At 37.7% G+C, this 62,289-nt stretch overlaps 1 protein-coding gene across 1 annotated transcript; it reads right to left on the bottom strand.

Moving 5' to 3' along the window:
- Positions 1 to 40,266: 40,266 nt before the first annotated feature.
- On the bottom strand, positions 40,267 to 53,926 carry EDN3 (endothelin 3). The gene is made up of 4 exons (XM_088527930.1): positions 53,640 to 53,926; positions 53,098 to 53,335; positions 40,736 to 40,897; positions 40,267 to 40,367 (listed from the first exon to the last, which is right to left on the bottom strand). Exons 1-4 carry the CDS (start codon positions 53,689 to 53,691, stop codon positions 40,295 to 40,297), a joined length of 525 nt encoding a protein of 174 aa, XP_088384056.1. The 5' UTR covers positions 53,692 to 53,926; the 3' UTR covers positions 40,267 to 40,294.
- Between the last annotated feature and the right edge of the window lie 8,363 nt (positions 53,927 to 62,289).

Genomic DNA, 62,289 nt, shown 5'->3' with positions numbered 1-62,289 from the left:
TGCAAAATGTGTAAGAATACTAGCCAAAATACTGTAACCCTTTGGCTTACAGTCACTCAAAGCAAGTAGGTGTGGAACTTTGATATTTTACAACTCTTGGAATAGATGATACTTCTAAAAGTGTTATCTGAGAGAACAGTCTATATGAGTTAGAAGTTAAAGCTTCATAGGGTTGTAAGTTTAGTTTGACTCTTGTATATTTAGTTCAGAGTTTTGCGTTGGACTGAGTACCCTGCTTCCCACTAAGCATGAATCATTCTTCTGGATTAATTCTGATAATAAGATTATGTATTAGAAGAGAGGAGAAATAGTCACCGCAAGAGGAGAATTTATCACTGAAGTACTGTGGGACAGGGGAAACTCGCTTCCTGTGACTGTAACATACAGTTTAACAACTACACAGTGCCTTTTTCATGATTGTTACATATTCCAGCAAGTGGAATTAGAGGGGAGCTTGAATTGCAAAGCTGACATGACATATTAAACGATAAAGCCACTCTTTTGAGCTTCCTTTTGTAATATTATACTGAACGTGTATTATGTCAGAGGAGTGATTACAGTCAGAAAAATTAAGGATTTAGAACTAAGTAACACTGGCTGTATCATGTTTGTAAATGATGTTACCCACACTGTCTGGCTTCCGTAGTTAGTTTGGTCAAATTACCAACACATTTTTTTGCAGCTTTTTTGGGGGCAGCTTCAATTATAATCTTAAAATAGCATCTTTTTTGGCAGAATCCACTTCCTTAGTTCAGACAACTTGTTTATATATATATATATATATATATATATATGTATATTAGAAAAGCACATGCTTTCTAAAATTGATGTCTCAAGTACAGGTGCTTCATCTCATTGAACTTTATGCAACTTATTTGGGTAGGTTAAGTAACATAGAGTAGGTAAGCCATAATTAAAAAAAAAAAAAAAGTTTTTTTTTTTTTTCCCTGTTTTGTCATCTAGGCTATTTTCTTTTACTTGTTGTGATCAGGGAACTTCTAGTAAGAAAACTGGAAATTAAATTCCCAGAATGCTCATTTGTTGCTTTGTACAAAGTGTTTATATGTATCCAAGGAGGATAGAGAAAGATACCTACCTGCATGTTATACAGAGGAGGAGAAAATATCAAAATCGGATAGTCTTCTACCCCTTTTTATGTGGAATTTTTAGCTGAACACTAATGGTGCTGGGATTTTCACATTCTACTTAACTTTCTGCTGATCAGTCTGGTTATTATGCTGTGCTCAGCATAAGTTTTGCAGTTCTACGTGTTGTGAGCAAGACAGAGGCCTTAAAGTATAAGGAAGGCTTTTGGAATGAGGAAGTAATCGAAGAATATTTTCTAGGAAGGATTTAAAGGAACATGTCTTCTGCTTATTGTATTGAAGTAAAGCTATCATAGGATATGGTGGTGACTGTAGAAGCACAAGGGGCTAACCACAGAAGAGGGATTATCACACCAATAAAAAAGGTCAAGCTTATATACAGTACTGAGCAGAAACTGGTCACATAAGCAGGAACTTTTATGGATTTTCTAATTTTCAGAATAACGAGTGTGTAGAGCAGCCAGTGGGATCGTAATGAGATCAAAATGTCAAAAGAACCTGTGTTTGAAGTGAAAACTGATTTCCCTTTTAATGCTGGTACAAGATACGGTTTCTGCAAGAGGACAGACTTTATGACTGGGACTTTATTATTTGGTCCAGTCCACTCTAGAGAAAAAATTGAGCAAAAAATTGTAACATGGAGAGTTACATAGCCTGTAGAAAATAAAATCCTCAGCTAGTTGTAAATTTAAAATTGTTTTGATTGCAATATGGTAGACAGGGCCTAAATTCTGCTGCAGAAGCTTTTGACTTGTAAGTCAAAATCTATTAAAGTTCACACTTTTCTCACGACTTAAGTCAAATTACCGTGACTATGGGCCAAAATTGTCTATAATACTTAGTTGCGTAATTAGTGCTAGTATAGACAATTACTCACTTGGGTTTTTTAAGACTTGATGATGAAGCAATTTCATTTAAACCTACTTTTCCCAAAGCTAAATTGTTTACTTTTATGTTTATCACCCTCATTTTCCACATTTCCTTGTTCCTTTTTTTCATCCAACTGCTGGAGCTGCTGAAAAGAAGATCAAATACCTCCAGAGCAGGAATTTTTATATCATCTATCTTACTTCCTTTTTATAAGAACCCTACTTAAAAGTCCTTTTTTGGCAGGAAGAAAATAATAGAGATGGGAAGCATCTGACAATTTTTTCAGGCCTTGCTATCCATAACAAATGTTCAGCAAGGCTGATGTTACGTTAACTGTATGTCTGTGTTGTTGGTCTGTCATTATGTATCCTTTACTCTCCAAATTGTAGTTCTCCATGCAAAATAAGTTTTTTTTTTTTTTTTTTTTTTCAATTGGGAATTTGAATGAAGGATACGCAGGCATGTTCTAAAAAGCATTATTTCTAATTGCATTAAGATTTAAGTAGCAAAAATTTTTAAGTGTGTATGCACTAGGTTGAATAACACTGAAGTAATCTAAGTTTTATGACTTCTTGGCCACATTTCAGTTGGCATAAGAGTAATAAAGCTGTAACTTCTCCCCCAGATAACATCATAGCAAAATAGTCTCCAGTGTGATGATGAGGATTCTTGAAATGTCCTAAACTGAATTTGGAACACTGCTTAAAAACAGATGAATATGAATATGAAAATATCCAATGTTATGTACATTATTTTCTTGAGAAACAGTTAAAAAATAGATAAATTAATCAAGTAATACTGTTGAACTGTCTAAAATGCTCTTTAAACTCAGATATTCAACCCAGTATGGCAAAGAAGGCAGGACACGGGGAACTCACCCCATTCTGTTCTTGGCTTTGTCACTGACCTTGGACAAGTCTTTTTGATGAAGGGCACGTAAATAAGTTACCTGGGGGCAAATGGCTGTGTGAATTTGAAGCACATCAACTTCTCCGCAGAATTGCCAAATAGGCATTCTTACTTCTGGTAAGAAAAAAAAATCCACCTCCCATTTAGTGGAGTCTAAAGTAAGACAAGAATTTATCCTCTTTTGGAATGAATTACTTTTTAGGTTAAAGACGTGTGTGTACCTGTTTTTCACGGAATAGCTGTAGCTCTGCAAGTTTATACTCTTGTTTGTACTGTAGAAGCTTCTTTGTGTATCCCTGTCCTTTGCATCTTGCTCTGTGTGCATAAAACAAAATTTTAGTAGTTCCATTAGAGTATTCTAACATCTCCAGATTAAAAGTGGAAGAGGTGTAATTATTCATTTTTTACATTAAAAATATAAATGTCATGACAATTTGAACAGCATCTGCTTGTTTCTGGTCAGAGTTTGTTATAGCTAAAACTGTGGGAATGCCTTTTTACAGTTCACCAGATGCATAGAAACATGAATAATGAAATGCACCTTGTTTGCCATTTGCTGAAGTCAAAAGCCCTTAACATCTTTTCTCATAAATGCTACATAAAACACTTGGCTTAATTTCTATAGGTTGTTTTTAAATAAATAATTTCATTAGCACTTTTAAAAATATTTTTTTCACATAACTTATTTCTACAAGTGCAAAGTTTTCAGTATTCCAGTAAGCCTTGAATATTCAGCTTGATTTGTTCTATTTTGTTATAGTTTGTGCGTGTGCAAATTATATGAGAAAAATGTTTTGGATGAAAAATTTCACTTCGTTTGCACTTCATTTCTTATTATGCAGTTGAGGGACTAGCATCTACTGAAGTATGTGGTCCTGATTTTGCACTTGTGCTCTTCCTTGTGCCAGTGAAGGTGTGTGTTTGTTTGCATGCTTAGTTTAGGGAACTATACTGGAGGAAGAACTTTTTTTTTTTTTTTTTTTCAGGGTGGTGTTTCTCCTGGTTTAGTTTTCTAGGCCAGCCTATACAAGTGAAATGGCTAGAGTGCAGCTGGGGCAAGTGCGAAGGGTGTTTTTTGGTTGGTTAGTTTAAAAAAAAAAAAAAAATGCACTTGGTACGTTTGACCAGTGACTGCGTAGCATGTATGGTTTCTGGCAGGCTTGCTAACAGAATTTGAGGATGTCTCAGTTGAAAGTTTAGATATATCAACACAGAGATATTTGAAAGGCCTTGTCCTCATTAAGTTTCATTTCAAAAGAGATTCATACTAAGTAGGTGTGCCAAGGCAAAGGCAATGAACAATCGCATCTCTGTATACTGAATATTAAAAAATCATAACTAAATGGAGTTTTAGGTATTAGTGAGCATTAAAAAAAACCTTAATAATTAAATGCCTCACATGTCTAAACAGGTGTTAGCCTCCGGGGCATTTTCAGCTCTCTCCCTGCTTCCTACTTTTATGAAGGAGAATGTGATTATGTTCTTGAGGACACTAGTGATTTTTTTGTTTGTTTGTGTGTTTTTGTTTTTTTTCCCTCCAGAAGACAGAAGCCACAAAGCAGAAAATCAGTCAGTGAAAACTTCTTTTAAGGCAGTGGTACAATTTTTCACTGAGGTAGACTGATGCAGTTCACACTGGGATCTAGGGCTTGAAGTTTCTTTCCTCTCACTTCTTTTCTTAATCCATATTCTAGGTATAAAGCAGTTATAGTGTTATCTTTCCAGAATGCTATGAACAGTGGGGCAATGGCATTGTTGTTTGTGTTCATTGTAGTGTAGTAGCAAGAGCAAAATTTCAGCCATGTAGACAAAAGCGATTTATGCAGTATTAAACCTGAGGGCACAACTGCTTAGACCTGGAGAGTGAGACTTGCTCATCTCCTCAGGTAGTAGGAGTAAATAATTACTGCTGAAGGAAAATGAGAAAAACAAAAGAAAAAAGAAGAATGGCAACTTCTTTCTCTCTCTTTATTCCTCCTTCCCATCCCATCTCTTCCTCAGTGACAAAAGGTGCAATTGGAGCTCTGCAGAAAGCCCCTATAAGCAAGGTGGGATGCAGTCTTTTCCAAGACCTGTTTTGATATAAACAGTCTGCTACCTTAGGCAGCAGCTGTTCTTCCCATACTGTCAGCTGTCCCTGGCAAGGGGATCAGACGTGCACTGTACATGGTGAGGAGCTGGCAAACTTAGGGCAGTGAAACAAATCACAAGTGAGAGGTTTTGCTTGAGCCTGCCATAGAAAGGCTGTTTCTAATTCTTGGGGTGGGGAGGTGGAGAACAGGCAGTTTCTAAATAATTCGGTCTCACAGCAGGGATTCTGTGTTAGGTTGGAAGACTGTTTTCACAGTACCAAGAATTTGGGTGATTTTTATGAAAACAGTGAAGAGTAAATGCCATCATTCTATCTAAATGCTTCACCAAATGCTGAAAATTTTGAAAGCTTAAATTTTAGGCAGGTTGAGATTATTTCTCAGTATGATTTAAATAAGGATCCATTTTGGGGTGGAGAGAGTTTGCTTTTTTTTGTTGGGGCTTTTTTGTGTGTGTGTATGTTTTTTATAACTCCCTTGGGAGTATACACCAGCTTTATTTAATTTTGTAATCAGCTCCTTGATTTGGTTGAAGTGGCACCTGGATCCGGCAATTAAGTCTTCACACCGTGCCTCTGGGCATATGATACATGTGTAAAGAAAAAAGCAGAAGGAGGAAGTGAAAAGGATGTCCTGTAAAATGAATATGAATATACTTTGAAAAGAAACTTGGGTGAGAGCAAGTGAACAGTGCAAGGCAAGTATACTAACTGAAAAAGTGTAGAGTTCTACAGTTCTGGTAATACAAGAGCCTGCAGAGCGTAAGACCCTGTTCTTGGGGTGGCCTAGTACTTACTGAGCTGTAGGGTGGGTGTGTGAGGGCCAGCAGAGCTGCACGCAAACACTGGAAAAGAAATTGAGGTATGGTAATTTTTTTAATACATTTTCACTTCTTTGTGGTTGCTGTCTTTACTCTTGTCTTTTGATTATGTGCATGATTATGCCTCTAGATACTTGCTGTCCTTGTGGCTTTTTCATTTGAATTTTGAATTTATTTTATGTTCATTTAGGTTTGGATTCTATTTGGACAGAAAGAAAACTAATGAGAGTATATTTGTAAGTAACCTGGCTAAGACTTGGAAGAAAAAGAAAACAGGTTTTTCTTTTTGTTTCTGCATATCTAGTTCCTTCTGGAACCTTACTTTTAGATGACCAAGTTCTTAAAACCAAGAAGCTTCAATTTGCCAGAGTTGACTGCCCAGAAACCAGGCTGTGCAGAATTATGATTTGATAGAATTAGTTTTTTCCAAAATTGTTAAAAAGAGTATCATTGCAGAACTATGAAGCTATGACAATTTCTGTTAAATTTAAAGGACAGATGAGGTAAACTCTGTAGTATGCTTGCTTGTTTGCTAGTTTTTAAATTCATGCTTATTATATTCTTCCTGTCTAATTTCTTAAGTGTTCATTATTATCATACCTAAATCTGTCTTCTCTGGGGTAAATAAAAATTCAGTTTAAAACTATTCAAAATGCTGTAATCCTGATTCTTCAGGGATTCATCCTTATGATTCATTATGCAAATGGAGCTTTTTTAATTGTTTTAACTGGACTTCGTATAAATAAAACAAAAGGCCATTTAAAATCTGTAAGGTTGTGGTTCTGCTTTTCAAGGAGCACTTTTAGTACTACTAAGTATTATTAGAAAGTTAAAAATATAAGAGTTGCATTTTTTGGTTGGAATCAAATTTCAAGATTGTGTTTCCTTTAACTCTTAAATTTGGCATCTACAAAAAGAAGTCTCAGGGAAGTGACTGTTTTGGAACTACCATTGGTTATTTGGGCGACTGAAGAAGTGTGCCGTCGGCACAGTTCATACACGGTAGGATTTGCTTTCTTATTCCAGACATTCCACACAGTGAACCTGCTGCCAGATTTCGTGAAAATGGCAGTACTTGAGATCAACATGGAGATCACATGGTACTAGAAAACAAATTAGATCCTAGATTTCTAAGACTACAATTAAAAAAAAAAAAAAAAAAAAGTGAAATGTAGTTTAGCCTAGGAATTTGAAAAGGAATCTTTTGAATTCCAAAAGTAGTTGTGCTTTTCTGTACCTAGAAATCACACTACTATGTCAGTGTGCTCCTGATATTTTGTTAGAATTTGTGCTTCGAAATAATCCCTTCTTCTGGAAAAATTATGCAGTTGCATAACCATGGAACAATAGAAGCTCTTTCCTACTATGTTTTTCCAATGAGGAGTTTTAAAAGGAGGGCTCTGTTATGTAATTTTCTTATTTACAAATACTTGTGCATGTATGTGTACATATATATACATTTTTGTATATAGATTTCTTTATATATGCTCTGATAATGTCTAAGGTTAAGCTGTCTGCCTCTTCTGGTGGAGGTGAAAGTTAGATTTATTTTAGCTGTATTAAACAAATTGCCCATATTCTACACAGCTGCCAGTGGAATAGGGAATATTTAATAATCTAGTGACAGTTGCTTCAAAGATTTGCTAATTTGGGAGGTTTGAAATGAAATGATCTAGTAATACCATGGAATATATCCTTGAACAACTCCATTAGGGCTTGGGAGTTTATTATTCTGATAAAAAGAAGGTTTGTGGCAAGTGGCAGCCAGAAACAAAATGCATTTCACTAAATGCCAAATCTTGTGCTGTTATTTTTCAGAATTTGGGGTTCCTCCTTTTTTGAAAGCTTAATGATGCTGGCGTATGCTGAACCTACAGATAGGATAACTAGTCCTATCTGTAGAATTTCCTGATTTTTGCTTCATTCTGTTTTGCACCCAAGAGACTTGGGTTGGAATATCACATTGACTGCAAAGGAGGGAGTTTCACTAAAAATGGTCAGTGAAATGCTGAGGCAGTAACTTGATGTGTTGTATGTTTTCCTTTGTGGACAACATAATTTTGGGGTATGTGAAATGTAGAGAGGACTTTCCTTAGTGTGCTATCGGAGACTAGCAGCCTGTACTCTTTATAGACATCTGAAGTAAATGTTGTTGCTGAAGGAAGCACACTAATTTGTGAAGTGTTTGCAAATGCATCAAGTATAACTGAGATATAAAAAAGCAAGAGATGAGTAAGGCTTCTGTTCATTAGCTTTTAATTGACTTTTACCATAAAACAAAGCTAGTATTTTAGATTGTTTTTTTTTAATTGCTGTTGGCAAAATTATGAACTCTATTACCACCCTTTACTTTATGGAAGTGAAGGTATTTTTAGTCCATTTTTATCAATATTCCTCCTTTGTTTGAAGTCCATAAAGAAGCTATTTGATCGTATCTTCTGATACATATAGAATTTCTCCATGCTCCCCCCACCACTTTTTTTTTTTTTTTTTTTTTCCCTCCTCCCCCCCCACCCCTTCCTTGAATCACGTCTTCTGGCTTATTCCATAATATTTCTTTACTCAACTGGTGGTCCATTTTTTCACAGTTCTTATCGTCTGTCTATCTCTGCTCTTCCTAAAAATAGAATTCTCCTTGGATAAGATTTTCTATTTGAAGTGGGATGGCAACATTCCTTTTTAATTCCTCTTCCCTCTGTCCCAACACAGCTTGCCTCTGGCTGGAATTCTTACATGTCTCCAAGGATGTTACTCGCACACTTTGGAAGAGAAAGAAAATTCTGTTTTAGAGGTCTTTTAGGTTTCTATATTTTTTTTTCCCAGAAAGAGTCCACACCTCCCAATTTCAGTTCCTTCTCTGGAAAGAAAATAATTTTGTATTTCAATCTCATAAAAAAAAGCTGTAAATAAAAACCCATATCAGTAATGAAGTCCTTAAGAATTAAGTGAAACAAGCATGGGTTTTTTTGTTGTTGTTGTCTTTAGGAATTAGAGGTTTATTTTGGAAGTATTAGAACTAGTATTTTTAAGTTTTGTTTTGTTTTTCACCTGGAAATTAAAAACTCGATAGGGCACCGCAAGCAGGAGTGTCCAGCTACTTGTTTTGCTACTCCAATCCACTGAGCAGGCAGGATGGGACCGGAGGGAATATTGTATGCACTACTCTTAGTTCATCCCAACAGTAACAACATAAGGAGTACTGTAATTTTGTATGATCTTGCCATGAATCATACTCTCATTTTCTCCTCTACAATAATGAAAAGGAAATAGAGTAATTTTCTAAACAGACTGCTTAAAATAAGGTTAATTCTGATTTCAGTATGGCAAGGGTTTCATGCAGTGTCTTAAGGGAATGCCTAACATGTACCAATATGCAACATGTTCTGCAGTGTTCCTTGTTCATAGCTGAAGCCTGGAGGTATTCGCAACATCATAAGATGTTGGGGGTAAAAGCCTCAAATGTGTCACTGTGTATGTGTAACAAATGCCTTTTATTAAAACTGACGCTGAAATGCTTAAACATCTAAATATTTGCTAAGAGTAGTGTTATACGAAATTATTGGAAGAATATGTTCTCTTCTTAAGAGCAAAGTGTTTTGTTTTTTTTTTTTTTGTACAAAACAGAAAATACTGTACATACTCTTCCTTAAAGTAAGACTTTCTTCATTTCTTATGGTTTTGTTATCCCTTCTCAAGGGGAGTGACATAAGATTACAGATCACTCAAAGAGTATGACCGCAATGTAGGATACAGAGAATAACTATTGTTATATGTTTGTTTGTTTTGGAGGAGGAGGGTGGGCACTTTGTGATATGTGAACAGCTATTTTGGAGGGACATTTTAAACAGTGATGATTGGATTTTGTACGTTATGTAAGATGATGATGAACACTTTTGCATTTTGCCTTGAGTAGGAGAAGGTGACTGTGAAAATGGAAAATGCCTCTAGTAATAATGGAAATTCTCTTTGGCCTAAGAGGAAAGTAGGGCTTTGAGTAAGGTGCGTATTTTTGTAAGAGAAAATGCAGAATTTTAGACAATGCAGGATTTTAGACAAATCCTTCTTCCTTATCATTAAAAGGAGTTTAATTTCCATCTGTTTAGAAAAAAAGAAAAGCTTAAGAATGTATTTTATTATGTCAGTATAGTATCCAAACAAGGTGCAGTCAAGTTTATGCAACTTGCTAAGGTGATGCGCTTGTTGATAACAAAAGCTTAATTAAAAAAAAAAGATTCCATTCAACCCTTCCCACTGAATCAAGAACTTTCAGTGAAACATAAAGGTTTCAACAGTGGATATCTACTGGTTCTGTAGATGGGGAAGCTTGCATTAACAAATTTCAACCCAAAAAAGTCTAGAAAATGTAGCAAAAAGAGAACTTAAAGCTATTTATTTAGATAGCCTGGTAGTAGGGTGGAAGATCGTCTAAAATCTTTAATAAAAATGCTATTATTAAGACAGTGACTAATGTTTTGTTTTGTTTTTTCCCACTCTTTAAATGTATTGCATTCTTTAGCACAGGAAACGCTTAAAAATTTGAGCTGTTATGAAATATTATCATGAGGGTGTCATCAAATGCAATAATTAAACCTCAGAGAAGTTGGAACATGCTGCTACTGGTGTGACTATTTAGTGCTGTGAGTGATGGGGAAGGGATTCTGATTAGGGAGCCCATAGGCAACAAGGGATAAAAGACCAATGCCAGCATCATCTTAACTAGCTGAGAAAAGTCTTTGTGCCCAACATGCTTATTCTTGTGCTTTAATAACTAGTCATCACCTGCTACTTCCCTTTTGACATCCAAGTGTGTATAAAGGTAATATAAAAATCAACTGTGACCATCATGCTTCAGTCGTAAGTCGGAGCATTTTTTTCTTCGTCTATTTTAAGAGACTCTATTTATGTACTCATCACTATATCACATGAATTACAGATGAAGCATGTAGACCCCCTTGTTGCAGAAATGTTTCTTCTACAATAAATAATTTGGTAGAAACCCATTACAGCAGTGAGTATCTCAAAGTAGTTATCCTAAAATCCAGCCAACCAACCTTTAACAACAACCATAACAACAAAAATCAGAGAGCAGAGCCCAGCTTTACCAGAATTTGTCCTGTCTTAATAACAGTGAAAAAACAAATCTTTCTGAAGGGGATGTATTTGAATATGGGCTTAAGACAGAAGGAAATGGCAGGATTCAAAGCAGTTATTTGAAGGCCTGATCCTGGGTATCAGAGACTCAGAATTTCTCAACCAAAATCAGTCCCAGATGTCGTTTGACAGTAAAATTCCATCCTTCATAACTTCTTTCATTCTACTAAGCCTTTCAAGCTGACCTTTTAAGCATAGTTTCCTATAACTTAGGCTAGAGAGTGGGGAAAAAACAAGCACCCCAAATCTCAAAGTTAAATGGTTACTGGGTAGAGGAGAGTGAAATGAAAAATCATTGCTTCTATACTGGCAGGAAATCTTATATGTTATGCCAGGTGTTTGTACCCTCTTTCATGAGATGAATTAATATTAGGAGAGCAGAGTGTGAAAGCCCTTAGGATGCACTGGAACATGGAGCGTGAGGCAGCTTGGTATTTCAGTTGCGTTTAAAGGGGAGTGTTGGAATTCAGCACTTCATCATGCCTACTGTAACTTTAGGTGGACCTTGTAGAATGTCCTGATCTTTTCTGGAGCAGTCAAAACTATTCAAGAATTAGGACCAGTGCAAGTAGTTGCTTGGAGTTAGGGCAACAACTGATATAGCTGTTAAAGATAAAACGCAATGTAAACTAATTGTAATTTGATGTAAAAATGCTTCTGTGGAAAATACAAACATCCACTGACCCCTTCAATTTCCCTTTTAAGACCATCTAATACAAGCATGAATCAAAAAGCCAAATTGTCTTCATGCCAACTGCACTAGAAGTTGACAAAATATTTAGACAGTTTGTTCCCAAGCAAATGCATATGCTAGAAAATTAGATGAACACTTTGATGCATCTGATAATGGGTATACACTGAGACCACAAACCACTGCAGATGACCGAGCAACTGTCCAGCCGTACGAGCTGCCGTACAATGGGATGAACAGTGGATTGAAACTTGTCCTGGCATCAATCACAGAATTATCCGATTTTCAGGAAACTTCTCAAAAAACAGCATTTTGAAGCATATTCAGTATAGTTAATTGATATGAAGAATAAAATGGTCTTTACTGTGCAGTTAATTTGAAACCAAATGTCAGTGTCAAACTGCAAGAATTGCATCAAACAATGCCGAAACTGAACAAACTCTCTCAGAAAGCAAATACTGCTTCTTGATCTATATGAGATGACCCTTTCTTCTGTGTCTGTTCGTTAGTGGGATACTCCAGACTAGTTCAGTTGAGTTCAGCTGTTCTTTGTCACTTTAATTACCATAATCAAATGGCTCAGCTCATTGTGTGTTTGAAAAGGGGAACAGTTCTAATATCCTGTTTAACCTTTCACTGGTTTTAGTATTTCCCTGCACGGAAGTTAAGTGAAGGCATCTGGCATGTTTAGTCTCGGTAAATAACAGAACTTCTCTTTGACGTACTAATTATACTGAAATCATGACTAATATAAAATTTAAATAAGAGAGTTCAGAAGTAGTGCTCTTAGGAACTCAGGTATGCACAAGTAATGTTGCAGTTCTTTGGAAGTAAAGCTTCGCTTGTGAACATTAGTTCACAAAAAAGAAATTAAAAAAAAAAAAAAAACCTCAACAGCAGTAGGATGTGTGGGTTTTTTTGTTGTTTGTTTGTTTTTTGTTTGTTTGTTTTTTTGTTTTTTTCCTTCTACAAACCCATTAATACCAGTGGTGGTCACACTGTTACATTCACTACTTCTCTCCATTTCCATGTTCAGTCCGGAAGTCTTCTAGAAGTCTGTTTGCTGCCTTAGCAGAGGCACAAGTTTGGCCCAAATTGACCCAAAGCAGGACCACAGAGGAAGCGTGCAGCAGACTAGTCTCCAAGCAAATAGCTAGACTATAGTTTTTCCTATGACTAATATAGGTGTTTTCATACTAAGTCTCTGCTAATCTGCAAAACAGTAGTATATTCTGAAAGAAGGTGAGATCAAAAAGATTAGCTTGCATAAATCTACTCTTGAGTTTGCTCTTTCCATTGCAGTGTAGATGATCTCTGTACCTCAGTCTGATATGTAGAGTCGTTCTTAAATGATAAATTCCTCCAAGCTGATTAAAAGATAAGTATTTTGACAGTGGTGAGATAGTTGGACCATGCTCCTATCTGCAGCTCATATTAAAGTGTGTTTGATTTCTTCAAAGGAAGCCGTAGCATACCAGAATTATTGCCATGTTAGTCATCTGTTAAAACATCTCAGGCTTGAATGGATGTCTTTTTGTTGGTGTTTAAACTGAAATAAATATTCATTACAGTAAAATATGATGATTCCATAAATGACTTAATCCTGCCCAAGAATTCAAGCAAGTTGAGCCTGCTTTTTTCTAGAGAAAGATGCGACTGTTTCCTTTTGTAGGAGGCAAAGGTGAAGGCCAGAAGGTGAGACAGAGCAGTTGGAGATGGAAAGTGGGGTTAAAATTAATAGTACAAAGGGGAATATGTTGCTAATATTGTTTTGCCATGAGTCAGTTATAAAACATTAGTTAGCTTTCTTTCAGGACCGTCAGGACAGAGATCAAAGAAAGTCCCCCTACTTTTACAAAAAGGCTTAGCAGTGGTACAGAGTAATACCAGGGTAAAAGCTCCAGGGAATAATGAAATTGGAATTGTTCTAGCCACAGTTTAAAGGTTAATGTTGTTGTGATGAATGATAAGATGGGATGTAAGTTATACTCTGCACAGTTCCCAGTGTTGGGCTTTTTTGTCTAAATTGACAAGCAGACTCCTTTGTGTGAGTCTGCATGCAGTTTGTTTACTGACATGATAAAATATGAAATGGCTTGATCCCTGTGCTGTCAATGATGCATAGGCCATGTTCCCTTTCCTCAGTATAAATAAATAAATTAAAAATGGAGCAGTTGAACAAAACACAAATTAAAAAAATCTGAAATACAAAGCAGGAAGAACTATGATCTTGCAAAGTAATGTTTGAAGAAAATACATTTTCAAGGATCTTTTCATATTATTTTAATATGTGTTTCTACCCTGTTTATTTTAAAACTAATGATCGCTGTTCTGTGTTTCAGTATGGTCTTTGATTGTGTGGCAGCAAAAGTCATGAGCTGCTTAAGGGGATGGCTAAACACAGGAGCTGTTACGGTTCAGTGTTAGTTACTTTTATGACAGGTTCCTGTCTGCTAAACAAATAAAACAAAATGTAGAGGGGCTCTACAGTGGATTACCAAGAGCTTATTTTTATAAGAGTGAATTTCACCGAAGCGGTTTTGATTGGTACAAGATAGTTTGCCAGACAGAAAAAGCCTTTTTTTCTGTGTTGAGTCCCTCTTTAATGGCTGTTTAATTTGTTCTTATGTGAGACATGGGGAAAACCCTATAGTCAGTTACTGTCTTTATTTTAATCTTAATGTGCAAGCCTGGGTTTCCCTTATCTGAAATTTATTTGCTCACAATAGACAAGATAAGAAGGCCACCTTATTGATCACTAATCTCTAGCAGGTCTCCCAGTCTGTATTGTCGATCTACTGGCTGTAACCTTAAATGTTTATATCTCCTGTACAACTGTAATTGGGAATAGCTTATCTACAAAATTAACCTAAAATATTTTTATGAATGTTCTTGTTTTGCTTCAGTCTTTGATTGTTAAAATTAATGTTGAAAGTTTCCAATAATATATATGTGTTACATCATAATTGTTATATTGCCATTACCTTTCACATTCCAGAATGAAAAGAACATTTCTATTAACAATGTTTTTTTGGAAAAGGAACCATCCAAATCTTGCTAATTTCCTGTGTTTCATACCAGGAATAACCCTTTAAGTGCTGATTAGTTCACTTCAGCTACTTGCTTTGTGCATAATAAACACTGTTAGTGTAGGAACCAAAGTGTTGCAAAAATAAATCTGAACTTAAGTTTATTGTGTATCAGTTTCAGCAAGCATTTAGCTTGATAAAACATTTTAAATGGACACATCATAAAGAAAATAATTCCTAGAAAAAGTAAGGATTTATATGTAGTTCCTCATCAACATGCATGTTACTGGAATACAATGAATTGCCTCTAATTTAATTTTTCCAATTCAAAGATGAACCCGAATAATCTTTAATAATGAGGAAGCCTTAAAGATTGACAGCTTCTGATTTAATATAACATTTTCTCCATCCTATATTGTGCCTTTTTCCTGTGAAAACTCATAGGAAAGCAGAGAGAAAGAGGAAGAAATGCTCTGTTAGTTTTCCATATGTAACCTACAGTCAAATTCTTCCATTATTAGCACAAAAGGAAAGTAGGAGAGCAAATCCACTCTGAGTAACATAGCAGGATAAAATAATTTGCAGTAGCTCTATAGTCTTGGTTATGAAAAATGGAATATGCTCTTTTCTCCAGACTCAGATTTTAAAATACATTGCATAAATCCAACAACATCTTGCCTTTTTCCATCCTGGCAAAATCAGTTGTGCTGAAACAATTCTTGTTTGCAAATGAAATGGAGAGAACACCAGACTTCCCTGAAGTGACATTAAGCCAGTGCTTTAAAAAAATAGCATCAGTTATGTAAATGAAAAGATAACAGGACTGCAGTTCCTCCCCATTTGAACTGTGCAGTGCATCCACTCATAATCGTGTGGTAAGAGATCTAGCAGTTGCCATTCCACCCAACTGACATTACTCCTAGTCCTGTTGTAACCACTGCAGTTGGCTCTATGAACTCCATCAGTGTCAGTGAGTTAGGCAGACTGATTGTAAGCAAGTTCTTTACTGAATGTCATAATAATTCTGCATATTTAACATCTTTTTTTTTGCACATGTGTGAATTCTGTTCTAGATTTACCTTATTTTGTGCTCAGAGATTTAGTTCCTTTCTAAATTTTGGACCATCAAGAGGGCTTTCTGGCATGTTCCACAGAAATGAGGTGCAATGAAGACTCAGAAGCAATTGTAGCACTAGGTCTTCTGTTTGTCATTCCTTACGCTTAACATAGTAGAACACATTGTCTTCTGAAAGAATTTTAGTGATTATTTACCTATAAATAAGTATGCGTGGTCATTTTAAGTTCACATACAGCGAAGTGCAGTGTATTTTAATTGGCTCTTGTTGGTTCTCAGAAAAACAGAAGCAGCAATGTTATGATTACAGCATTTCAAGCATCCCTTGTGTATATATTTTTTTGTCTAAGTCTAATCCCTCTTAAGAAATTACAGAATTATAAAAACATCTGGAAGGGATGATTAGAGGTTGTCTGTTCCTGCTGAAAGCAGGACTGTCTTCTAAGTTACATTAGGTTGCTCAGGATCTTGTCCAGTCAAGACTTGAAAATGTCCAAGATTGGAGATTCCATAGCCTCTCCAAGTGACTTGTTCCAGTCCTTAATCAGTTTCCCTATGGATAGCAGAGTACTGTATCTATATAGTTTCTCTTTACCAGGCTGAACAAAGCAGTCCCATCAGCAAAGGCTCATACAGAATAGGCTGCAACTCTGTAACTGTGTTAGTGGCTTCTCTTGGATCTGTCTTGTATTGAAAATCTCAGGAGTGGACACGATTTTCCAGATCCAGATGCAGAATTTCATCAGGAGCCCCAGCCCTTCTTTGCAGAGAATGATTTAGGTCTGTGTTGTTGTTTCTTTTTCAGTGTTACTTGTGTAATTAAGATCTCCTTAAAATGTTTAAGAAGGGGAAAGTCTGCATTAAGAAAGCAAGCACTTAATTTGAGTACTACTTACAAGATTGTTAGAGTGAAAAGGCTAGCAGAGTTTCTAAATTTTCTTCCCAAACCATTTTTTCAGTCCCTAGAGCAGAGTTAAGGTGAATCTAAATATTGGTATGTTTTGTATATTTGGCACTGAGTATAGTAATGTTTGTGCCTTCTTATCTATTGCCCATCTGTCCATTTAGACAGTAAAAGGCCAAATATGCTTTTTATATGGTTATAAAATACTTTGTAGAAAGCATTCTGCTCACATCACTGCAGCTTTTACACAAATTTCCGATCTTTTATGGCCTTGTCAGAAGTATCCACTTTTTTTTTTTTTAAGACTCCTTATTTTACTATATTTTTGCAAAGTGTTGTTCTAAGATGTTTCTAAAACTCATGTCCAAGCTTTCCTTTAAAAAAAAACCCATAATATTAAATAAACACTTAAATATTTTCATAATCATTTGTATACTCACTCCACTGTGAAGCAATGTGTGTCATCCTGTTTAATGCAGAATAATACTCGTTATTGCTTAAAGCTTAAATTGGGGAGAAAAACAAGATCATGCTAACAAATCTTTTTTTTATGGGGTAGGGTCAGTGATGATGGACTGTCCTGGACAAGAGCATTTCTTTGTTAATCTTTGCTGTGGAAGAGTTATGAGAGGTTTGGTCATCTCTTCCTCTCACAGACAGAGCAGTGCCTATTGTTTGTGTTATTAATTTCTGGTATTTGGAGTAGTTTATTTTTAAATGAGGTTAAACAGTGCACTAAACTAGTCTACATTCCTCCCGCCAGTATAGAGAGATTTTGGGATGGATTGTTTTTCTCTAGCATATGTTATATCAAGGGTCCAGAATGCCAAATTCTAACCAAAAGTAAAGAATTTAAGATAAAAAAGAAAGAAAAGTAAATATATAAATATATATATATGCATAGGAAAAGGTGCATCAAGATAGATTTCACACAATTAAGGTGTGACATGTGGTTCTTCCTGCTCCATGCTCCTAAGTTCCACAGTAAAATGAGGCTGACACACTTTATCATATTAGGCCTAACCACATAAACCTTGAGCTTCTTGAGATTTTTTTTTAGAATTTTTTTTGTTTTTTTTTTATTTATCTGAAAATGTTGATTTGTTGAAATGTTCCAGTTTCGATGTTTTGGTCATTAACCACAAATATAACTATTAAGTCAAAGAGGTGCAAATCCATCATATGTTTTACAATTGCTAGGGTTTGACATTTCTGCTTTCATAGTAACTTTGCAGTCATAACCAGACACGAGCAAATATGCTTGCACTGCCACTAGGTGGCATTGGTATGTAGTCTGCATTGAAGGAGTAGGAAGTCAAAATTAATTTGGATGAAAAGGAGAGAATTAATTAACAAGTAATTAGGTTAGTTGTCTTACTAACGAAAAGTGTAGAGCAAGTAACATTTACATATGCAAGTTTGTTTTGCTCTCCAGTATGGTAGTTTCCCTCTTTTTGCTGAGACATCTTTCTTTTACTAGATAATCCACTTCTTAAATTAACCTGTATATTTTGATAGCTCAGGTTCAAAAAGGCTGCCATATTGTTTTAAATTCTTAAATGATCTTAGGCAAATGTGTTTTCAGATAGTCATTTACCTGTTTGTGTAATGATATCCCTGTATTACGGGGGATTTTTAAATACACATTAAGGCCACCTAAATAGACAATAAGGAATACCTTATAAAAGCTAAATTTGGGAACTGCTGTGTGGTTGTCTTGTGTCTACTTTTAGTCTTGTGTTCCCCTTAAAAATGTTTGGGCAGTATGTGTGTACTGCCCTTCCATTTGCTTTGGCAGCTCTCTCCAATAGCAGTAAGTGTTGCCAGGGTGGCAGTTGAATGTGTTCCCTGAAAGCCTTGCAATGAACGTTGTGTGAAAACCGCAGATTTTATAAATCACAGCACAGGAAAACAAAGGGTTTTATTAGGACAACACTGCAAGGCATGGAGTAGGAAGAAAGTTTTCATCAATGGCAGTGTTCAAGAAAAAGGAGGAAGGCAGCAAATTTGGGGCAGGAACTTTGTGTAGAAAGCCTATTAGAATAAAGGTTAGTGAGGAATCAGGATTTAGAGGAACTCTGTAGTTTATGTAAAATATCTGAGGTTTGAGTTTCTCAGTTCACAATACAATTCAGATAGGTACAGATGGCGAACAGAAAGTTATATGTGGGAACAATTACCTAGGTCAAAACGTACCCTCTATTAGAGAATATGTATCTCATACACAAAGTTGATACAGTGTCTCCCTTCAAACATGGATTTAATTGTGTGTAAATTACATGATTTAAAAATTTGACCAAATTATTGATTGATTTAGAAATCTTTCTGGAACTTAAAATCATAGAATATAATTTAGCTATGTGTGATTATAAACATACAATAATTAGGAATATGCATGGAACTCTAAGAGACTCTTTCCTATGTGTCTGTCATAGTGTGACCCTGAAAACTATTGGAATTCTTTGGATCAGTTCACTCCTTGTACTTTTCCAAGACTTGCCTCCCATACATTTTTTGTGTGCCTAAATACCTGTTGTTACAATGTTATATTTTCAGGTTCTGTATCACTTAAGAGTTTGGTGGTGTTTTTTTTTTTTTTTCTTTTCTTTGTCAACTGATCTATACTGAGTAAGAAAACCCAGAGAACTATTGCTGCAGGTGCATTTATATAGTCAATCACTCCTGACTTCTGCCTGGTTTTGCACCCGCGTGGCAAGCATAGCTCATTTTCAGGAGACACTGATGGCTTGCTGCTGACTTCTTCCCACAGACTTAGAGCCCCAGATGAAGACTGCATTGTTTCAGAGCACAGGAGTTAATTGCCTGGTGACAGGCAGAGCTTAACATGTTTTAACTGCCTAAAGGGATGAGCTGAATGACCAAAATTACAAAACTCAGCAAGCAAAGGAGGCCTGGCCCTAAGCCTACCTTTCCGAGTAGCTGCGTGACCTATCAGCAAGTGCTAGAATATAGCTGTAGAATTTCAACATTTACAATGTGACAAAACTAGGAAGACACTGTGGTATCCACTGAGATGCCCAGAGGGCACATGTATGTTACAGGAAGCATACAGCATACATGCTGTGAAACTATGGAAAAAGGCCAGCTGGCTGCCTTTCTGGATGCCAGGTGTGCAGAAATGTGGGCCTTCCTCTAATAAAATAATGTATTCTGTGTGTTTGAAAAGCACCACACATGTCAAACTCTTAATCTGCACTTGTAGCTCTATTGCATGCATGTACGGTCTGTCTGGACTCCCACAGTGCAAGTGAAGGTGATGTAAAGTCACTCTGCGTGATCTGTATATTTTATCTGCTGAGCACCATGGAGGCTGCAATTAAGTACAGCATACAGGAGTCCAGACTTCATGAAATGACCACATTCATTCATTGTATAAGTCTACCAGAGTACGAAGTATCAAGGGAGAAGTGTGGCCTAAACAAAGTAAGCAAAAGAGGATATCATCTAAAATGAAGGGAGGAGGGGGTGTTATCTAACAGTGAATATTAGAATGCTCTAGGAAAGCATTTCCAGGCCAACTTGTGTGAGTCTCTGCCTCCAGCTGTTTTATCTTTGATGCATGCCCAATCTTCTTGAGGTAGGTTTATTGCAGCTAGGATTGCCAAAGGTGCCACAGCAGTAATATTCCCAGCACTCTCATTTCTTAGTACATTCACTTTCTAAATTGGCATTTTATTCAGATCATAGAAATCTCTTGGCCTGAAAAGAAAAAAATCTGGGAAATTACCTTCGAATATTTAATTAGTGCTGAAGCTTTTGTCCTGAGAGAGTGCTTTTTAAAGAAATATGGGGGGAAATCAGAATCTAAACATGGGGAAAAAAAAAAAAAGATAAATCATTAGTCCTGATGAATAAGAGACTGAACTATAGAGCTTAAGTGAGTAGAAAATCACTTTTCCAAACCTGTCCCACCACAAAAAAAAAGAGATTTTTTTTCTCCAGATATTGCATATGAGACTCAAGAATGGAAGAGCAACTTCTAGAACTTGGTTAGAATGATAGCTCAATTATTTTTTTAATTGCTATGCTCCCCCCAAACTGAAGCAAAGATAAAAGGAATGAAACTCAATTTAAGTCTTAAAACTGCTTAGCTTCACTGTCTACCACTAAATCCCACTGGAGGATTGTCTGAGCTGGGTACTTCATCCAGTTTTAGAATTTTGTGGATTTTCAGAGTTTGGAGAGTGGCCCAGAATTAGGAAAAAATTACGATGATTTCTGATTAGGGTCAAGTGAGTCTGTAACGAAGCTTCTCAAGAACTAATTGGATTATCTCCCAGTGATTCTCACTGTTCCCAGTTTTAATCAAATACTCCAGTAATCAAATACTCCCTGAATCAGTATATCGAATAATTATGCTTCATACATAATGCTTCATGTTTTTCATTCATGAATATTCCCACAGAATAAAATTAAAAAAAAAAAAGCTTTTTTTTTTTTTTTTTTTTAGATACACATAAGTCACTGGGTATCATTGTATAACAGATTTTGCCTTAGGTTGTCTGTAGTCTTTGAAACTGACCATAACTTATTCCAAGTTTTAATATTCTTGTCTAGTGTTTCTTTTTATTATTATATTTTTTTGTTTGTCTGAAGTGGAAGAGATTATCTGTACTCTAATATAAGCTTTCAGAATATCCCCACTCTCTAAAGGTTATGAGATGGAGCTCTTATTTTTCCATAGAATAAATAACTTCTGAACAAAAGGCTTCACTGTGTTATTAATCAGATTCTCTTTCTTTCATTGCACTGCTGTTAAGCTGAAATGGATAACGTTACCTCCAGTAGTTAAAGAAGGCAGCTTGAGATATAGCCAAAAATATCACAATTAAGAGTTTCCCTAGCCAAGGATATTATTTTCTTGTAGCAGTGGGAACAGCAGCTCCCACAGATAAACTAGTCTCAAACGTTTGGCAAAATTAGGATTCCCAAAGCACCAAGAGATACAGAAATATTTCCACCAGCAGCGTGAGTCAGGATGCCTGTAAGGATAGCAGCTCTGTTTAAATGTGAGTGCCTGAAAAATAAGGCACTTCTTTCTTTTTGATCTCCCATGAAATTTGGTGGTATTGTGTATATATAGGTCAATCTGTAAAAATAACTTAATTGGGCTAGAATCAATGTAATGGCATTCTTTTCTTCTTGTTCTATTATAATTTTCTGACCCTAATTTCGTGCTTCCCAGTTTGACTTGAATTTGGGTTGGTTTATGAGAAAAGTCTTCCCCAGAAGGCATAAATACTATGTGGGAGAGAACTCTTTGTAGATATTTGTTTTGTGAATTGGAATAATAAGCTATTGTTATTATACTGCCATGGATTTGAAGGCTATTTTTGCCAATGGAACCAAGAGTCTGAAATTTATCTCATTATTATTCATTTTTCAGTTAATCCCGCTGTGCAATCTGAGATAATCTTTCCCTTTTTTTTCCATTTGGCAAAAGTGCACGGACTTTCCTATCCCCCAAATGCATGTGCACACTACCGACCTGCATTAGAGCTGTGTCATAGCAAAGGAAGCTGTAGCTTAATTGAATGAATGTTTTTGACCAACGCAACAAATGCTTTTTATAGAGCATTTCATGAAAGTATGCAGAAATTGTAATACCTTGGTTTATTCTCACTCTTGAATCATTGACTTGAAGTCTGTTAGTATCTTTATATGAAAGAGACAGTAGTACTGAGTTCTACATGACTTTTCCTTGGTTTTACCTGTGCAAGATATCACTGATGGTATTGACTGTAGATACTAATATTCTGTAATACCTTATTTTGAAGTTTTGAATTTCCTTTTGATTTGTTCTATGACAAAAACATTATATTACATTGTTGTATAAATTAGTACTTTTTCATTCTTCCACTAAATTACATCTCATCTTCCGTAAGTATAATTCTTTTCAAATCCAAATTTTGATCTTCATTTTCATTTATGATAAACTTTCTGAAATTCTTTGCAACTTCTTTTAAAACTTTATTTTGCAGCCTTTAAGGTTACAAGTAAGCATGTCTAAATAATTTGTCCATCTTTCCTAAATTGCTTTTGAATGGTGATTTGAATCTGCAAAGTAATTGTGTTGGACACCATCTAATAAATGTCCATCCACTTTTGACACTCACAGTTAAATAAGCTGTGGTTTCTTATTCAGCAGATATTATTTAAGAAATCTGATAAGTGTATAATAGTAAGAAACCCCCAATTTACCTCTGAGAATTGCAAGTATAATATTTCTTCTGTACCAAATCCTTTCAGAGGCATCTAAAGAATAATTAGTGTAAGTGCAAAAATTATTTAGAGTGAGAAAGGCAAGACATTTCTAAAGCTAGCTCTTTTCCTTCTCTCATGCTTTTTAGTGATTGTCAGCAGTCTACACATCTGAAATCATATTATCAAGTATGAAGGAGCAAGACCTTGCATTTTTACGTATTCTATAGAGTCATGGGTCATGGAAAAAAAATTAAGCATTTTTTTCAAAGGACTTGCTACACTATTGTGTAAATCAGTACTTTTTCATTATTCCACTAAATTGCATTTCATCCTCCCTAAGTATTCTTGCTTATTGCTTTTCTAATAAATTTATTTCTTGGTTCTCAGTTATGGCTCATCTTACGGTTTTAGGAGGGGCAGGTATTGTTACAAGCACATGTGGTTTTCGTTCATTTCCAAAGTAAAAATGATTAACTATGTGCTGGCAGGTACTTCTACTATATATATTTAAATCTCTTTTATGGTGAGAATTATTTTTTCTAGATATAAGGGTGAGAAGTGCATCCACACTGTGTAACCTAATCAACGTTTTAGAGTTTGCAGTGGCAATCCAGTCATTTTAAGGTGGATGGAGCTATTGAGGGATTCTCTCAATTCCTGATAGAATGATGTCTGAGAATTGATGTATGCCAATGCCTGTGACATATCTGCGAAACTTAATGAAGTCTTATTAATTTGTTATAGTGTTTAGGAGATACTCCAGAAGACAGCTTTTTATAGATCACATAGTTGGATCATGCAGGGCAGTTTTCTGCTACATCTGTGCTGGCAGCGCGCTGATTGCAGAGCAGAATAGTCTTTAGAAGAATTAATATCAGAGGCTGTTAATTGCCAAACTAGTGGTATTTTCACTGTGCCCGCCAACAAGCAGTGCTCAGGAGTATGACAGTTTTGAACAAACTGCCTGCTGCTCCTGCCATGGTCTTCTCCAGGGCCCCCATTCCAGGCCACAGCCATTGCTTCCTTGGCACAGAGCTCTGCAGTGCTGCTCTCTCATTCCAACCCAAGGCCTGAGGCTGTAACCTCTGTGGCTCCCTGTGATCTCCTGAACAGGTCAGGTCAACACCTGCAGTTCCTTTCTCTGCAGCACACATCTTGCTTCTGAGAAGCAATATGTTATTTAAAACAAAACACTTCAGAGAAAGCAATTTTTAAGAGAACAATCCGTCTTGCATGCCTCCCTATCCACTTTCTCAAGTCATTGATCTCCATGTATAAAGTGCTGAGCTCTGTTAAGTGTTTTGAACAAAGTGAAACCATTCCTTGCACTTTCCTGACTGGACGTGAAAAACCGAAAGACTCCTCTTTTATTGTTATCACAATTACATAGATATCTCAAATATCTTCTTTGTTTAGGAAATGGAGAAGACTAAAGATGCATTTATAACACTGAGTGCAATAGTCCTCACTATTCTCCGTTCCTGTAATACCAATAAGAAACTTCTCATCCTCGAGGCAAGAGAAGCAAGAGATTTATCTTTTGAATAGCTAAGTTCTTCATTTCTCCCTCTTCTGTCTTCTGGGAAGTATCTGTGGGCAGGAAGAACTGCCCTGAGGCTTTCCAAGTTCCTCCTTCCTTTCCTGCTGGCTAGACTGTGGAATATTCTGTAGAACCAGAGGTGCCAGAGAGTCTTCCTAGATGGATGGCTGACTCTCAGGTTCCAGTGCAGGTAATCACGATGTGGTCTGTTTTTAGTAAAGCCTAGCAGCGGAGAAAGGAACACTTGAATTGCCTTCATTATATCAGGAATTTTTCTTCAATCAACTTCTGCAGAAGTGCCTGTTAGTTTAAGATCTTCATGTACAGATTTTTTTTTCCCTCTAAAGTTGCATAACTGCTTGTGAAAATGCACAGTGTTGAAGGGCCTTTATAGCAAAAAAAAATGTGTGAATGTCTCCTTCAGCAGAAAATTATATTTATCAGTTTTCCAATCTTTTTTTTACAAGATGAAAGGCGAAACACTCTGACTTGAAACAAAGAAAGAGACCCTATCTTGTCTTTGAACCATTTGCCAAGGAAGTAATGGGTTTGTATGGGTTTGGAAACATCATAAAATAGGGAGTAATAGAAGAAAGATTACTTTGCTGTAGAGTAGACCAGACCTTTCTTCTGAATACACATTGGCACATGGCCCCAGAAAGACAAAATGTAGGATTAGGCGGATGGATGTGTCAGAATGGGAGTCCAAGTAGATTATGAAGATTATGAGGAAGCATGAAAGTAGGTGCTCTTAGCAAGGAAACTTCCTATGTAGTGAAAAATTCTGGTAGAGTGATTGAAGAAGTATGCGGAAGTGTTTTAAGAAGCTTACTAGTATGAGGACAGGCATTCATATAGTGAGGATCCATAATGCAAAGTTACCTGCGTAATAATGTATGAAAACACAGCCTCCTTCTCCTCTTGCCTATTTCCTTCTCCTTTTTTTTCTATTCCATCTTCCAGAAATAATATTTAAAAAGACATGGTGCCTAAGAAAATGCATACTATCACAAAGTGCACATATCTGTCATACAGAAAGCCCTAAGTAGTTACTTCCTGGGTGTTGCTCTGATTGAATAACAAAAAGGGCACAGAGCATGCATTTATATGACACAGCCAAGAGCTAAACCACAAAATCCTAAATATGGGAATAATAGGAGTTCACAAATGCCAGAGTACTGAAACCATATTGCAAGTCTTGGTCTCCCCTTCCTCAGTGAGATGTTGCTCTTTGTTCTTGCAGCTGTTGTGCAAACACAGAATCTTAATGCAGAGCACATACGCTCAGTTATTTCAGGTGTTCCGTTAGGTACCTTGTTTATCCATTTCAGTCCTCCAAAGTTGTGTTTGAGTTACCATACAGCTGATGTGAATCAGAAGTCTAGGGAGCGCCTTCTCTAATCGGGGCGATTTAAATTACTTCATCACTATACATTCACATATGGCTACTACAGTCACAATGGATAAAATTAGCACTGTATGGCTCATTGCTGAGCCATCCTGCTTTCTATTTATGGAAGACAGATGGGAGTTTCCAAAAGTCACAGCATTGTCAATGTCCGTAGACTAATCTGCTTTGCACTTAAACTTAGTGTGATTAGCCGAAGTCTAGCCAAAGTCTGAAATCTTTGTTCTTAGTAACTTACAGGCTTCATGCAAGAGGGAAGCAGAACAGTATGGAGTACTTCAGTTTCTCTAATATTATTCAGAAATTTTGTGAATGAAAAGCCAGGGGCATGGCAAGTGTTCTAACATATACTCACCATGTTACTTTTTCAGAGACAGAAACGGTAGAGAGCAAAGCTCTGTTAAGGAGAGCCTTTTAAAGCATCATTTTGGTTTTGGTCCCTTTTTCAGACTGATCTTACCTGCTCACTTTCTTACTACCATCCAGGTCCAGAAGCAGATGATAAGAGAGAAGCTTTGAAGTAATTTCTGACATGAATAACATTTGTTATAATTTAAGACTATTCTAATAGGCAACATAAAGCGTATTAAACAGTTATTATTTCTTCTTGCAGTAGCTTAAACATAGCTGAGGATTGTTTCCATGTGCCTACATCTCTCTGTTGTCTGTTGTTCCTTGCACTAAACCAGCTTTTCTTTCCCTCTGGACAGTCTGTAAAATGATTGTACAGACAATTTTTAAACCAGGTATGCACGTATTCATACACATGTAAGCAAGCCAACTGGAGAGCGGAACAGACAATTTTAATTAAACTGAAATCAAAGGGTACTCTAATTTTCATTTGATTGTAAGGGAAAAACTAAAACTGGAGCATTGCACACTAAATCCTTAAAGTTTTGCAAAAGGGCTAGCTGCTTTGTAGATTGGAAAATATAGAAAAGCATAAGTAGATCATCTCCTATTTTTTTAATCTGCTCTCATAGGTATATTTGCAAAGATGTTCAACAACCTTTGCTGTTCTGAGTTCTTTCCTCACTTGCTGAACATCATTCTTGGACACAGGACTGCATATAAGGAAGGATTATTTCATGTGTGTTACAAGCAATACTATTGTCTGAACGTATCACATTTATATTTGACATTTTCGTGAAAGTGATGATATCAATGCCAGGGTTGGTATATGACCAGGCATATCTGCCTGGTTTCTCCTTTGTAGTATGCCAACATACCCAATTTTCCCCTGTTTTATGAGTTGGTAGCAACACAAAGGACTGTAAAAATCCCATCTACAGTACTTTCATGTTCCTAGAGAAAAATCAAGCCACTTGTGGGGAAGTATGGTTTGTGGTAAAGCGAAGGACGATAGTTCACTTGGACACATTTTGATCAAAGCAGTTAGAAAGTGAGTTTTGCTTTGATGTATCTTGTTTTGAGATAAAGGCATTCATGCAGATAAGCCCTAAGGCATGCAGGATTTGGCCTAGTGAGCATTTGAGTGAAAGCCAGGTAAAGGCAGGAAAGATTCTGTTATTTTTCAATAAGTTTTGGGTTACGTCTTAGTGGAAGCTTATATTCTAGGTATATCCTATATTCTAGGAAGCTTATATTTTACACACTGCTCTTCCATTTCTGACAACTGAGTAGAAGGCCATCTGCCTACTGGGCTGCATTATCAAGAGTGTAGGCAGCAGGCCAAGGGAAGTGATTATTCCACTCTATTCATTGCTTGTGGGATTATACTTGGAGTCCTGTGTCCAGCTTTAGACTTCCAAGGACAAGAGAGATACAAACTAGAGTGAGTCCCGCAGAGCTCCAGGAGGAGGGCAGGGGGCTAAACGATTAGAACCTGAGCCCTGCCTTTGTTCAGCCTGAAGTAGAAGTGGGGCAGGGGAAGGACTGGAATTGCTATCCTCAACACCTCGTGGATGGTTATGCACAAAACTGCCTGGTTCTTCTCGAGGTGCTTGGCAAACAGATGAGCAGCAACAAGCAGAAGTTATAGCAAGAGAAATCCTGCTTAGACAGGAGGAGAAAATTGTTCATGGTGAGGATGTTCAGACACTGGAATAGAGGCCTGGAGGATCTGTGGAATCTCTATGTTTGGAAATTTTCAAAATTCAGCTAGACATAGTCTGAACAACTTGATCTAAATATGAAATTTTATATAGCTTTGAAATTGTCCCCGAAGTTGGAAACGTGATCTATAGATGTTCCTTCTAAAATGTATGTTTATGGTTCTAGTGGTCTGAGCAATTGCACTGAAAAGCATCTTTAGAAAGATTTTGCTTCTGAAATACTTCATATATTGGCCTAGTTCACTGTGTGGTCCCACAAACAGTTGCATAAGCACAGCTCTAGGGGCAGTAGTCTGTGACATGAGAGAAGTGGTCAATTCAGAAACAAAAGAAGAGGAGTCAGAGGAAGTCTCCTAAGCAGGCTTTGATTCTGGATACATTTTAAGTGGGTGGGTGCCATCAGGCACCCTTACAATTTCTCCTCAACTTTTGGTTTATGCCAAAGGAATTGTCTTATGGCACCAAGACTTCGTGGATGGCTGTCTTAATAGACACCACATGGGAACAAAGATCACCCTGTGCAGTATTAATTGCTTCAATCTGGATAGCATCTAGGGAATGAGAGTCCAACAAGGAGAGTCGAGAATGGTATGATAGATCACTGCCATGTATAGAGGCCAGGTTGATCAGCATCAGAGATCCACACTGAAGTTTTGTACAACAGATCAAAATCTAAATCTTGTTTTCTGATTTTTTTTTCTTTGTCATGGTTCTGCCAATCACATCAGTCGGTACCTACATGTTACTTAGAAGTACAGCAGTGTGTAATCCTATAACTTTGTGTTTTAAAGAAAGACAGAGAACAAATAGTGCATTTGAGAAGGGAAGACAACATATGGAATGCACATGTAGGTATGTGGGGAGGCTTATTGAGATTCTTACAGAAATAAGGAAATAGCTAAAAGAAAGTGTAACTGCTAAAAGACAGCAATATGGATCTTGTTAAAATAAACAAAAAAAAATATAATAAAACAAAGAGTTTAGCCTTTAGGTCATTCTCAGATTTTAATAAGCTAGAGTTCAGTGCAGGACATGTACAGTCTTCTTATATGTAACCATAGGACTCACTAGAGCCCGTACTCCACTCTGAGACAAAATTGTCATTTCTAAACTAATTATATTCCAGATGTGTCTTTACCAGTATGCCTATGAACATAGTCTGCATCAGTTTTAGCGTTTTGTCTGCATGAAAGCTCATAATCAGAATGCTGATCATAAATTTAATGAATTCAACAAATAAAATATCGTAGAAAAGAGAATTATTCTCAGTGCTGTTCAGTGCAGTTTTATTAAAATCCATGGAGTTGTTTTAAATTTGCAACAAAATGAATTAATACCAAAATCCAACCCCCACTATCATGTGTATCATGACATTCAGTAGTAGACTATTTAAAACTTAGCAGAGATAGCTCTCTGGTAGCAATCTGAAGCATGAAAAATAGCCTTTTTTTTTTTTCTTTGTAAAACCTTAAAAATCAGGCATGCAAATATCTGAGCTGACAGAAGCTGAAGTGGTAGGCTTTTCTGTAGTGGGTCTGTGAGTGGGAGGTCCTGTCCTCAGCTCCCTGTCCCTTTGGGCTGCCTGCTCAACCCCAGCTCTGCTCTGCTGTCTCACCTTAATGATAAAAGTGCCTTATTTAAAAAAGAAATGGTGAAAGGGTTTCAACACAACACTTAGCTTACAATACTTACAACAGTTCTTGCCATACTCAGAGTTGTGGTATCAGAGTGCCAGGACATTTAAAGTGAAGTAGTTTAGTCAATGTCTTGTGCTTTTATGGAAAAGGAATAGCATTTGATCCAGTGCATCATGATAACTTTTTTTTATGGAAAAAATCTCATCGCCTCAGTGTTGATTTCATGAGGAAACCAAGGATGTGTACTGATTGAAAATGTGTATAACTTTTTACAGAAATAAGATTCTGAAATGACTATGAAAACAAATAGATAACAGAATCAAATAGAATAGAAAACATAGTCTTGAAGCTTCTTGCAGTGGAATACAGCTTTTTTGCTTCTTTATTATTTCTATAAGTATTGCTGTGATAACCAAAAGCTCAGTTACAAAATTTCCATGGCTGATCAAGAAAGAAAAAGGTTGTGAAAATGTTGCGTCATCCTTATTATAGGAAGTACTTTTTACCTATTTGGAAAAAATTTATAGTGGTTCTAAATTTTATGATTAACATTTTCTGTTCCTTTTTCTCACTTTTCCCATCACCCTCTCATTTTAATGGTTAATGAAAGGCTAGAAAGAGAGAGGAGTCGAAGTAGTCATTTCCTGTTTACTTGTTTTTCCAGAACATCACCAGAATATTGGCAATGGTACACACGGGAATGTTATGCTTTGGAACAGCTACTATGTTGTACTGGAATACTAAGATAAAACTGCTTGGTAGCATTTCCTAAGATCAATTGTGTTTTGGGGGGTTGATGCTGTCCTTAAAATTAGCACTACAAAGGGTGACACTTGGCCTTAGCAGAAGTGGCATCGTGTTAGACTTGTCACCCCTGCAGACTGTAAAACAGGAGTTTGCTACTGTAGCAGTTTTAGTGGGATAGTGTAATTAATCATTGTTAATCACTTCAATATCCTCTGCAATATTAATGTAAAATAGAGCTCCCCTTCTGTTTGCTCTTGTGATTTCTTCCTTATACTTCTATCCAAAACAGATGAGTGTTTCCCCTTTCTTTTGAAATTCTCTGTAATTCCACTCAATTCAGTCCATGAGCTTGAATCTGCAAGATGTGACATATCCCAAAATGGGTGGTGTGGACTAGCCAGCCTTCTGAGAAACATAATAGATGGAGACAAGAACTGTCTTTTAATAGAGAAAGTTTTTGTTTCCAGATGGGTAATTTGAGAAAGCTATTGTGCATTTCACAGCCCCAGTTTGTCTTTAATTAAGCAAGTAATGACACATCTGTAAATTACTTTGAGAACGGTGGATAAATTACAGTATTTAAGAATATGATACAGTTCTCCTAGCCTGTATGATAAAATATGTGCAGTTCTCAAGAACCTAAATGTGTTGACTTGCTGGTAAAGTTTCAGAAGTGAAGAGCCATTTCTACTTTCCTCTGCATTTTTGTCTGCTAGGCAAGATGTTTAACAGTGCAGTAATGCCTCTGTTTCCAATAGATGTTACCTATATGATTAATATTGAGTATTTTGTACTGAGTAATGTGTACTGTAAAAACTAAGTCAACCAGTAAGGACTGGATGGATTCTAGATTCTAGTGTGACTGTAACTATAGATAATCCTCTTTTATAGAAAAATGGAACATATCCATCTTTTTCCTATTCTAGAGACTACTCTCAAATGGCCAAAAATGTGTGTTAAAAAATGTTTTAATTAAATATCCAGAATTAAGATAAATTGCATCATCTTTCAGCTCTTTTAGTTTACATTTAAATCTTAAAGATTTTCTGCACAAGTTGGATCTTCAAATCAGAATAATAAGGCTAAACATTTTAAATGTATTTTCCTTTTGAAGAGTGAATTTCTTTAGATGAGAAAGATAGGAACCTGGAAGGCAGTTAGTAACTTTGGCATATCAAAACTTCATGAAATAAAATGAACACTTACAGGATACTGAGGAGTTATTATTTCAAAACTGTACAGTCTATGGACTGTCTAGCTCAGGTATTATATTCTGAAATCTAACTGAACTTTTTATTGTCTTAGGTTCTTTTTTGTTTTTTTTTTTGCATGAGAATTAATATAATAGAATGTGTGAAGTGGTATGTGGCAGCGTAGTAAAGTCACTTGCACAGGCATTTGGATTGTTCCTCAAATACTCTGTGGATTCTAGAGGTATTAATCTCTAAATCAATTATATCCGTATCAGATCATTCAGGATCACAAATCATTCTCATATGAGCACTTCTGCATGAGTAGGACAAATAAATGTACATAATCAAAACCAGGACTGTCACTAACCCACAGTGGTGGTCTCAAAGGAGAGGCTGAATGGAATATAGAAATTTAATTCACTTGAACTCTTCTTCTGGATGAAACACTTTGGAAAAGCACACGCATCTGCAACACTTTTCCTATTAGTGTGTCATAGATGGAAGAATATTTTTTGTCAATGAGGCATCTTTCACAAGAACTACATTTAACTGTGGCAGAGGATTCAGTCTGTCTTGGAATAAGGAAAATGTCAGAACATAGATGCTTTCCTGGAGAAAGTGAGACGCATTTACTGTTTGTAAGAGGAAAGGACTACATATAAAGCTAGTTAGTTAGATAATGCGAGATACACTAATTTACACAGTCCTGACATTCCAAGCATTTTAGCTGGTTCCCTATGGAAACCAAGCTTTTGCCTTTCAGGCAAATGCTTTGAGTGGTTGAAACTTTCAAACATTTTGCTGCTTACAACCACATTTGACAGATGGTTGGATTAGTTAATAGTCTCAGATATGTTTAAATACCTAGCAGTTGTGTATAAGCAGGTTGACTGGCAATGGAAACATCATTCACAAGTTTGGCCTTATTGACTTTTGATCCCTTACACCAATTTTTGTAATCATGAAAGAAGCCAGTCTGTTTCTAACCAAATCCTCTGAAGAAGAAGGTTTTTGAGGGAGGAGAATTTGAGGTCTTTCTTGTACTGAGGAGCCCAGATTTGGACATAGTGCTCCAGATATGGCCTCAATATGAAAAAAGAGCATAAATTATGTCTTTCCAGTGAGTTTGTATTCTACAAATAGTGAATTATTTTAAAATGTAATTCAGTTGCTGATATCATAGCAAATCAGATCCCTCAGTAAGGTAGTGGTTCAGCTCTGATGAACTGAGCCCCAGTGCCTGCTGTACTGGTGGACACAGCAGAGTAGTAAATACATATGTTAGAGAAATAAAAAGTTTCCAAAAGATTTTTTTCAGGAAAGTGATGTTGTAGTGTTTTGCACAGCATATAATGTTCATATGGCTTTTGAGTGAAAAACAAGAGTGTTTTCCAGAAATGAAATATGCACACAGTGGGTTATTGTTTTCTTCAGAGATTCTTCTTATTAAAAAAGACTGGGTACCCTGTTGCCTCTGAGCAATATATTTAGGATTCTGTCATCCTAACCCTGTTTTCATTACTAGTCCAAAACTTTTGAACTTTCAGAATCATAGGATAATTCTAGTTGATGGGGAAGTTTGTTAACTCATGTAAATGAGAAATGTTGATTCCTTATTTACAGAGTCCATGGTAGGACAATAGAAATATTGGTCATCCATTGGTGCATGAGCTGTTTTCTTTCTAGCCAGATAACAGGATCTGTTTGTAAGATCACTTTCTTATATTCTAAAAGGGTTTGCCAAGAAAATATTGGGGAGGAATAAACATAAGTGAGGAAGAATATTGTTCATTACAATTTAGAGCAAATGGAAATTTTATCTTTGAAGGGGACCTCACCACAAAAAGCCTTCTGTGGATTTGGCATTCAATTCTAAACTGGAACTTAAAGCATGTCCTCAAATTGGGTTCCTTTTATTGGTACAAGGTGGTTTCTTCTGTGAAGGAGTTGATGAATTGGATGTTTGCCTTTCCCTATATGTTTCTGTGCTCTTGCACTCGGAAATCCAGTTCCGCATGCAGAAGAGCCTGCTTCTGGCTAGACGTGCTAAATACAGATGTCAGCTCATTGTAGACTAGCAAGCTGCTCTATCACCCAAGCAGGATAATGCTATTTGAATACGATTGTCATTACTGTTATTCTCCTGTTAAGTGTTTCATGTTTGGTAAACATATCACTGGCTGATCCCAGGCCTATTTAGGTTAGGGCTTCACTAGTTAGCATATTCCCTCGCTTACATGACTATATTGATAAAAGCCTAGCCTAGACACAAATACAACAAAACAGTGAGCTTTTGTTGATGATGTTTGCTAGGGTTTGCAGAGCTGTGCCTGCAGGAGGAATTCGGTTTGTTGGGAGCTGTCTTCCCCAGACAGCTTGGCCAGAATAGCTACCCACAAGGCTTCTGTGGAAAGAATCTTGCACAGCCCCTAGTGATCACTACCCACCCACATCGGGAAAGCCGAAAAGGGCGCAGGTCCCAACTGTCCAGCGCACCCTTCTGCTAGACTCTGTCCTCTTATGGAGGGTTGTCAGTGTGAACCAGCTACTTGGTTGCCTCGGATGCAGCTTGTGTGTTCATGTAAACTTCATTTCTGTTTCAATTAATGCATGCGGCTGTTACGTGCGTTCTGAGCTTGTATTCGCTTACCTTCACTTGCTTCCATGTGTTGCAGCCTGAATTGACACAGCATAAAATGCAGGACCATCCAGAGTTATGGTGAATATGAAATATATTTATTGTCTTTGCCAAGCAGAGAGTGAGCTGAGTTCTAATGAGTGATCAGTAATTGAAGCCATATGGATTCAACAGTAGTTCCCATATGAAAACCTGGAAGGCTGACTATTAAGAGCACTGGAACAGGCTGTCCAGAGAGATTGTGGATTCTCTTCCTTTGGAAATATTCAAAACCTGCCTGGATGCCACCCTGTGCCACATGCTGTAGGTGTCCCTGCTGGAGCAGAGGGGTTGGACTACATGATCCCTAGTGGACCCTTCCAACCTCAACCATTCTGTGATTCTGTAAGGCTGGAAGTTCTGAATATAGTTTTGACCATTTCTCCACCCTTTTTAATTCTTCAAAATTGAATTGTTGATCAAAGTGAACATTACAAAACAAAAATTCAAAGACTATGGAAAGTAATGCAGTCAATATCCACTTCACAGCCACATGCAGACAGTGAAGTAGAGTGTAAGAAGTCTTTCACAATCTAAAAAGCTAAATTTCAGTCCTGTTATTGTCCTTCCCAAGGCCTGTACCTTATTCGGATGGAATATGATTATTGGCAACAGTGAAGATGCTTTAATTATCTTTTATTTTCTGTACTTATGAGATAGTTCAGGGCCTGAGACATGAACATTCCCAGTGACAACTTACCTCCATATACCTGTGGTCAGTTCACATGCTATCTCTTTATGGGTTGTCATGCCCACTGTAATAAATATTTCAAAGGCCGATACAGAAAGGAAACTTGAATGTTCTCTAAGTGAAATACTGGCACTTTGATGTCTAAATAACCTTGTCCATAGAGAATTTTAAAATATTCATGGGAAAAAAAAAAGTATAAATGTAAAAGACTTATTGCTGATGCGTTGATAGTTCAGCTCTTGTAAATGAATACAATTACACTTTTGTCAACAGAGACATGTTCAGACACCAGGGATCAAGGCTGGGTGATTGCACATGGTAAAGATTCTTAGATGCTAGAGAAACAGAGGTGCAGAGAATGTTTATAGATTTGCTAATGTATCTACCAAACCTCTGGTGAAGCTCAATTGCACTAACTACCAGCATGGGTTGCCTTTATAGTTTAAATCAAGGCACACCTATCTTCCAGAGCACCGTGGAAAATCTTGGGAGCCAAAATACTTGAAAATGCAACTGCTTTTCAGTAAAGCTTGGCAAGATACTACTGCAAGGTAAACAGAAAGTCAATATCCTTTGTTTAATTTGTCTGAAGAAGTTTAAGTCTCTTAATCCTGTCAGATTTTTTGTACTCAGAGCTATCCAGATCAGGTTATAGGTATATCTTTTCTGTTGTAAAACTCTAGTAGTGAAAACAGGCATTGTTTCCAATCTCATGTGTTTACAATTTTACTGGATTGCTGTTCCAACAGATTTCGAGCCATGGATTTAAAGGTTTAATATTCTTATGGCTGGAATTTGTTCCGTTTCTAGTAAAAACTTCTGGTTGCATTTTTTGGTCTTATTCTTGTTAGTCAGCATTTTACTTAAGTCACCTTTTTTTTTTTTCTCCTTAAATCGCCTTGAATCAAGTTTTCACTATTGTCTTTCCTGTCAGTTATTTTTACCTAGCTGTTCTGAAAACCAGTTCGTAGCAGTAGTTTGTGGAGTATGCATGAAAGATCCTAGACTGGCGATTGGAACAAGTCTTTCAGCTGGAGTACTAGTCGTCTAAAGGTAGAGTCCAAAAACTTAACTTTGCCACCACTGCGAAGGGTGCTAAGGACGAATCTAAAACAAACATATCCCCAACCTGGGACCGTGGTCTTCTCTTGGAAGAGCGCACTATAGTGTACATAACATACTTGCATACTTTCTTGCAACGAGGGAAAATAACCATTGTAAATGAAGTTTGCAATGGATTGAAACTGGTTGAAAGGATCTGAAATGTTTTAGAAATGTGTGTTTTAAGTCACCTTGTTCCAAGCAGTTTTGTTACTTTTAATAAAAAGTGTCTTGTTTTAAACAGCCTTTACAGCCACATTAGAAGCCTTTTTAAGTTCATATTAATGTGTTGTCCTGAGTTTTAGAGTCTGTGAAGCTTTGCCTATATAAGAAGTCTGGGTGTCTTCCCCAACACATGTCTCAGAAATGTGTCACTGTTTGGCAAAAGGAAAAGCATTCTTGCATGCTTTTCTGCTCAGCTGAGTTTTATGAAAAAGGCTTGGATGCCAGACCTGGGAACTGTAAAACCATCAGAAACATTCATTCAGTTATTGCTGGCACATCATGCTGGAGGTTTCCATTGTACTATGGAGAAAAAATAATTTAGTTGTGCTGTATTTAATAAACAGTTGGAATATATAATAAATCCCATTTGGCACATTTTTAAAGCAGAGGAAAAATAGTTTTAGCCAAGAGAAAATCATTCTGCTTGTGTGACAGAAGGACTCTGTGAAAAGGTATCACTTTCTCCAGCCTTGATAGACCTCAGTGGATTACAAACGATCTTTAGTAAGGATACCAGTAAATCAGAGGTTTATTCTAATATTACTTAGATTCCTTTACAAAAGTTGTGAAGTCACCTGAAAATCAACTTTTCTCCTACACTGCTTACTTTGTCATCCCTATATTGACCTAACAGGAGAAAGAATAAACAGAAGGATAAACCTGGCTTCCAGGTTTAGATAGGAATTTTTGTGTGTAATTTTTAAAGAACTGGATTTCAAATTACCTCAACATCCACTAGTTAAACCTTAGAAACATGTCAACCTACAAACCCTGTTTGAAATCTGACTCCCTAAGAACTGAGGAATATCCATTGTGACATTTTCTATAAATGTTTAAAATTAAATAATAACAGTCTGATGGTGATTAACTATTCTTGCACAGAATACGGATAGCTCTATTCCAGAAGCCAGGGCATATAATGGTCAGGTACATCCTGCATTTTGTAAATTAATTTGGAGATATCCCCACTAGAGTTTTTTTTTTTTTTTTTGGTCTCTTCTAGATTTGATATGTTAATTTGTTGTCTTTGCTGTGTTTATGATGAACTGATTTTTATACTAACTACATTGCACTACCTTGATGCAGAGTTTTCAGCTACTGTGTATAGTCCCAAAACCAAACTATTTGAAGTGGGAATTCACATAGAAAAACTGTCAGATTATTATTTCTTTAGAGGAAAAAAAAAAAGCACAACAATAACACCCACAACCCACTACTCAAAGACCAAATGTAACTTACTGCCAGAGACCGAAGACAACTGAATTAGGTTTTTATCTTTGAATGTTTAAAACTAAATGAAAGCAGGTGAGGCTGGGTAAGGTGTGAATCAATCTTCAAATTTAACACTAAAATTGAATCAACTTGGGGGAAGAGAGTAGAAGATCAAATACAGACTGACCACTGAACACTGTATGAGTGGACAAAGCATTGACAGCCTTGTAAGCACTGGCATACCAGGGGTTTGCCATTTCAGAAAAATATGTAAGAAGAATGAACTTCAAGTCAGTAAACATTATTGGTAAGAAGAATTCACAATCCAAATGCACCAGTATCCAAACTGGGCCACATGGGGGTTACATTTGCACCAAAAGGATGTGACTTTTTAACATGTAATTATTATCAAAGAAATTTTATTATTTTTTGAACTCAATTCTCAAACTGTTAAAACTATCAAACTCTTTTGAAGTTGGCAAAGTTTTGTATGTCCTTAGCATATGCACTCATTAAAAAAAGTAAAGCAAAAAAGTTATTGCTTATAAATTGCTTATTATTGCTTATAATTATTCTTCATAACAAAGCTTGACTATTTTTTTAAATCCAGAACTATACAGTGCCTTTCAAAAATTTTGGGAAAACAGTTATGTTTTTACAGAATAAATAATCTATTCTCTATAAACATACAAAATCATGCCAGCAAGTAAGAAAATGATACAAATGCAATAACTGGAAGATATATTTACTTTTATAACTATAATAATTTATTTATGAAATATATCTACATATATATAAAATATATCATATATTTTTTGGCAAAGATCTCCCTTGTTTTGAACAAAATGTTACCACTGTTTTAATTCTATATAAACATTTTTTTCCGCTCTGTTTTTTTATTTTGCTGGTCTCCATCTCTGTTCTGATAAAATATAATTTATTGTCATCTGGTTACAATTTAATCTATGTGCCCTGGGAAAGTCTGCTTGAAGGTCAAACCAAAAAAGATCTGTATTGTCACATCACAAGTAAAAGGTTTCCTGCTTCTTTTTAAATTATATTAAAAAACAGGTTTTGAAAATATACTTTCCAGCTTCTTCCTGCATCCCCCTATCAAAAAAGTCCATAATTTTGTTGAAATCATTCACATTGAAAATTCTCCAGGGAAGATATTTTTCTTTTTGACAAGTTTTCAGGTTGTTCAGTGATGATGTTTTGATGAAGAATTAAAAATATGATTTTAAAATATTAGCAAAGATGAGTGTATCTACTCTGGATGATATATAGGGGCTTAGATAGCAAATAGTCTAGTACAGAAAATTACCCTGACTGTATGAAGTTTGATTTTAAGTTCCACAGTTTTACAATATTGGGTATCAAACTTTGAGGTGTAAAAATAATTTGTGCCTAAATTAGGTAATCTATTGAATAATCAATGTATACTCTTACCTTGCTATAGTTCATAATAATATTTATATTAGCCATTCATATTTATTCTGCATAGATACTGTCATTTAAACATCTGCCACAAAGTTACAATATGATTCAGGCTTTCATACATTAACGAGAGAAATATTTTATTGATTTATTCTTAAGGAGAACTCAATTCCTCTCTAACTCATCATGTTCTCCCATTACAGCTCCCTGCATAACGTTTTGGCTGGTTCTTCAGACAGACAGCAAACAGTCAGTGGAACAGCATGTTTCTATTGTACTTTATAAAGTCAGGCAGAAAAAAATAATTCCTGAAACTTTGTGTTGCTGAAGTTTGAATCCTCCTTTGAATTTTTCTTCGATGCTGATACATTCCCTGCCAGGTTGCATGATACAAATTTTCCTTCACTGAGACTCTCATGAGAGGAGCATGGGAGAAAGCTTATTCAGACAGGTTCACATGCCCTCAAATTGGCGTCGATGAAATTAGTGTTACGTGATTCTGGATTCTCCACTGGCATCAGACTGAAGCATCAAGTTTGTCCATCTCAATGGAGAGATGTAGTTTAAGTTCTTGCTTCTGAGCTTCAGCAATTAACAATAAACCTTAAAAAAAGAAAAAAAAAATAGCTTGACTATTCTGAATCAACAACCAACTCCTCTTGATCCTGATAGGACTATGATCTCCTAATCATCTCCATTTCTCTGGTTATTTGTGCACACAGTGAATGTTACCCAGATGGTGAATTAGCTCTGATTAAATAATCAGAGAAATTCAGCCTGGAGACTTGTAATCCAAGTGCTTCCCCTGAGAGCTAAAAGGGTTTGGATAGTAAGGTGTGTTTGTTTTGTTTTTCTTAAATTCTGTGGTTCTAATGACTGCTGTGTTTCATCCAAAACTATAAGTATTTGATAACACGAGAATCATTTTAAATTTCTTGCATAGCACTGTATTAAGATTTGGAATTGAATCTTTTTGAAACTGGTTACTAGGTCACAGTAAAGTCTTCATATTTGATATCTAAAGTAGATTTTCCCCTCCAAATATCTTTTCCACAAAGTTTGTTCTGTTTCCTGAACCTTAACAACTCAAGTTTTACTAGAGCACTGCACCGTGACATGCAGCTTATGTTGTTGCAGAGCTAAATGAGTAAAAAGATGATAGACAGGAACAGCCCTGGCCTTAAGGGGAAAAAAAATTGTGGGACTTTTGCCAGAAAATGTGTTGGCTCATAGCCAGAAAATCCAACTCTAGAAGGAGCTGTAGCAGCACAGGGAAGGCTGGAGTCATTCTGTGCATAATCAGTTATTTAAAAAAGGAAGCCTCATTTCAAAAAAAAAAAAAAAGGAAAAAAAAAAAAGAAAAGTAGTAAGATAATTTAGATGTCAGAAAAGGCTAAAAAAATGGAAAATTCATATTTCTACCCAAGATTAAACTGAAAATGAGCATACCTGATGGTTCAGAATCTCCCAGACTCTCTGTGCTACTCAATGAAAGCATGTTCCTTTTCCCTGCATGTGTCTTTCTTCTCTATTGTTTTCACTGATCCATGATTTCTGAAGAGGCAATATTTACCAAGTCCTTAATTGTGATCTTACCAGTCATACAGAGTTATTTATAAAGTGTTAAATGACATATTTTTCTTTAGACTACATAATACTTGGTATTCTTATCTAAAATATTGCAGTATTAAGCAGGCCTTGAATTATCCTGTTTATTCTTCTAATTGGAAAGGAAATTGGCCGTTTCAAAAACAGCACATCAAAAATAGAAACACCATAAATAAAATTCAAAATACCAGACATGATAATTTTGTTTAAAAACAATTCATTGCTAATCCTTTACTTTGATACATGCAGCTTGATTATTTAGCTTCATTAAATAGTCAAATTACTAGACAGCAGTGTTAAGGAAGGATACTCACCTTCTGTCTTGCGTTTTCCTGCAAAACTGCATACACTGCTTGTCATGTGCATCCAAACAAGAGCACCGAAACGAAGACTGGAGAGTACTTTGAATCTGGCCTGCAGACCTTTTGCCTCTAAAACTGCCTCTGTAGTTCGATAGCCCGTATGGCACAGTCCTCCTGTCAGGAGAATCACAATGACGATATAACTTACAAACCAGTAAGAGTTCTTTTCATAGAAAATAGACCTGTTGATGCAAACTAATAAACCCTGGCACAAAACTCAAACAATTTGCTCATGTAAAAAGCTTTCCTTGTAGAAGATCACATCTTTTGCTTAAAGTACTCACGCTTTTGCAAAGGTAGAAAGTAGCAGAAAAGTAAATTAATGGCAGAATTAGTTGACAAATCTACTGTCTGCATATGAAAATTTTGAATAACTAGCAGCAGATACAAATAGTTTCCCAAGTTACTGCTCGTTTTAATTCTTATCTATCCTTTCATCATCTTCATCACTCAGAGCCTGGTATACCCATAGATTTACTATTTTCATCACTCAGAACTGTCAGCATGATTGGTTTGCCATATTATGTTTAGGGACCTGACACCAGAGTTATAGCTGTGAGAATCAGTAGGATAATCTTCTTAGTATGGAAGCCACAGTGATACATATCCATTAGTGATATGTATCCTCTTTTTTTTAGGAGATCATATTCATTCTTTACAATCAAGAAATAGCAAGAGGTAATTCTCTTTATTTCCCTCCAGTCTGGCATACTCTGCTCTTTAAAGGAATATTCAGTAATATTGTTTTCCGGAAAAGGGCATGCTTCATCACTGCCTGCTAGCATGCCGGAAATATATTGATAGTTTTGATTGATTTCATAAATGCAAGGTGCTTAAGAATCTCTACTGATAGCAGGTACACCATGTGGAACCTCCAGAAATCCAGCCATGTTCAATGCTCTTGAGGTGTGGGCAGATCAACCCTATCAATCTGCTAGAAATCAGAGGAAAATCTCTTATTCAAAAAAAAGGATGAGGGAATAACGTGCAGGAGAGGAGGTTAGTGTGGCAGTACAATGCCTGAATGATCAGTCTGGAGCAAGTTGGATTTCTAACATTTTCTTTCATAAGAACATCATTAGGCTATTAATTGGAAATCTGAGAACTTTCCATTCTCCCACACTCATGCTGAGCTGAAAGTGTCAGAAACACTGCTCTCCGAATATATGCAATAATTTTTGATTGGCAAGACTGATTGTAAAAGAAAGTCATAGAAATAGAGAAATAAGCAGTACTTCTGTGTGTTCGAGGTCATAAGAACTTTTTCTCCTGCAGATACTGTTACATATTTACACCACATAATTCATCCTGTCTATGTCTTAATGCTGGGAAAGACTAGCAGGATGCAATTCAATCTGAAAAAACTATTTAGGGCTTGATTGTGCCCCCCCACACACATACCACCTGCACCTTCTCAAACAGTAGATTGAAAACCTATTTGCTGTCCTCAGGAGTAGGCGTAAGTCCCATTTTATACTTGAAGAGGATTACTAATTCTATACTGGCATCTACTTTATAGTAATAAGTGATAAATGCCTAATATAGACAACTTCTGACACAAACAATTGCTTTATTATTTTATTTTTAGACTCATTTGTGTTGTTTATGAACTAATGGTTGCTATTTGGAGGCAGGAATGCAAAATGCCTATGTTTTTAAGAGTGGCGAGCCTTCTGTGAAAACTGTTTGGTAAAAATATCTGTTGTGCAACATTTTGCTCAGATTTAGGCTGAAATGAAAACGTGAGTCTTGCTTGGTCTAATCAAACTTGAAACCCCTATCCCTGAGCAGGGAGGTCTTGAGGGGATAGAAAAGTTTTTTACAACTTTTGCAGATGTCATCCCGCTATATACGAACTAGACATAAAATACTGCAGTATGTTTTTCTCATTACTAAAACTGTTTCCTATTTTTCCAGCAAACAATGCTATTTTTTCTTACTCTAATGGCTCTAAATCAGACTCTGTGCAGGACTGAGCTGTTGCTCGTGCCTCTGTCTGGGGTTCTGTCTGCAGAACTGGAGTGGCAGGGGGAGTACATGTGCTTGCTCCTTACTTGCTAGAGTTTGCAAATTAGTGAAATAGTTAGAACTGGGATCAAACTCAATACATCAGTTATTAACAATCAGCATTAGCTATGATAGTTAAGTAATGGACCCGTAACCAGTCTGATGATGTGTTTGATATGAGATAGTAAAATCCAGCAAACAGGCAGGAGTGGGGAATGCAGCATAATTACAAGTGATAGGAACTATGAATCACAGCCCTAAGCAAAGGAAGAGACTGATATTTTAGATATTGCTTCAGACGTTTCTAAAGAGCCTACAGCTCTGTGAAACAAACTTTGTAAGTTTAATGCTTCTAAGCATATGTTTCATTCTTGAAAAATACATTCTAGAACACTTTGTTCTCAGTGGTACTGAGAACAATGTTCTCAGAAATACTTGCAAATGTAATAATATTTTAAAGTGTAGTAATTTTAACTAGAATACCCAAGCAAACACTTTTATGTAAGCAAATAAGCAGGCATGCCAACCAGAGTAGGGAAATCTGAATTTTTATCGTCCTCCCAGTATCATCCTGCCTGTCTGTAACTTCTAAGAAAAAAAAAATCAAACCAAAAAAGAAGCTTTAATAGCAGCCCAGTCTTTCCAGTAGCATTCAGAGCTGCAGAATGCAGTAGGTGTTTTCTTGTCTGTCAGTTACTGTGATAAAACTCATAAATTGCAACATTGAAGCAGAAGTTACAATGTGTGCATGGTTCTCATTCCAGTAACTGAAAATGTCAGTAATTCAAGTTAGTTCATGCCTCTTTCTCAGTACTTCAGAAGTGAGAAGAGATGCCAGAGATTCAGTTGAACAAATATCAGAAGTATTTGCCTAGCAGCATGCTTATCTTAGATTGTTGCATATGATTAATGAATGGCTGCTTGTGCAGCAAATCTTATGGTGCTGCAATGCTCAGGTTCAAAATGGGGGAACTAGAATCTATTTCTACATAGAGAGTGGTAATGACGGTCGACATTTTACTGTTACCAAGTATATCTGTTGCTAAGAAGCCAACTTATCTTTCCATTTTGGTAGGTGAAGCATGTCTTTTAGTCAAAGCATGCTATCTTTAGCACACAGAGGGTAGTTTCTGTTGCACAGTGAGGATGAGGGACAGCTAAACTAGGCAGAAGCAGATTTGTTGGCTGGCCGACTGCTGGGATCAGTCTGAGCATCTGATTCCCTAGCACCATAGCCCTAGTGGTTATTACCAAATTCTCTGACAAAGTACTAGCTAAGAGCAATTTGGAAACATTTTAAAATTTCTATGTGCGATTCACAGATTTTTAATTTTTTAAAACATGTTTCACAAGAAATAAGTTTCTGATCTTTAACTCAGACTATGTTGTTTCTCCTTGTAGAAGGATAAAACTGTCATGAAATAGTAAAATTGTTTTTCCATGTATTTAAGGACTAAGGTGTTCAAGGTGTTCTTTCTGCATTTCTTCTCTACAAAGAGAAGAACCGAGCACATTGAGGCAATTCCGGATCAGCGTTTCCAAGGTACTTCTTTGAACTGGCATGTGGGTGGCAACATTCAAACATGAGATGCAGGAGGAGATGGTTCTTTTTGTAGAGGTCAATTACCAGTGTGATTACTGTGGCCAGGGAGCAGATGCATAAAGGAGAAGCCAATATGCTCATTTTTTAAACACTTGCAAAATTACAGTAGGTCTGGGTTTAAGGAAACAGTTTCTTTATCAGTATAAACTATTTTGTTCTTTATTCACATTATCAGAAGGGATCATAATCAGGGAGGAAAAAAAAAATTACTATCGTTACTCTCCAGTGCCTGGAATTAAGCCATGTGTATGATTTGCCAGTGTCCCACTATCCCTTGTTTGTCCTTTAATGAATGGTCAGTGCTCAGACAGCCAAAATCCAACTAGCTTATTTTAATTCTTACAACATGTGACTAAGTTTCTCATGCTATGTTATAATTGACCTAGGAGTTGCTTTTATTTTCTACTTTCCCAGCCACTTAAACACAGCAGATACCTCCAGGGCACTTGTGAGTTTCAGCCAAAACAGAAGTATGAGGGGGTTGCAGCATTCATCTTAGATATTGTGATTTCAGCATTCAGCAATATATTTCTGGCATGTATCCAGGCCAGTCAGGCTCCCAAGAGTCTCCAGTGTTTTCAGACATTCTTAAAATGTATGAGATCGCTGTAAGGACCACTGAGAAAACAAAAGAATGGGGAGAAGAAGCAAGATCGCTTTATATTCTCTATGTGAACCAAGATGTCTCCAAAATGAAAACTGTTAAGGGGATATAATGAGATATTTCTGTGTATAATCTCATGTAATCTCATGTATTACTATGTAGAAGAGATCATTGGCTGCTCTGGAAGTTCACTCCAACTCTCTGCAACCAGCATATTTTTTTTAATTGCAGATAGTTTGCAACAGTTATTCGTCCCATATTATCCTTTGATCATCACCACCATTAATTAAGTAAAACACCATGGGAATGCTCTTCAAAGACGTCCCTAACTTGCTGGTCTTATGTCATCCAGCTATATGCTGTGTTCACAAAAATTGTAAGGATTTCACTGCTTTTTTTTTTCCTGCTTGATTATTCAAGTAGAGCTGAAGAGATATAATAGGCTGTTCCATCTTACCAATTGTCTTAGTTCCTCATCTATTTAAAGATTTATGATGACACATGGAAATAATGTTTCTTCTGAGTAGATTCCTGTAGTTACAATTCTTTTCAGAGGAGAGAATCAGTGTTTATGCTTTGTAGCCCCACCTTTATTTCCCACATCCTCCATTTCATAGCAGTCAGTGCTCCTAGATACCTAAATAGGCTACTGGTATCTAAAAGTTGTAACTCCAAGATCTTGCTGAATTTGGTTTTATCTGATTTGTTTAGTTAAGCTTTTAAAGGGCCCCAAATTAGTTATAGTTAATTAGTTATAGCTAATTTAGGCAATAAGCCAAGGATTGCATGTATCTGCTTCAATATTAGTCTCACTGACCACATGATTTCTGTGATCTCCCTCCTACTGGGACTTCCTGGTATCCAAACTTGGTACCCAAGCGCCATTGAGACTATCTGAGGGATAATGTCTCTGTGATAAGGCAGATCATCTGTCTGGATATCTCCTTTAACAAGCCATTGCAGAAGGGTTACAGCAATGAGATAGGCTAGAGCAAAACTCCACTATCTTGCTAGCAACCTACGTGCCTGTCTACTCGTGTCAGCAGACTTAATGGACTGGTGCTGGCACAATCAATGGAAAGAATGCACCAGACTGCATTCTGTCTCAAATACCATAAGCAGTATTTCTGTAAAGTGAGCTGATCCCTGAAAGCTACGGTGAGCCCTGGCCAGTCAAGCCACGATGGGAGACAGTCAGCTCTTGTACATGCCTCAGGAGCACCTTATGAAAGAAGAAGGTGAAAAAGCTGGGCAGGTCAGAGCGGCTTCATTTTTTCCTCCTGTTTGTTACCCTTCTTTGAAGACCATGGCATGTCTCAGGCAATGGAAAGAAGGATAGACTTGCATTAACAGCCCTGAAAAGAGGCGGAGATGCTTCAGACAGGAGTGAGACTGGGGCAGAGAGCAGAACTGAGGTGTGGACAGGAGGCAGTCAATGTAGGAGCTGGGAGTTGACAGGGACAAGAATAATTTAGGGTTGCAGTACTTGCTGGGCATGAAAATGATGATGAAGACTCATTTTTTCTTCAAGCCATTTTATATTTAGAATGAGTTGCTAGGGTTTGCCCATCCTGATTTAGGAAACTCAGTCATACTAACTCTGCAAAAGGATACAGAATAAATGTCATCTTCCCAAGCTTTATACACCTTAATTTCCTTAAACTAATTATTCCAGCAATATTAAATGAGCCATATTTTGATCCCTGCGATAACAAGGTAATTCCAGTAATATGATCTCCTAAGTAAATGAGATAACTTTACAATATATATATATGGTACATTCACAGTGACTACAGACCATGGTTTCAAAGAACTTGATTTAATAACTTCACTGACTACCAGTGCCTGGTAGCTTTGTCCCCTTTTCCTATAAAAATAAGCCATCTTGCATTCCTTTTGCTTTCCTATTTTATATATGGTCTTTGGTAAATTAAAACATAATTTAAGCTTGAAGCAAACTCAAAAGCAACATCCAGTACAATTGGCAGGCAGCAGATATTTCTGCTGATCCTTACTGGGAATAACTATGTCTGTGGCTTTTATAAATAGTTAGGAAGGAAGGGTTCCCATAGCTGCAATCTGGCTTACCTGGCAGGGACAGGCTACCCAGAAGCATGTATTAGCAAGCATGCTCCATAAAATACATAAAATAATTTATGACACACACGATATTCTTATTAAAGAAATGAAATAAAATTAAGTGGCAAAAGGTCACTTTTTCAAAGCAAGTCTCAGTATTCATTATTAGCTTCTGCACCCCCCATACTGTCTACACAAAACCATTCTCCAGTGCATGTTTCCACCATTCCCCACAGCGTGTATAGTTAAAAACACACTGTTGGTTTAAAAACAAATAAAAACCTGGGGAAAAATAAACATAGAGTGTTAAGACTGATGAAAGTGACTGTGGTTTGACAGCCCTGGAAATGGTTATTCTTCGTTTACTCTTAGAATTTGAGCAACATGAAGAGCAATAGAGAAGTTTCAAAGCAGTAGCATTGGCATGTGCCCTCCCTGGTCCCATCCTCTGCAGGGCTCACTCCTGCACTGACCTGGGAATTGAGTCTGCAGAGCCAGACCAGCTTTAGGCCATCCTGAGGATACTATTGTTGAGATATCGATACTACGAATGCTAGAAAACATCAGTTAAAAATAACTAATGGAAATGAGGAAGTTTATCTGCTTTATACTTGATTTTTTTACACCAATATGACATTAGATTTCATATGTTCTGGTTATGTTAATTGTTACTAGCTTATTAAGATTTTCCTTTTTCACTCTCAGGATACATTAGAAAATAGAGTACATATGGATAGTCTAATGTTGGTAGAATTCACATATGTAAAACTTAAATTTCAGTGAACATGCGGATAGTAAAGTCTGCAAAATACCCACCTAACTTTATCCAGGAAAATAAGATCAATTGTAATTGCCTAGACAATATTATACATTTTTCACACGGAATCAAAAACCCAGTAAAGAAAGAAATAGGCACCTTTTAAAAAAAAAAAAAAAAAACAAGGCTCCTGTATACCATGTTTTGGTAAAGCAGCCAGTGCACCTGATTTTTACATCATTTCAGGCACAACATCATCCCAAGTAAACACATAAGCTGTTTGCATATGAAAGGACCTGCTACAACGTGACAGTGATGTTGACATCTGTGTTTGGCATTAGACAGGGTAGATAAATGGGAGGGAGGGCCTGAAGAGGAATCTCTTGCTGCAGACAAGCTAATTGTTGTGAAAAATGATTCAGTTGTGAGTTTTAGCATTTGCATTTGAAGACCCTCCAAGAACTGGTTTTTATTTTTTGGTGAATCAGAAAGGCAAATTTTATACAGCTGTGGAAAATTCCATAATATCCTAACATTATTAGCTGTTCTAGTAACAACTATGTTATTTTTACTGTATAAGCCAAATGATTTGTCACTAAAACAGACTAAAAAGAGAGAGATGCTTAGTTCAAATCACTGTCATAATATCTAGCTCAGCAGCAGTTTAAACATGAAAGACTAGTTCAAGTACAGTTTAGAACTAGTATTAGCTGCGTACTAAGTTATATTAACTTAATAATATGTTTTCATAGTGTAAATCTCAGGGCTAGTTTTAAAATGATCATCCAACAAAAGGAATTGTGTAACACGCCTCTTTAGCTGTTTGAACAGTGAAATACTCGCCAAGACTGATGGACACTGCGGTCTTCAGTGAGCTTTCCAATTCAACAGAAAATTCAGGCATCAGCTTCATCCTTTTGGCACTTGGTTCAGATGGTCAACCATGCTCACTGTTAGACAGATTATCTTCCTTTTCTGAACTTGCCCGGCTTGCGGCCACCATTTTATCATTATGTCCTTGCCTAGCAGGGATTTTCAGTCTGATGTATTATTAGCACATTGTTTTGCTGAACACGACCGCTTTGCCTGCCTTCTTTTCTTTCTGGTAGTATATAAGATCTTGTCTATTCTTAACTAATGAAGAAGATAATTCTCAAAAAAGGGGGTAATTCTAATATTTTAGATTTATACCACCTAATACCCAGAAGGATGAAAAGCACTTTAAATTACATTCTGTATGTTTCCTTTCACAAAATTCAATCACTTATGAAATTCAGGTAACAAAAGGATGAGGTAGATAGAAAAGAAAAAGCCAGCAGGACATCCTGTTATAACGATAGCATCTAAGAGGCTTGGAGTCTTCTCTTGTGTGAAAATACCCAAATCTTCTCTGTATATGAGCAAACTGGGTGAAGCGATGGCCAGATAAAGATCTAAGATGGCATTCTGATGGTGACCTAAGCCAATAGTGAGCAAAGTCATTAAGTTAAAGCTGTTGGATAATTTAATGATAGGTGGAATCAGCTGCTGTTTGCAGTTTAGCTTCTGATAAGCCTTAGATTCACAACAAACCCATTTGTCATCAATTCCAGCAGAAACAGAAAATGAAAATGAATGCCCTTTTTACCCCAACAGGTAGTCATAGGAGGTCAGGAGGAAAGACTTTCACAGGTGAGCTCTGGAGTTGTCAACCTAGACCTGCTCCTCTACCTAAATGGCCACCAAAATTTAGGATGCAACCTAAAAATGTTACAGAAACTTCATGTGTCTTATTTATGATGGCACAAGAATGTGTCAGCCTGTGCTGGTGAAACACCTTACCCTCCACCAACATATCCCACTCTCAGACTACTGGTGAGTCTCTGCCTTTGTACTTCCAAAGAGGAAACAGAGCATGTGTGAGTGCAGAGGCTCAAACTCTTCCCCTCACTTTGACCTTTCAACCCTACTGATTCAGAAATTTTTGTCACCAAAACATAGAAAAACCTTTAGATCATTATGTAAGCTCATCTTTTAGTATGAACTTCAGTCAGTTATTCCCCTTTTTTGAGCTTAGAATCTAATACCGAAATAAGGCATCTCATCTAAAAAAAAAAAAAAAAGGGCGGGGGGGAAAAGCTTTGATTTAGACATTTCAAGAAACTACCACTTCTTTTGGAACTTTGCCTAAGTAGCTAAATGTCTTTATTATGCTAATCACTTTTTGTCTACAAGGCATAATTGCATTATTCTACTCTCACTTACAGATATTCCTTAGGACTTCTTCCTTTCCACTTAATGCTTTCCTATCCAAAAGGAAAAAAAAAAAAAAAAAAGGCAGTATGTCAAAAATAACACTGGCGTACTCATGGTCTGGATTAACAGTAATGGTTCGTGGGCAAATGTAAAGCAATAGGCAAGCATGTGTGCATGTAATTTCTTATTTAATTTGGGATAGCTACAGAGAGTCAAGGGCTGCATACTCTCCAATTTAATGCTTTTCAGCAGCTCTCATTACTGATCTTAGAGGTTTCTCAGCAAGGATAGAAATACACCCTGTGTTGGCACTCTGATTCCACCACTGTTTTTATTGAAACCACTTCTCCAGGGAGGGAGGGGAAGAGGGGCCATGACCAATATTTGTTTTGAATGTATTAAAACAATGCTTAAAAGCATCTTCTGTTGGAAGAAATGGTGAGGAAGAAACAAGAGGAGAAAGTTAAGTTCATCTATGGTGTATGGAGGAGAGAGTAATCTGGAAGCAGAAAACATTAAGGAATTTGCGATGGGAATAAGAAATGATCAAGTGAAGGATTCAATGAGAAAAAAATGAAAACAAAAAGTAATTGCAGTGTTTGGTGTAGGAAATAAAATGGAAAAAGACATGAAGTAAACAAGAAAAAGATCAGAATTAACAGATGTTAGGAAAACCTCTCCAGTCTTTAATACCATTTTCTGGCCTCCCATTGCATGTGTGGTCCTCGGAGCTGTATTTGAGCCAAACATTTCCTAGTAAATATAAAAACTTTCAACAACATGCACAGAGCAACATGAAAGGTCCATTTACAGCTCATGCAGTCTATGTCTATGTAACTTGCTTCCAAAGTTGTTCCTGAAGTTGTGTAACTACTCTAGGCCTGATTCTTCTCATGTACATTCAGGAAAACCTTTTCACTTCCTGAGACATTGTATAGGTAGAAGGTGAGGCCAGAATTAGGTCCATTCATCCAAATGCATGATAAAAACCCAGTCCTAGGCTGAATATTTAATATTGTACTATCTATTGTACTGAACATACTCAGAAATATCAAATATCTCTATAAATGATATTTTAATTACTATCTCTGTTCTCATATACAGAAGCTTTTCCCTGTGGAAGAATCCTAAGATTTCTGACAGCCAAGACTGCAGCTTAGAGAGTGTTGTACATCCAGCCACTCTGGTGAACAGGGCCTTTCTTTTCAGTGCTGCCCTTGCACACTGGAGCAGGGAAGTTTCAAGGATGCGCTAAAGGAGAGGAGAGCAAGGCTGAAGTGCAGCTCAGACACCTGGCTCTGCCAGCCTAAGTGCACCGCTTCCCTTTTCCACTCTCCAGAAACCTCAGCCCACCAACTTCAAGAGTGCCTCTTTTCTCTGACTATAAACAGCAATTACAGATTCGAAGAAAAAATATATATATATAACAGTTCCTAGTGGACTCATTCCCCTACAATTATCCACCCACTGCTTATCAACCCTATGGGGCCTCTAGCAGCCTGGTTAACCTACTCCCAACAGTGCTGGGAAATAAAACATATTACAGACTCTTAAACTGAATTATCAGGCTTCCTGAGGTCAGGGAAACCATATACGTTTTCATTCTGTATTTTTGTTCTTCCTTTGCTGATCTTCACACAATCTCATCAGTGAGAATTCATTATGCACGCTATTAATGTTCCAATGTTGTACCCAAAATACTTTTCACACAAGAGGGAAAATGGTGCTTCTTACTGACCCAAACAGAAGATGCTATAAAAATAGACTTTAAAAATCAGCAGAATTCTATTTATTCAGTCTGTGGCCAAAAAGGAATGTAGTCTCCCTGTTTTGCTGGTGAAGCTGTGACTCAAATATACCAAGTCAAAAATATTTAGCTAAAATAATTCTAAGTAATCCTGGGATGGATTAGCAGAGGTATGGAACTTGAAGAACTGAATGACTTCTCTGAATGCTTTATACTTATTGCATGTTTCTGTAATCTAAAACTCATTTGACTTTATTTTTTTGCTACTTTCTTTTTTTTTTCTCTATTCCTTTTGTTATTGTAATTGGATTAAAAGCTTTGCAATTGAATCAAAGGCAGATCTGGCTTAGTGCAAATGTTCCCAACTGTAGTTAGTGAAGTTCTTGGTGGTGGCGGCACGTGGAGGTTTCATAGACAAATGGTCCCAGTATTTCTTAATTCTGAGGTTCATTAGATCAATCTAAAAAATAGACTTCATTTGATCTCCTGCTAACTTTTAAATGGACTGCTGGAGTTGCCACAGCACTGATACTTCCTGGCCTATGAAATAATCTTAACAAATCTTTGTCACTGAAAGATACAAGACATGGACAACAGTCTGGGACAAGAATGATTGCAACTTTCAGGCTCAAGGCAGTGTCACTGTCCCTGGCTGCATTAAGTGCTGCAGGTACCGATGCTGCTTTTCTGCCTCCGTGCTTCACCTCCCACTGACCCTTACGAAGCTCAGAATTTCCACTTCATGGGAAATGTTATGTTTTCAAAAGTTGTTTTTGTTATGAGTTGGAGAAAACACTTACGTTCCCCATTCCCGCAAAACACAACCATAAGAGAGGTTCTTTTGCAACATTTTATGTCTGGAATAGTGCAGTTTTCAAAAAGTGTTATTAGTTTAACGTCAAAATATTTTCCCACGTGAATTCCTATGCAGGGCAGCGCAGTGTCGCACACTCTCCTTCGTCCCCGAAGAGCGGATTATTGGGCGCCAGCTCCGAGTCTGCAGCCGCTTTTGCCCCGCGGCTCCCGGCGCCCCGGGGGCGCCGCCCGCAGGCGCCCTCGCCCGACGCCGCCCGGCACCTGCGCGCCCCGCGCCGGCAGGTGGCGGCGCCGCCCGGGCACGGGGCCCGCGGGCGCCCCTGCCCTGCCCTGTCTCGCCGCGCTCCCCGCGCGGGCAGCGCCGCCGCGGGCGCCCGGCCGTGTCCGGGGGGCGGGCAGGACACGGCGCAGCGCCCGCCCCTCTGCCGCCCACCCACCGACCCGGCGCCCGCCATTTCGCACTCACTCGGGGGTGTTGATCCAGATGATGTCCAGGTGGCAGTAGTAGACGCACTCCTTGTCCTTGTAGGTGTAGCAAGTGCAGCGCCGGGCCCGGCGCCGCAGCGCGCTGCCGTCCGCTTTGGCCCTGCCGCCGCCCAGCAGCGCCGCCGCCTCGCTCTCCTCCCGCTCCTTCTGCCCCAGCGCCGCGGAGCGCGGCTCGCCCCCCGGCAGCGGCAGCGAGCGGGGCCGCGGCGGCGAGGACCCTGTGGGGCGGGAAGGCAAGAGCCGCGCTCAGCGTCCGCGCCCGTCTGCCCGCGCACCCCCGCGCCTCTCCCGCCAAGGGCCCCGCAGTCGCCGCTCCCGCCACAGCGTCGGGGCTCCGTTATGTCTGTGCACACTGCGGCGGCTGCTGCGCTTCGCTTTGCACCCACGTAGGGCCAAGCGCTGGCTCTGCTGCTGGCTTCTCTAGCACGCCTCGGAGGGGGCTGTTGCTGGCGCCTTTGGGGAAAAAACTCAGCCTTTCTTTGTGTGCATGCGTGGGGATAGCAAAGAAAGAAACTCTTTTACCTGCAGTCGACGTAATTGTAAGTCCAAAGAGGAACAGTAATCCCAGCTCCATTAAACCCAAATTGCACTCTTGGTAAGTGCAGGCAAAGGTGAGCGGCGGGGAAAATGAACCGTCCCAGGAGGAATCGCTTCAGGTTGGCGGCGAGGAATATCCTGAGGCTCGAGGCAAAACGCTGCTCGCAGCGCCGAGCTCCCACACGGAGGTGTGATTAGTGGTTCTCACTTGTAGTTACTTTCCGCCAGTGCAGATTTAATCCTGAAGGGGAGAGTGTTGTCAAGAGAAGGGAAGACCCATCGCTCGGCTTTTCCCACACACACCTCCCGCCCCCACCCCCAAATCCGATCAGAAACTGGAGCTGCTGTTTTCCAGCTGCAGACACCTCCCACAGCGGACAGCTGCGGGCCGGGGCCGGGGCTGGGGGCGGCGCGGCCCCCGCGCCCCCCGCCCGCGCAGGTAGGGCCGGAGCGGCCGCGCATCCCCTCCGGAAGCCGCCACAAACCCCCTTTGTTCGCGCTTCCCCGGCGCCCGCGCCCATTGTTCTCGGCGGGATTTCGGAAGGGCAGATTGCTGGGGTGATAACAGCTCCTGCTGCAGCCTCTGCCGCGGAGCTGGCAGCGCTCTTTGGTTTGGGGGTTTGTTTTTCTTTTTTTTTTTTTTTTCTTCCTGGACTCTGCTGGTGATTTCCCAGGTGAAATCAAGTCATCAGCTCCCTAATGCTTGCTTTTTCCTGGTTAATTACAGGCACTTCTTTGTCGGACAAACCTACGTAGGGTTTCTAATTTAAGGTGAAAGGCATGCTTACTCTGTGCAGTGCTTGTCACTCGTGCCTGGGACAGTACTCATGGGCTGCTATCCTTAATATAACTATTTAAGGGTTAAGGAAATTTCCTTTATCTTTTCTTACAGCAGTGAGTGTGTTATAGCATTTGTAGATAGCACATGGGCAAAGGTTAGCTAACTTCACTGCGAGTACTTTAAATCAAAGCAGGATCTTTTATTTAAAAATGTTTCAGTACTAACAGAGAGAGTTGCAAGCAAGTTTACTTTTTGTGCCAGTTCGGGATATCTCTGAGATCTCTTTTGTGAGCAGAAAGTGAGTTACAGAATCCTGCAGATTTTGTTATTCTGCTGTTCTCCACCACATCACATTCTTTCTCCGGCCCTGCCCCAATTCCAGCTTCTGGTGTGGACTGCTCAGTAACGGCACTTACAAAAGAAAGAAAAAAATAATCATTAAAATGTCCAGTTCTGTCAGTTTGTCAAACTTTTGCCTTTTGTCAGTTTCTAAAGCCTGAGAGTTTCATGGCAGACCTTTAATTTACCGTATTCCTAGCTAATAACAAAAACATGATGCCTGTCAAAGATTGGCTTCTAGCTAGAAAGTTCCTCTTTCTCAAGTTTTACTGAGACCCTCGTTCTTGCTGGAAACCTTAAATTGCTTTTGTTTCACATAGCTTGTGAAAATGACAAGACACTGCAGTCTCACACTCAAATCACAGAAGGACTCATGGAGCCTTGTCTCGAAAGCCCAGTCGAACGGACAAGATCTCTAAGCCTTGTACTCACCGCAGGGAGAGCAGTTCCTTGGGATGGAGCTGCAAATATTTAATTTGCGTATTGACAGCATTCCAGTACTGAGACAGAGCTGTGGAAATATTTTGGTGATTTTTAGTTCTGATAGTCTTTAAATATCTTCACTGTGGTCACTAATGTTCCAATAATTAATATAGTGGGCAGAAATAGAACCCAATGTAAGATATTGTCTTTAGCTCAGGCTTGGCTGAGCAAAACAAGTGCTTACTTACCTTTAAGGGTGAGTAATTGCAGTGAACTGTAAGATTTAAAAGTGCGTGTTTATACATCTTGCCTTGATGGATTGTGGGTTTGTGTGTATTGGAGTCATGCCCTCAAAGCATGAACAGAGTTATAGTTAGGCATCACAACTAGATAGCTGCCACTATTTGGAAAGATTCAGTGACAAATCTCCCTCAAAAAATAGCTTTTGAAGTTAGATCCATTGCCTTATGTAAGTAGAAAAATCAATTGCTTCAAATCAGGAAGTTCTAGATATTGTACTCTGTTACTGTTGGTTTCAGCACTGGTTTTGACAAATGCTTGTGACTGCCTTATAACTTATCTGAAAAAGGAAAAATATAGAGATTTATTGTTTAATTACTGTTTAACAAAGCTTCTTGCTGCAGCCAATAGGAAGTACCGGTTATGTGTTGCTGTATGATAGGTAACAGTGACATGATTCTAAGCTCTACATAATAAATTTAGCTTTTCATTGCAACATGCTTTTTGTTAATAATAATGTAATCCTAGTAATAAGAAGTTAAGAATAAGATTGTATAACAAGTATGTTTATAAGGTGGATAGCAAAAAAGAAAGTCCATTAAAGGCAGTAGTATGTTTTGATTTGCCCAAAATTTCCCCAAAAAATCATGTTCTGTTTTTCAAATGAGATTTTAAGGCCTCCCCTCCAGTGCTTTACTTTTTCTTCAGGGTCCTGTTTAAGCAAGGTAGGCCATATCAGCACTGATACGGAGTGTTATGTAAACAGAAGAGTAATAAAATATATTCTGAAATTAGCTATCAGGCTTCAGAAATTAAGAAGGGCAAGGTTTTGGTCAAATGAGCTTATTTAAGCTGTAAGAGAAGATAAGACATAAACTCTGCAGAAAGAAAGAAACTCATCAAAGGAATTAATACTTTTCAGCGTTGCAGGCCTGATTCTCATTTTAACTGATTATCAAGTTATTTTTCTGTGTCGCATAGTATCTAATGACTCAAAGACTTGAGACCTTTCAGGAATCACAAATCAAGAATGCTGGTTTAGCAAATAGCAATAAATACATTTTTAAAATCCAGGGTCAGTTTTTACTTGGAGTGGTTGTAAAGGATATCTGGGTATCAGTATCAGTTACATTGACATGCAATGCAAAGTGAGCTGTTTTTCTTACCTTCTAAATTTTCCCACCTCCAACATCCCCCTCCCTGCCCTGTGCTATGCTGTGTCTGTGCACAGTGGAAATCCTCCTGTGCTAGGACACCTACCCCAGTCATATGGGGGTGCATAGCTGCACCCAAGCAGCTTCAAGGAAGATGGTCAGCAAGCAGATCCACCTCATCACTCGGGGTAAATATTGTGTATTTGGGAAGAATTTAAAGTTGACTGGAGGGAGAGTACATCTTAGAGATGAGGTCAAGGCTGAAGGAGTCTTGGAATGTGGAACAGCTGAAAAAGATGATGTTAAGAAAAGCAAGATTCCAGATTTTATATTTTAAAACCCTGGACTTCATTTCAGTTAGGAATATAATCCTGCTTTTGTTTAGAACTTTTTTGTCCATGTGTTGCCATTTTTACAATACACTTATGTCATTGTGAATCAACTGGAGACCATAGAAATAGTTTCATAGCATTTAACCTTCATCCCACAGGTGACTACAGAGAATAGTCATGAGTTGCAAAGAAGTTCCAGTTGTGTTTAAATAAGCTGAGGAACCACTGAGGAACCACTTGCAGCTTCAGAGCAGGTCAAGCCTGATCAATACAATAGTAAGTGAATGCATCCAAACTATTTATTACACTCATTCACCATTCATATCTCTTTTCCTATTCTCCTGCTTCCTCAGTAACAATTACATTATTTTCTGTTATTGGAAGAAAAGATCATATAAGGCTACAAGCATTGTGCACTTAATGGCACATTCTGCATCATTCTCACAAAGCAAGCAACTTAATAGATAGCAGCTGAAAAAAATGTGCTGAAACCAGTAGTTTTTCAAGAAAAGATTATCTTCTGATTATTATTTAAGTTACTTTTCACTTGGGATCTATTTTCAGAAAGCTGAAGTAAATCCTGGCTCCCCTCCTCTAGAGACAGCTCTATTCAGAGTTCTTTGATGTCAGTGGAAAGAATCCCATTGACTTCAGTGGCCTTTGAACCAAATGTAGTAAAAGGGCAACAGAGCGTTTTGTATGGGTTGTAATTTGGTAACACACTTAAAGGGGAGAGTTGTTACCCATCTCCCCTACTTTTTATTATTTTCAATATTATATAACATCAAAAATAATGTAGGCACCTGATAAATGTTGAAGAGGACAAATACCTCTGCTCTGACCAGATTACAATTTATTCAGACAAAAGTAAAGCAAAACAAAGAAGAAATGCTATGGCTGTTTTTCAGCCTTCATAGCAGTAGAGCAATAGCACACATATTTAATGATTCCTGCTTGTTTCAGCTATTGTGAAATTTAGGAAGGAGTTTGCATAAGATAACATATCCTGCTGTTGTAATATACTGGAGACAGAGCACAGATCTCTGGATAAGGAATGCTGTGCAAATCCAAAGTGTTATTATCACGACCCAGCACTCTCTCCACAAGCTGGACCTGACCTCACTTCCTGCATCCAAACAATCTCAGTCTTTGCAAAGTCACAGCATTTTATAAAAAGAGAATTTACTATGACTGTTACATGAAAGAGTTTTTTTCTTTGAGGTTTATTCAGCTTTAGTCATGTTACCGAACAAGAAAAATTCCACGTCAAAATATGATGGATCTGAATCTGTCTTCCTGTGCTTGTAAAGAACAGGTACTGAGAGCTGCCATCAAATGGGAAGATAGAGATTGGCACCTGAGGTGACTGTTGTCTTGCCAAAAGGACATGGAGTGTTCAAGGACATGAAAGGCAGAGAGGCAGGTCTCCCTGGTAGAGAGAGCTGGTTTCTGGAGGTGCATTGGCAGAAGGAAGCAAATGTGAGTACCAAGGCAAATGAGCATGGGCAGGAGCCAGCCTGCAGGCAATGGGAGGAAGGGAGGAGTGGTGTGCCCATTTAAGGGTTTGGGCTCTGGCCTGTATTTCCCTTCTTTAGAGGCCTAGCAGGAAACTTGTGGCTCATAGTGTGAGAGGCTGGGGAAAACTGTAGTGCTGAAAGGTCCTGGGAGGAAAAGGAGGTGTCAGGCAAATGCAAGGAAGGGGAGGTGTGAAGGTAAACTAGAGGTGTAAGGAAGGCCAGAGATTAGGGCTGTGGTTGGCTCTCAGGCTACTATGCAAAAAAAAAAAAAAAATAGTGTAATGTATGTTTTTCTGTGATAGCACTTCCTCTAGAGCTTCTGTGAGTGGAATGCACTGAGCTGAAGCCTTCCTGGGTACCTTGGAAAAGTCTTTTTTTTTGTACTGTCTGGAAAGCCAAAGGACCGTAAATCCTGAATGGACAGCCCTGGTCAGGGCAGTGTCTGCATGGAGAAGTCCCTGTAAGGACCACCGGACTACTGAAGAGGTGAGTGAGTGTTGCTGCTATTTCTGTGCTCCTAGGATCTGGGTGTAGCAGCAGCCTGAAGTGTACTGAGGGACTACAGGGATGCTGTTTTTTATTCCTGCACTCGTCTAGTGATATAACAGCTGTAATGGAATAGCACTGAAATGTTTGTGTTGCCAGGCATGTGCTTCTCAGCCCTCCTGGTTATGAAAGGAGTTTTACATTATCCACTGTGTTTTTTACTTAGAGACTGACTTTGCAGAAATGGTGGCTCCTTTGTGTGGTAGCATTTCCTATTTGTCTAATAAAGCAGTTCTATATTTTTTTTTTTCCTTAGAGTGGCTTGGTAATGTGATGGGCAAGGGTTTGCAAAAATTAACAAAACTGCACTGGACTACTGATAGGTAGAAACAGCTTTCTACAAATCTGTAGTTGAGATGGATGTTTTCTAATGGTCTTGTCACGTAATAAGGAGAGTCTGGAAAAAGGTTTATTAAAAGCAAAAAAAAAATCTACCCATTAACAGACACATAGTTCATGTTATATGAAGCATCCAGGTGGACAAGATTGTCAACAAACATGCAGCAGTCAGTATACTGTGTGCAAATACTTGTATGAAAACCAAATGGGCTGGTCATAATTACTTTTACTCTGTGGCAAATCTGCTGGCCAACTTAACATTATTTATTCATAGACTGTTTCTGGTGCTGCCTTGTAGTATAGTATAAAAGGAAAGATAAAAAGTTCTGCTGGAATTAACAGCTATCTATAAAGTTAGTAATTTCAAATACAAGTACAGGTCTCTGACCATCTCTTTTCTGCAGGATCCACAGCTGAGACTCATCAGTCTAGCAACAATCTTGACACCATGTTTGACTATGTAACCTTTCCTCTCCCCACCTAACTTATCTCTCACTAAGAAAAGACTTTGAGAGAGAAATAAACAAGTGTCTGCCTGTATGAACTAGTAAAGGGAAAATAAAATGACAAATGAACCTTTATTACTTAAACAGTGTGACATGACAAACTGCAAGTGCTGCTCACACCTAGCCCTCTGAGAGCAGCTTTCTTTGTTGATAAGCTTTAATTGAACCTGAATCTTTAGTTAGTGAACCTAGCTTTGTGAATACATTGCATTATTTACTGTTATGATATTACAATCTTCCAAATTTCTTGAGTCCATTTGTTGAATAGACAGGATGAAATCACAGGTACGTCTGAGCACAGAGACATGGCTAAGTTGGGCATCTATGTTGTGAGTGACCCAACTCAGTCATCTGTGAGTATTCAAGTTTGGTGCAGAGGCTGGTAGGTCAAATTACTACCTAGAGAGAGCACCTGCATGGGGAGCCAGAGAGGTGTGCCTGGGAGAGCCCCTGAAAGCTGGGCTAATGACTGCAGGCTCTCTGTGCAAGTTGTGTGGCCTAGGGCTCATGCAGACCTAACTAAATGGGGTTAAAGAAGTTCACACATTGCTAAAGTATGTGCTCTGTGATCTGACCCCTTCTTTAGTGTGTGCAGGATACACAGGTATTTTTGTGCATCATAAAAATCCATGTAGGTGTGTTGTGAGCCTAGCACATCTTATGGCAAAGAGAACACTGTTATTCAAATCCAGATTACTAGGGCAATACATAAAAATAAATAACAAATGGCACAGATTTCCAAGGTAGACATAGTTTTGCAATTGATGTCTGTGCACATCAATTGTGCATGAGCTCATTTACTGGAAGAACAAGAGTTGGCAGCATCCTCCTAGATGGTCGAAAAGCAGCAGCAGCTCTTTTCAGAAGAGACAGGCCAAAGCCTGCAAAACAAAACACACACTTAGGGAGATGAATACAAGGCTAGTATAGCAAGGGAATTCCTAGTCTATTTACTGGTTCTCATTGACATTGCTCTACTTGTCCTGGAGGATTTCACATTCATTTTAGTAACATATGCCTCCAAATAAGAGCAGTGGAATATTTCAGGCTTAAGTCCATAGAACAGGAGAGGAAGACGGGTAGAAGAATATTAAGAGCAGCGTACATACCTGTAAATTTTGAATACAGCTGAAAAGCTACAAGTAGTTTTTATTTATAAAGACGGTAAAAGAAAGATGGAGGAGGAATAAACAAAAGATGAAAAAGTACAATAGTGGAATTAACTGGGGAAGCAGAGAAAAGGACTGAAGAAACGTGATTGGTAAAGAATTGAGATACTAATCTCTTCCTAAGGGTCAAGTACATTCCCCTTAACAGTCAACATACTGGAATTTTGCTTCTGCTTGGTACCTCTGAGAGCTACTTTAATGCAAATAGCTAATCGGGCAGCAGGCTGTTTAGATTAGTTGGCTGTCATTTGGGCTTTCTAGGTATTATGCTACTTCCCTTCAGAAATCCTTCAGCTGCAAAACTTTTCAGGCCATGGTTTTATTACTGTGAAGGATATGGAGAAGAGAGGCAGTCTGAAATTATTTCTGAGTGCAGAGTTGCTTTCTGTAAGTTTTAGGAAATAAATTATGGCAAGCATGGGAAATAAGATTGAGGTAACTCAGGTAACTGGGGTAACAAGTACTCAAAGTGGTTTTATTGATCGAAGTGTTTGGTAAGGGAGAGAATGAGGAAAGCCTGGGATTTATACAACTCTGTTAATAGCTTGTGTGCATTTTTTGTTCATTGAATTTAGTCTGTTAACCTAGCATGTTGAATGAGGCTGTGAATAATACATGCTAAGTGGTATGTTAGTAGCAGTAACAAGTATTTTTATTTTAATGTGTTGGTATCTTTGAGAAGTTATGGAGAACAAGTAAAACATCAAAGGGTTTGGATGATATTAAAATTTGAAAAGGGAAGGGAGTACAAAAGAGAGGATATAGGACAGTCAGCTGAAACTTCTATTTTCAGAAGAATAATGGAAACAAACTATAGAAGTTAGTAAATAAAGCCAGTACAAATTAATTGAGAACAGATCACATCAAAGCCATCTAGTGTCCTTTTTTGACAGGCCTTGTGGTTATGGAAAAATTAGGCAATGTCGTTATAGTATATTTTAGAGATATTTTGATCCTGTCTCAAATAAACCAGGAATTTAGGTAACCTCAATGAGTGAAACTGCTGAAATGGATGCAAAACTACTTGGAAAGCAGTGCTTAGAGAAGAATTAGCAGTGAAGTGGGAGAATGTATAAAGCAGTGTTCTCTAATCAGCATTTTTATTGTCTTTCACTTACAAAAAATATGCTTTAAGCTGTTCTCTAAATGCTGGATATACATTGCAAAGTGACAAGAGCAACAACTTCATACATGTTAGCAGGGGTTACATGTGTGCATGCACGTTTGTAGTAGAAAAAGAAGAGACTAGTGATCATATTCTATCACTCTTAAGTGCAACTGTTTCCATG

Source organism: Tinamus guttatus, unplaced genomic scaffold (genome assembly GCF_059628265.1).
Source record: "Tinamus guttatus ecotype Peru unplaced genomic scaffold, ASM5962826v1 Tinamus_guttatus_pri_ptg000027l, whole genome shotgun sequence".
Taxonomy (NCBI): domain Eukaryota; kingdom Metazoa; phylum Chordata; class Aves; order Tinamiformes; family Tinamidae; genus Tinamus; species Tinamus guttatus.
This window is presented reverse-complemented; position numbering and strand designations above follow the sequence as displayed.

What these genes read in the sequence shown, in the direction of transcription:
- EDN3 (XM_088527930.1), bottom strand. Translation starts at nt 53,691, where the DNA reads ATGGAGCTGGGATTACTGTTCCTCTTTGGACTTACAATTACGTCGACT. An exon ending in ATCTGGATCAACACCCCCGA is followed by an intron (nt 40,898 to 53,097) that starts GTGAGTGCGAAA and finishes TTCTCCTGACAG; the next exon opens with GAGGACTGTGCCATACGGGC. An exon ending in AGGAAAACGCAAGACAGAAG is followed by an intron (nt 40,368 to 40,735) that starts GTGAGTATCCTT and finishes TTGCCTCTTCAG; the next exon opens with AAATCATGGATCAGTGAAAA.